Source organism: Macaca thibetana, chromosome 9, assembly GCF_024542745.1.
Source record: "Macaca thibetana thibetana isolate TM-01 chromosome 9, ASM2454274v1, whole genome shotgun sequence".
Taxonomy (NCBI): Eukaryota; Metazoa; Chordata; class Mammalia; order Primates; family Cercopithecidae; genus Macaca; species Macaca thibetana.
The window spans coordinates 41458558-41519505 of record NC_065586.1 but is presented as its reverse complement, the minus strand read 5'-3'; the positions used below and the strand labels follow the sequence as shown (position 1 = coordinate 41519505).

At 44.9% G+C, this 60948-nt stretch overlaps 1 protein-coding gene and 1 non-coding gene across 13 annotated transcripts; both read left to right on the top strand.

Moving 5' to 3' along the window:
• Window positions 1-4179: 4179 nt before the first annotated feature.
• On the top strand, window positions 4180-47803 carry ZNF487 (zinc finger protein 487). 12 transcript variants are annotated; one of them, XM_050804334.1, is made up of 6 exons: window positions 4187-5429; window positions 24024-24243; window positions 29262-29354; window positions 41302-41427; window positions 41687-41782; window positions 46648-47803. In XM_050804334.1, the coding sequence occupies exons 2-6, from the start codon at window positions 24168-24170 to the stop codon at window positions 47130-47132; spliced, it is 876 nt and encodes a 291-aa protein (XP_050660291.1). In that variant the 5' UTR covers window positions 4187-5429; window positions 24024-24167; the 3' UTR covers window positions 47133-47803. The 12 variants fall into 12 exon arrangements, 5 of the variants coding, with proteins under 5 accessions (XP_050660291.1, XP_050660294.1, XP_050660293.1 ...); XR_007728806.1 differs by lacking the exons at window positions 24024-24243; window positions 29262-29354; window positions 41302-41427; window positions 41687-41782; window positions 46648-47803 and adding exons at window positions 10788-10906; window positions 12520-12643; window positions 16251-16302; window positions 18786-21830 and having other exon boundaries at window positions 4180-5841; XM_050804335.1 differs by lacking the exons at window positions 4187-5429; window positions 24024-24243 and adding an exon at window positions 28045-28375.
• On the top strand, window positions 25780-25841 carry LOC126963469 (U7 small nuclear RNA). The gene has a single exon (XR_007729103.1). It is a non-coding gene; the product is annotated as a U7 small nuclear RNA (small nuclear RNA).
• Window positions 47804-60948: the final 13145 nt, after the last annotated feature.

The window sequence follows — 60948 nt, the reverse complement described above, 5'->3', positions numbered from 1 at the left end:
CTGACACCCACACCCAGCTCATTTTTTTGTATTTTTAGTAGAGACGGAGTTTCACCATGTTAGCCAGGATGGTCTCGATCTCCTGACCTCGTGATCCGCCTGCCTTGGCCTCCCAAAGTTTTGGGATTCCAGGCATGAGCCACTGCACCTGGTCACGCCTGGCTAGTTTTTGTATTTTTAGTACAGACGGGGTTTCATTATGTTGGCCAGGGTGGTCTTGAGCTCCTGACCTCCTGATCTGCCCACCTCCACCTCCCCAAATGCTGGCATTACAGGCATGAGCCACTGCACCCGGCCGTTTTTTTTTTTTTTTAGTAGAGATGGGGTTTCACCATGTTGGACAGGCTGGTCTCGACCTCCTGACCTTATGTGATCCGCCCACCTCATCCCCCCAAAGTGCTGGGATTACAGGCGTGAGACACTGTGCCTGGCCTCATTTGTGGTTCTTATTCACTTACAGCTTGAGTAATTTCTACTATGGGAACAGTCGGGAATCCTGGGCTCACTTGGATCTACGTGCCAATGTAGTAGTAGGGTCACACATAGACCAGGTGTGGTCACTTTCAGTAACTGATGGCTGCGTGCCCATTTGAGGCGTTGTGTGGCAATTCAGGAGGGAACCCTGAAATGTCCAGTAGGGAGGAGTGGGTGGCAGGAAATGTATGTTTTGAAACAGGGTCTTGCTCTGTCACCTAGGCTGGAGTGCAGTGGTGTGATCACAGCTCACTGCAGCCTCAACCTCCTAAGCTCAAGCAATCCTCCTGTTTCTGCCTGTCAAGTAGCTGGTATCACAGGCACATACCAGCAAACCTGGCTATTACCATAATTCTGTTGCTCATACCAGGGTCATTCATGATGAAATAATTATCATCACCGCCTGAGTCAAAAGCAAAAATAAAGCTCCTTCCTGAAGAGAGTATATTGTGCGTAAGAGTTTGTTTCAATACAACTTTTTTTTTTTTTTTTTTGAGATGGCAGTGTTGCTTTGTTGCGCAGGCTACATGGTGTGATTTCAGCTCACTGCAACTTCTGCCTCCTGAGTTCAAGCGATTCTTCTACCTCTGCCTCCCAAGTAGCAGGGACTACAGGCATGTGCCACCACACCTGGCTAATTTTTGTATTTTTAGTAAAGACAGGCTTTCACCCTGTTGCCCAGGTTGGTCTCAAACTCCTGACCTCAAGTCATCTGCCCACCTCAGCCTCTCAAAGTGCTGGGATTATAGGTATGAGCCACTGCGCTGGCCTTTGAGAGGGAGTCTTGCTCTATCACCAAGGCTGGAGTGCAGTGGGAGACCTCTCAGCACTTTTTTTTTTTTTTTTAAGACGGAGTCTCACTCTGTTGCGCAGGCTGGAGTGCAGTGGTATGATCTCAGCTCACTGCAAGCTCCGCCTCCCGGGTTCAAGCCATTCTCCTGCCTCAGCCTCCCGAGTAGCTGGAACTACAGTCGCCTGCCACCACGCCCGGCTAATTTTTTGTATTTTTAGTAGAGACGGGGTTTCACCGTGTTAGGATGGTCTCGATCTGCTGACCTTGTGATCTGCCTGCCTTGGCCTCCCAGCATTTTGGGCAGATCACCTGAGGTCGGAGTTTGAGACTAACCTGGCGAACATGGCAAAACCCCGTCTCTACTGAAAATAAAAAAATTAGCTGGGTGCAGTGGTTCACGTCTGTAATCCCAACACTTTGGGAGGCTAAAGCAGGCGGATCACTTAAGCTCAGGAGTTTGAGACCAGCCTGGGCAACATGGTGAAACCTTGTCTCTACCAAAAATGCAAAAATGAGCCAGGTGTGGTGGCGTGCGCCTGTAGTCCCAGCTACTCGGGAGGCTGAGGCAGAAGAATTGCTTGAACCTGGGAGGCAGAGGTTGCAGTGAGTCGAGATCGCGCCCCTGCACCCCAGTCTGGACGACAGAGCAAGACTCAGTGTCAAAAAAAAAAAAAAGAAATGCTTGTTTTGGCCAGATGCAATGGCTCACAGCTGTAATCCCAGCACTTTGAGAGGCTGAGGCAGGAGAAGGATCACTTGAGCCCAGGAGTTAGAGACCAGCCTAGGTAACACAGCAAGTCTCCCTCTCTCCAGAAAAATTTAAAAATCAGCTGGATGTGGCTGGGGACGGTGACTCAATCCTGTAATCCCAGCACTTTGGGAAGCCAAGACAGGCAGATCACTTGAGGTCAGGAGTTCAAGACCAGCCTGGCCAATACGGTGAAACCCCGTCTCTACTAAAAATCCAAAAATTAGCCAGGCGTGGTGGCATGAGCCTGTAGTTCCAGCTACTTGGGAGGCTGAGGCAGGAGAATTGCTTGAACTTGGGAATCGGAGGTTGCAGTGAGCTGAGATTGTGTCACTGTATTTCAGCCTGGGCATTGCAATGATACTCCATTTAAAAAAAAAAAGCCAGGCACGGTGGCTCATGCCTGTAATCCGAGCACTTCGGGAGGCCAAGGGCGGATCATGAGGTCAGGAGTTCAAGACCAGTCTGGCCAACATAGTGAAACCCCCTTTCTACTAAAAACACAAAAAGTTAGCCGGGTGTGGTGGTGTGCACCTGTAATCCGCTACTCGGGAGGCTGAAGCAGGAGAATCGCGTGAACCTGGGAGGCAGAGGTTGAAGTGAGCGGAGATCGCGCCATTGCACTCCAGCCTGGGAGACAGTGCAAGACACCGTCTCAACAACAACAAAAAAGGATAGAAAAAAAAAATCGGCTGGGTGTGGTGGTGACCCCTGTAGACCCAGTTACTGGGAGGCTGAGAGGCTGAAGTGGGAAGATTGCTTGAGCTGAGGTCAAGGCTGCACTGAGCTGAGATCCTGCCACTGCACTCCTGCCTAGGGGATGGTACAAGACCCTGTCTCAAAGAGGAAAAAAAAAAAGAAAGAAAAATTTATTTTGATTTCTCATTAGAGTATAGGCTCTGAAGTTTCATTTGTGCATATGAGTTATGTATCTTTCACACATAAATATAAGTTTATCTATATTGGCCATGCCTACTGGTCAGACTACCAGAGGCATACACATGGTGGTATGATGATTTGCTATTTCAGTGAATGGATATATTCCTCACTGTGAACCAGTTATTATTTGGGGCTATTAGTTGCTGCAATGAGACATCACACCTCTGAAACCATGGGGTGTCTTAGACTTGTTAGAGGGCTTGTTATACCATTTGGACTTGTGGCTGGCAATTTTGGGGAGGGTCCAAGGACAGGGGTGTGTTTTGGACTGGGTGTTGTACTAACGCAGGGGCAACTCAAGAGATTATTTTAACAATTTTAGGTCGGGCGCGGTGGCTCACGCCTGTAATCCCAGCACTCTAGGAGACCGAGGCAGGCGGAGCACTTGAGGTCAGGAGTTTGAGATCAGCCTTGCCAACCTGGTGAAACCCCATCTCTACTAGGTGGCAGGTGCCTGTAATCCCAACTTGGGAGGCTGAGGCAGGAGAATTGCTTAAACCTGGGAGGCGGAGGTTGCAGTGAGCCGAAATTGTGCCACTTCACTCCAGCCTAGGCGACAGAGCAAGACTCACTCTCAAAAAAAAAAAAAAAAAAAAAAAAAAAAAAAAAAAATTTAATCCAGAAAGCAGGAGGAATAGAGAGGACCTAAAGCTGTCACTGGAGAAAAAGCAGTAATTACTCACACCAGCTGAAGAAGGGATGTTTATTCTTCTGTGTGTGGTTGCGCAGTGCGTTTTTATTTATGCAGAGATTACTGATTGGAATTATTTTCTCCTTCCCTCAGTCAGAGAGAGAACTCATCTGGTATCTTCTGTGAACCTGTTTATGTTCAAGTAATCCAGGCCAGCTACCGTGGGTCTCAGTGCTTTTTTTTTGGGGACAGTGTCTCGCTCTTGTTGCCCAGGCTGGAGTGCAATGGCGAGATCTCGGCTTACAGCAACCTCCACCTCCCGGGTTCAAGTTCTTCTCCTGCCTCAGCCTCCTGAGTAGCTGGGATCACAGGCATGTGCCATCACACCCAGCTAATTTTGTATTTTTTAGTAGAGATGGGGTTTCACCATGTAGGCCAGGCTGATTAAACTCCTGATCTCAGGTGATCCACCCGCCTCGGCCTCCCAATGTGTTAGGACTACAGGCGTAAGCCACCACGCCCGGGCTTTTTATTTTTTTTCTTCCAAATGCTGCACCTAACCACATTTAGGTGGCAGGCAAAAGGATATTGCTTAGCTGCTTTGCTACAGAAATGGTAACTCTTGGGCAGGGCGCGGTGGCTCACGCCTGTAATCCTAGCACTTTGGGAGGCCGAGGCGAGTGGATCACCTGAGGTCAAGAGTTCGAGACCAGCCTGGCCAAAATGGTGAAACCCCACCTTTACTAAAAATACAAAAATTTAACCGGGCGTGGTGGCGGACGCCTGTAATCCCAGCTACTCGGGAACCTGAGGCAGGAGAATCACTTGAACCCGGGAGGCGGAGGTTGCAGTGAGCCGAGATCGCGCCATTGCACTCCAGCCTGGGCAACAAGAAAGAAACTTCGTCTCAAACAAACAAAAAAGACAACTTTTGATCCCTGAGGCTGCTAATTCCAACTGTGTGCATGTGCTTAACAAATACCTCCGCACCCAGGCCTGGGAAGCTGGCTGCTTTGTTTAGAGCAAATACAGCAGGCCTGATATAGCGGGAACTGACGATAACGAACTGGACGCGTGTTTCTCCTGCAGCGAAGGTTATGGTGCTGACAGCCTCTGCCTTACACTTTGTCCCTGGGAATCAGGCCTGTGGCCAGTCCTGCCTCCTGGAAAGCCGCGATGCGTGAGAGGACCTGATGCGGAGCGGGACCCCGTCCTCTCCGTATTTCCCCAACACCCGGCGGCACAGGCTGCCTGCGCTCCTTAAGCTAGGTCAGTTCTCAGGCCCACAGTTCTCGTTCTCCTAACATCCTCCGCAGAAAACTACCTTCATGTTTCCCTCTTGCGCCGGTCTTGAAACGGGGCGTCCTTTGGGCTCACGTTGCGGCGCTCAGCGGCCTCAACCGTCAGCCGCCTCCAGGGCCTCAGGAGCAGTGGTTGGGGCTCGCCCTCCAGCGCCCGGGGTCCTCGGCCCAGCCCTGCTCCGAGCGCGCCACAATGGCGTCGCGGCCCCGCCCCCGGACGACCGGGCGCGGTCCCAGCCTCCTTCGGTTTCGTGGGGAAGCCGGACTGCGCCGTGTCTTCTAAAGAAGGTTGAGGGAAGAGTCCGGCCAGCGAACAAGAGGGCAGCTGGTAGCAGGGTGGGATGCCAGTGGCTTAGAGACGAGGCCCAGCCAAGCACGCGGGAGCAGCAGGACTTCCGGAAGCGCAGGCAGCGCTCGACCGGAAGGGGCCCGGGACTGGCTCAGGCCCCGCCCCTCGGAGGCCCCGCCCAGGGAGCCCTGCGGCAGTTTCCATGGTGAGATGGTCAACAGGCCCGAAAGTTCCTCAGCTACGACGACCACCAGGTACCTCGTGTTCCTCCCTCTTCCGAGAGACCGCCGAGGTGCGGGCTGTAAGAGCGGGAGCGTGGAGCCTCCGAGGCCGAGGTGAGGGGCGGCCGGCGGGCAGGGGCCGGGTCTGAGGTCGAGGGCCGCACACCCAGGGTCGAGCGGGGACCGGGCCCGTTAGGGGTGGGGACGGGATTTGGGATCAGGGAGAGTCATGGCAGAGAGAACACAGAGGATCCTTGACTCCATGCCGGAGCGGCCAGCCCACCCTAGAGAGGCGAGACAAGGGCAACCAGAAGGAACCAAGTCTGCGGAAGCGCTTCCTCTGGACATGGATATTGGAAGAGTCCTGGACCAGTGGCCCTGGACCTAGGAGGCATAAGAGGTCTACACACACTTGCAAGGATACCTTCACGGTTATTGAGTTGTGGTGAGAAAAGAGGCTCTTTTTAGTTTATTTTTTAAGGCAGTACATTCACATACTTAAGAGTCAGAAACTTACACAAGGCTTTATTACTCAAAACTCCCTTTTCCCAGTTCCTTCTGAGGAAATAGTTTCAAATCTTTGAACTTTTTTCTCCAGAAGTTTTATTTCTTTCTCTTACATCGGCAGCTCTTCCCTGTGTTCTTCCTTCATTAGCTTTACTAAGTTTGTATTCTTTGGTCGGAAATATTTATTTATTTATTTATAAATAGAAACGTGGGTATCATTAATGTTGCCCAGGCTGGTCTTGAACTCCTGGGCTCAAGTGATTCTTCTGCTTTAGCTTCCCAAAGTGTGAGGATTACAGGCTGAACCACGGCCTCTCGCCGAAATATTTCTTCATTGATTTCCTTTGCCTCCTAGTCTTACTTTTCTGGTGTGTGTGTGTGTGTGTAATAGCCATTTGTTTTTTCTTTCTCCTTTCTAGTCATATCCTTAAATACATTTTGCACTAATTCCTTTTGAAACCTCATCATGGAAAGAACTTGAATTTAGCAGATTAGGGGTGAGTGCAGGCCTTTGTCTTAGCTTCCATATATATATATATATATATATATTTTTTTTTTTTTTTTTTTTTTTTTTTTTTTGAGATGGAGTCTCCGTCTGTCGCCCAGGCTGGAGTGCAGTGGCGTGATTTTGGCTCACTGCAACCTTCACCTCCTGGATTGAAGCAATTCTCCTACCTCAGCCTCCCAAGTAACTAGGATTACAGGCACATGCCACCACACCCGGCTAATTTTTGTATTTTTAGTAGAGACAAGGTTTTGCCCTGTTGGCCAGGCTGGTCTCGAACTATTGACCTCAGGTGATCCACCCGCCTAAGCCCCACAAAGTGCTGGGATTACAGGCGTGAGCCACTGCACCCAGCCCCCATATATTAAGAAATATACCCTTGTGTATTGTTGGTAAGAATGTAAAATGGTACAGCAGCTGTGGAAAACAGTATGGCAGTTCCTCAAAAAATTACATAGAGAATTGCTATATGATCCAGCAGTACCACTTCTGGGTCTGTATCCAAGAGAAATGAAAGCGGGGACTCAGTTACTTGTACATTTATGTTCATAGCAGCATTATTTGCAATAGTCAAAAAGTAGAGGTAACCCCAGTGTCCATTGGTAGATGGATAAACAAAATGTGTCATTTACAATAGAATATCATTCAGCCTTAGGAAGAAAATCTTGGCTGGATGCAGCAGCTCATGCTGGTAATCCCAGCTCTTTGGGAGGCCAAGTGGGAGGATTGCTTGAGTCCAGGAGTTCCAGACCAACCTGGGCAACATAGCGAGATCCTGTTTCCACAAAAAATAAAATAAAGAATACAAAAATTAGCTGGGCATTGTGGCATGTGCCTGTAGTCCTAGCTACTCTGGAAGCTGAAGTTGAAGGATTACATGCGCTTAGGATGTTTAGGCTTCAGTGAGCCATGATTGCACTGTTGTACTCCAGCCTGAGTGACAGAGCGAGACTCCATTTGTTCAAAAAATAAAAATAAGATTGCCGGGTGCGGTGGCTAATGCCTGGAATCCCAGCACTTTGGGAGGCCGAGGAGGGCAGATCACCTAAGGTCAGGAGTTCAGCCTGGCCAACATGGTGAAACCCTGTCTCTACTAAAAATACAAAAATTAGTTGGGCGTGGTGCCGGGCGCCTGTAATCCCAGCTACTCAGGAAACTGAGACAGGGAGAATTGCTTGAACCTAAGAGGCGGAGGTTGCAGTGAGCCAAGATTGCACCACTGCACTCTAGCCTGGGTGACAGAGTGAGACTCCGTCTCAAAAATAAATAAATAAATAAATGAAAATAAAAATAAAAAAGAAAATGTTGTCATATGCTGCAACATGGATGAATGTTGACAATATTATGTTAAGTGAAGTAAACCAGTAATGGACAAATATTGCGTGATTGCACTTATATGAAAATCTAAAGTAGTCAAATTCACGTAAACAGAAAAGTAGAATGGTGGTTGCTAGAGGCTGGGGTAAGGAGGAATGGGAAGTTGTTTAATGGGTAGAGAGTTTCAGATTTGCAAGATGAAAATGTTCTGGAGATCTGTTTCACAACAATGTAAATCTACTTAAGATTGAACTGTACACTTCAAAAAGGTTAATTGGCAAGTTTTGTTATTTGTTACCCAGGCTGGAGTGCAGTGGAGACATCTCAGCTCACTGCAGCCTTTGCCTGCCTGGCTCAAGCAGTTCTCCCGCCTCAGCCTCCAGAGTAGCTGGGATTACAGGCGCCCGCCACCATGCCTGGCTAATTTTTTACATTTTTAGTAGAGGCGGGCTTTTTGGCATGTTGGCCAGACTGATCTCGAACTCCTGGCCTCAGGTAATCCGCCCACCTCGGCCTCCCAAAGTGCTGGGATTACAGGTGTGAGCCACTACGTCCTGCCTATATTTCTAATCAGAAGAGTTTAAGGACAGGCACAGTGGCTCACGCCTGTAATCCCAGCACTTTGGGAGTCTGAGGTGGTAGGATCACCTGAGATCAGCAGTTTGAGACCAGCCTGGTCAACGTTGTGAAACCCTATCTGTACCAAAAAATACAAAAATTAGCCCAGCATGGTAATGCCTGCCTGTAGTCCCAGCTACTTGGGAGGCTGATGTGGGAGAATCTCTTGAATCCGGGAGGCAGAGGCAGCAGTGAGCTGAGATTGCGCCACTGCACTCCAGCCTGGGCAACAGAGTGAGACTCTGTCTCAAAAAAAAAAAAGAAACAGAAGACTACCCTCATATTTATGGTCCTTTGTGTAGTTTTTCTTCATGGCTCCCTCCTTTGCCCTAGGGTAACCACTGTCTTCAACTTTATGCTTGTCACTTAAGTTGCCTTTCTTTATAATTTGACTAAAATTGTATCCCAAGAAAAAGACATACTGAGTAGTTTTGCATGACCTTGGACTCTTTTTTTTTTTTTTTTTTTTTTTTTGAGACAGTCGCTCTGTTGCCTAGGCTGGAGTGCAGTAGTGTGATCATAGCTCACTGTAGCCTCGATCTCCTTGGCTCCAGAGATCCTCCCACCTTAGCCTCCCAAGTAGCTGGGATCACAGATATATGCCACCACACCGGGCTACATTTTTTTTTTTTTTTGGTGGAGACAGGGTCTCCCTGTATTGCCCAGGCTGATCTTGAACTCCTGGGCTTAAGCAATCCTTCCACCTCAGCCTCTCAAAGTGCAGGTATTACAGGTGTGAGCCAGGCTGCTCTCAAACTCCTAACCTCAAGTGATCCACCTGGCTTGGCCCCCAAAGTGCTGGGATTATAGGCATGAGCCACCACACCAGACCAGTTTGCCTTTTTTTTTGTTTGTTTTTTGAGACGGAGTCTTGCTTCTTCGCCCAGGCTGGAGTGCAGTGGCAGGATCTCGGCTCACCGCAACCTCCGCCTCCCACATTCAACTTCTGCCTCCAGGGTTCAAGCAATTCTCCTGTCTCAGCCTCCCAACTAGCTGGGACTATAGGCGCCTGCCACCATGCCCGGCTAATTTTTTGTATTTTTAGTAGAGATGGGGTTTTACCTTGTTGGTCAGGTTGGTCTCGAACTCCTGACCTCAGGTGATCCACCCGCCTCGGCCTCCTGAAGTGCTGGGATTACAGGCATGAGCCATCGCACCCAGCCAATTTTTGTAGAGACAGGGTTTTGCCATGTTGCCCAGGCTAGTGTCTAACTCCTGAATTTGAGCCGTCCGCCTGCCGTTATTATGAGTGCTGAGATTACAGGCGTGAGCCACTGTGCCACACCGAGCCTTCTCTTGCCTTTTCTTTTGCTCTCATGCTCTTTTTTTTTTTTTTTTTGAGGCAGGGTCTCACTCCATCACCCAGGCAGGAGTTGCAGTGGTACGATCTCAGCTCAGTGCAACCCCTGCCTCCTGGGTTCAAGTGATTCTCCTGCCTCAGCCTCCTGAGTAACTTGGATTATAGGTGCATGCCACTGTGCCTGGCTAATTTTTGTATTTCTGATTGAGACAGGATTTCACCATGTTGGCCAGGCATGTCCTGAACTCCTGACCTCAAGTGATCCACCCTCGTCGGCCTACCAAAGTTCTGGGATTACAGGTGTGAGCCGCCATGCCTGGCCTTCCCCTGCCTTTGCATATACATTTTAGAATAAGGTTTATAAAATATCTTGCTGTGGTTGGTCACATAGGCTTATGCCTGTAATCTGAGTGCTTTGGGAGGTAGAGGTGGGAAAATCAAAGTCAGCAGTTCAAGACCAGTCTGGGCAATGTAGCTAACCCTGTCTGTATGAAAAAAATTTTTAATTTAGCTGGATGTGGTGGCACATGCCTGTAATCCTAGCTACTTGGGACATTGAGGTGTGAGGATTGCTTGAGCTCAGAAGTTTGAGGTTATAGTGAGCTATGATAATGCCACTACACTGTACCCTAGCCTGGGCTACAGAGGGAGACCGTGTCTCAAAAAAAAAAAAAAAACAACTCTGCTGTGAATTTGATAGGAAAAATGTTACATTTATATATTGTTTTGGAATTTTGGAGAGCATTGACGTCTTTATTATCTTGAGTCTTTTAATGCATTAATATATTACATCTCTTCATTTGCTTAGATTTTCCTGAATTTATTTTGTAAGCATTTTGTAGTATTCAGGGTATAAGTTGTGTTCAGCATACAAGTCTGATATGTATTTGTTAGATTTATAGCTAAGTGTGCTTGCTTCGGCAGCACATATACTAGAATTGGAATGATAGATTAGCAATTTAAAGTATTTTTAAAATTTATAGCTTAGTAATTTTTTCAGTTATTACAAATGGTGTTTTATTTTTAATTTAGGTGTCCATGTTTTATTGCTAATATATAGAAATACAGTTGATTTTTTAGTTGAGCTTATGTTCTATGACTTTCTAAACTTACTCGTTCTAGCCTTTTTTTTTTTTTGAAACAGAGTTTTGCTCTTGTCGCCCAGGCTGGAGTGCAATGGCACGATCTCTGCTCACTGCAACCTCTGCCTCCCGAATTCAAGCAATTCTCCTGCCTCAGCCTCCCAAGTAGCTGGGATTACAGGTACCCACCACCATACCTGGCTAGTTTTTATATTTTTAGGAGAGACGAGGTTTCACCATGTTAGCCAGGCTGGTCTTGAACTCCTGACCTCAGGTGATCCACCCACCTTGGCCTTCCAAAGTGCTGGGATGACAGGCATGAGCTACCCTGCTCGGCCTAGTTTTTTTTTTTTTGAGACAGAGTTTCGCAGGCTGGAGTGCAATGGCGTGATCTCAGCTTACCACAAGCTCCACCTCCCAGGTTCAAACGATTCTCCTGCCTCAGCCTCTTGAGTAGCTGGGGTTACAGGTATGCAGAGACAGGGTTTCCCTATGTTGGTCAAGCTGGTCTTGAACTGCCGACCTCAGGTGATCCACCTGCCTTGGCCTCCCAAAGTGCTGGGATTACAGGCGTGAGCCACTGTGTCTGGCTGGTTTTTTTGTTTTTTGTTTTTTTTGAGATGGAGTCTTGCTCTGTTGCCTAGACTGGAGTGCAATGGAGCGATCACAGCTCACTGCAACCTCCCCCTACCGGGTTCAAGCGATTCTCCTGCCTCAGCCTCCCAAGTAGCTGGGATTACAGGCACATGCCGCCGCGCCCAGCTAATTTTTGTATTTTTAGTAGAGACGAGGTTTCACCGTGTTGGCCAGGCTGGTCTCGAACTCCTGACCTCAGGTAGTCTACCTGCCTCAGCCTCCGAAAGTGCTGGGATTACAGGAGTGAGCCACCGCGCCCGGCCTGTTTTTTTTTTGTTTGTTTGTTTGTTTTTTTTTGAGACGGAGTCTCGCTCTGTTGCCCAGGCTGGAGTGCAGTGGCGCGATCTCGGCTCACTGCAAGCTCCGCCTCCCGGGTTCACGCCATTCTCCTGCCTCAGCCTCCCGAGTAGCTGGGACTACAGGCGCCCACAACCGCGCCCGGCTAATTTTTTGTATTTTTAGTAGAGACGGGGTTTCACCGTGGTCTCCATCTCCTGACCTTGTGATCCGCCCGCCTCGGCCTCTCAAAGTGCTGGGATTACAGGCGTGAGCCACCGCGCCCGGCCTCTTTTTTTTTTTTAAATCAATTTTTTTTGTAGAGATGGAAGTCTCACTATGTCTCCCAGGCTGGTCTCAAACTCCTAGTCTCAAGCAATTCCCGCGAGCTCAGCCTCCCAAAGTGTTGGGAGTACAGACATGAACCACTGCACCTAGTGGAGGAGTTGTCTTTTTGTATATTGCTTGAATTTTTTTTTTTTTTTTTTTTTTTTTTTTTTTTGAGACAGAGTGTTGCTGTCACCCAGACTGGAGTGCAATGGCACGATCTTGGCTCAGTGCAACCTCTGCCTCCCGGGTTCAAGCGATTCCTCTGCCTCAGCCTCCCGAGTAGCTGGGACTACAGGTGTGCACCACCACGCCTGGCTAATTTTTTGTATTTTTAGTAGAGGCGGGGTTTCACCATGTTAGCCAGGATGGTCTCCATCTCCTGACCTTGTGATCCGCCCATCTCGGCCTCCCAAAGTGCTGAGATTATAGGCATGAGCCACCGTGCCCGGCCTTTAAAAGTTTTCTAACAAAGCTCCTTCTCTCCTTGTCCTTTGGCTAGAAAGCGACGGCTCTCCTTAGGCTTTTAAAATCTGTACCCATTGATGTTTTCAGGTTGCTGGCTTCTCTAACATCTAGTCTGGAATATATGAGGCAAAAAGAATACCCAGCGAACCTAGCACCTTGTCATTCTTTGAGTTCCAAGATCCCGTGCTGATCTGCCATTTTCTACCTTTCAGTCCGTATCATGTTTATTTATATATACAATTTCCAGGGTGTTTAGCTTTACTTAATGGGAGGAGTATGAAGCAGTACCCTAAACTGGAAGTGTTGCTTTCATTTTTGAAAGACATTTTTGTTGCCGGGTGTGGTGGCTCACACCTGTAATCCCAGCACTTTGGGAGGCCCAGGTGGGCGGATCACGAGATCAGGAGATTGAGACCATCCTGGCTAACAGGGTGAAACCCTATCTCTACTAAAAGTACAAAAAATTAGCTGGGTGTGGTGGCGGGCACCTGTAGTCCCAGCTACTGGGGAGGCTGAGGCAGGAGAATGGTGTGAACCCAGGAGGTAGAGCTTGCAGTGAGCCGAGATCATGCCACTGCACTCCAGCCTGGGCAACAGAGTGAGACTCCATCTCAAAAAAAAAAAAAAAAAAAAAGAAAGACAATTTTGCTAATCTCTAGAATTAGATTTTGAGTTTTTCTTTCAATATTTTAAAGATTCATTCCATTTTTTTTTTTTTTTTTTAAGAGATAAGGCCTCGCCATGTTGCTCAGCTGGAGTGCAGTGGCACAATCATAGATCATTGTAGCCTTGAACTCCTGGACTCTCATGTAAGCTTCCCACTGCAGCCTCCTGAGTAGCTGGGACAACAGACACTTGTCACCATGCCCAGCTATTTTTGTAGAGACCAGGTCTTACTATGTTGCCCAGGCTAGTCTTGAACTCAAGCAATCCTCTCATCTCGGCCTCCCAGTGCACTGGAATTACAGGGATGAGCCATCAGGCCCAGCTCTGATTTAAGATTTTAAAAATCACTTGTTTTAAGCAATTTGATTATTTGACGTTCCCTGGTATCATTTCCTTCATGTTCCTTTGTTTAGGTTTCATTGGACTATCTTGGAATTATAGGTTTACAGGTTGTTGTTTTTTGTTTGTTTTTGAGATTGGGTTTCACACTGTCACCCAGGCTGGAGTGGCATGATCTCAGCTCACTGCAACCTCTGCCTCAGGGCTCAGGTCAGCCTGTCATCTCAGCATCCCAAGTAGCTGGGACCACAGGCGCACACCACCACTCCAGGCTAATTTTTTTATGTTTTTGGTAGAGATTGGGTTTCACCATGTTGCCCAAGCTGGTCTTGAACTCCTGAACTCAAGTGATCCCCCTGCCTCAGCCTCCCAGGCAGTGTTGGGATTACAGGTGTGAGCCACTGCACCTGGCCTTAGATTTATGGGTTTTTATTTTAAGGGTGGAAAGATTTAGGCCATCATCTCTTCGAATATTTTTTCTGCCCACAACCCCCCATCCTCCTTCCAGTTATGTGTATCTTAGGCTGCTTTATTTATTTATTTTTTTTATTTTTATTTTTTTTTTGGAGATGGAGTCTCACTCTGTGGCCCAGGCTGGAGTGTGGTGGCTCGATCTCAGCTCACTGCAACCTCCGCCTCCTGGGGGGTTCAAGAGATTCTCCTGCCTCAGCCTCCCAAGTAGGATTACAGGCATGTGCCACCACGCCTGGCTAATTTTTGTATTTTTAGTAGGTACAGGGTTTCACCATACTGGCCAGGCTGGTCTCGAACTCCTGACCTCAAGTGATTCACCCGCCTCAGCCTCCCAAAGTGCTGGGATTACAGGCATGAGCCACCGTGCCCAGCTTTCTTAGGCTGCTCTAAATCATCACATAGCTCAGTGATGTTCTTTTCATGATGTTCTTTTCATTGTTTTGGATTTTTTTTCAGAAGTGAACTTAGTTGCCTTCAAGTTCAATTATCTTTTCTTCTCTAATATCTAATCTGCTGTTCATTTCATTCAGTGTATTTTTCATCTCAAACATAGTTTTCATTTTCAGAACTTTTTTTTTTTCTTTAGAGACGAGATCCTGCTAGGTTATGCAGGCTGGTACCGAATTCCTGGGCTCAAGCAATTTTCCCACCTCAGCCTTCCAAAGTGCTGGGATTATAGGTGTGAGTCACCACGCCTGGCCCATTTTCAGAATTTTGAGTGGATGTTTTTATATCTTTCCTATACTGTAATTCTCATTGTAGGTCATGTTTTCTTGTCTGTTTGCATGCCTGGTATCTTATTGTATGTTAAGCATTGTGAATTTTACTTTTTGGATGCGGGATATTTTTGTATTCCTGTGAATCTTCTTGAGCTTTATTCTGGGATATAGTTAAGTTATCTGAAAACAGTTTGTTCTCTATGGTTTTTGTCTTTTTAGGATTATTAGGCAGGTCCAGGGCATTGCTCATTCTGGGGCGAATTATTCCTCACTGCCAGGCTAGATCTTCCTGAATACTTTACCCAGTGGACCATGAATTATGACATTTTCTTTTCTTTTCTTTCCTTTCCTTTCCTTTCCTTTCCTTTCCTTTCCTTTCCTTTCCTTTCCTTTCCTTTCCTTTCCTTTCCTTTCCTTTCCTTTCCTTTCCTTTCCTTTCCTTTCCTTTCCTTTCCTTTTCCTTTCCCTTTCCCTTTCCCCTTTCCCTTTCCCTTTCCCTTTCCCTTCCTTCTTTTCTTTTTTTTTTTTTTTTCCCTTTCCCTTTCCCTTTCGGAGTCTCGCTCTGCTCTGCCGCCCAGGCTGGAGTGCAGTGGCCGGATCTCAGCTCACTGCAAGCTCCGCCTCCCGGGTTCACACCATTCTCCTGCCTCAGCCTCCCGAGTAGCTGGGACTACAGGCGCCCGCCACCGCGCCCGGCTAGTTTTTTTTGTATTTTTTTAGTAGAGACGGGGTTTCACCGTGTTAGCCAGGATGGTCTCGATCTCCTGACCTCGTGATCCGCCCGTCTCGGCCTCCCAAAGTGCTGGGATTACAGGCTTGAGCCACCGCGCCCGGCCTCCCTTCCTTCTTTTCTTGAGACAGAGTCTCACTCTGTTGCCCAGGCTAGAGTGCAGTGGCACGATCTTAGCTCACTGCAACCTCTGCCTCCCGGGTTCAAGCGATTCTCCTGCCTCATCCTCCTGAGAGCTGGGATTACAGGCATGTGCCACTATGCCCAGCTAATTTTTGTATTTTTAGTAGAGACAGGGTTTCACTATGTTGGTCAGGCTAGTCTTGAACTCCTGACCTCACTCAAGCGATCTGCCTGCCTCGGCCTCCCAAAGTGCTGGGATTACAGGCGTGAGCCACCACGTGCAGCCTGAATTATGACATTTCTAATCTGCTTGGTAGGAACAGGCACTATTCCATGCCCTCTGTGAGCACTGGGCACTGTTTCCTCTGATCTTTTTAGATGGTTCTTTTGCCAGATGTGGGTAATGTCCTTATACTCATGTGCTGATCAATATACTGCTGAACTCTCAAGGGGTACACTGCAGGTCTCTGAGGTTTTCTGTCCATGCAGCTCTTTCTTCTCTGGTGCTGTGTTCTATGAATTCTAGCTGCCTGTGTTTCCCCAGGCTATCAAATCTATCTTTTCAACTCAAGGAATCTGCCAGGCTCTGCCTTAGTTATTTTTCCTTGTAGCACATTCTATAAACTACCCAAGTCAGTAAGCTGGGGTACTTGTAGGACTCATCTCATTTGTTTCCTATCTCTCAGGGATTCCTCTTTGTTGTCTGATGGTCAGGGTCTTGGAAACTGTTTTTATTCTTATATTTTGTCAAAAAAATTTTTTTTCAGGTGTAATCTGGTCCTTACTCAATTTGTCTTGCGCAGAAGTGGAGAATTGAAGGTGGGGCATCAAGCATTCATTTAATCTCTTATTGAATTCTAATAATAAAAGTACAGTTGACCCTTAAACAACATGGGTTTGACCTGTGTGGGTCCATGTATATGTGGACTTTTTTCTTTTTTTAAGAGACGGGGTTGGCTGGGCTCAGTGGCTCCCACCTGTAATCCCAGCACATTGGGAGGCTGAGGCGGGTGGATCGCTTGAGGCCAGGAGTTTGAGACTGACGTGGTCAACATGGCGAAACCCCATCTCTACTAAAAATATAAAAAATTAGCTGGGCCTGTGGCACACACCTGTAGTCCCAGCTATCGGGAAGGCTGAGGCAGGAGAATCGCTTGAACCTTGGAGGTGGAGGTTGCAGTGAGCCAAGATCATGCCACTACACTCCAGCCTAGGTGACAGAGGAAGACTCCATTTCAAAAAAATAAATATATGAAAATAAAAAAAATGAGCTGGGCATTGTGGCGGATGCCCATAGTCCCAGCTACTGGGGAGGATGAAGCAGGAGGATCACTTGAGCCGGAGATAGAGGCTGTGGTGAGCTATGATTGCATCACTGCACTCCAGGCTGGGTGACAGAGTAAGAACCTGTCTCAAAAAAATAAAAAATATAAAAAGCCGGGCACAGAGGCTGATGCTTGTAATCTCAGCACTTTGGGAGGCTGAGGCGGGCAGATTACCTGAGGTCAGGAGTTCGAGACCAGCCTGGGCAACATGGTGAAACCCTGTCTTTACTAAAATATACAAAATTAGGGTGTAGCAGCATGTGCCTGTAATCCCAGCTACCCTGGAGGCTGAGGCAGGAGAATCGCTTGAACCTGGGAGGTGGAGGTTGCAGTGAGCCAAGATTGTGCCACTGCACTCCAGCCTCGGCAACAGAGCAAGACTCTGTCTCCAAAAAAAAAGTCAACTGTATATCTAATGGTACTGAAAACAGAGAAACCACAAGACCCTGGTATATATTGACATACACAAGTCACAGAGAATAGAAATGTACTGGATGTTGAAGCACAGTGATGCGTATATTATTAGTCAAGTCAGCTCACTATTTAAAGCTAATTTCATAGGAAAATTCTACTTAATTCAGTCTAACATTATGTAAGTAACCAAGGAACAGTTAACAGCTGTGTTACAGAAGTGGAACTGTGCGCTTGTGAAATCAGTATTTAAAAAAAATTCCTTTTCAGTATTTTGTAATGCTTCAACATGTATTTTGAGCTTATTTCTGTTTATGTTGTTGTAATATTCCTCAGCAGTTAACATCTATTGAAGCTTTTTTTTGTTTGTTTGTTTTAATGAGACTGAGTCTCACTCTGTTGCCCAGTCTGGTGTGCAGTGGCACAATTTCAGCTCACTGTAACTTCCACCTCCTGGGTTCAAGTGATTTTCCTGCCTCAGCCTCCCAAGTAGCTCAGATTACAGGCACCCGCCACCACGCCTGGCTAATTTTTATATTATTAGTAGAGATGGGGTTTCCCCATTTTGGCCAGACTGGTCTCAAACTCCTGACCTCAGGTGATCCACCTGCCTTGGCCTCCCAAAGTGCTGTGATTACAGGTGTGAGCCACTATGCCAGGCCTGAATGTTAACTTTTAATTTTAATCTAAGTTTTAATTTAAATACTGATACTTGATTCGGTTATTGGAAAACTTTTTTTTTTTTTTTGAGACGTAGTTTTGCTCTTTTTGCCCGGGCTGGAGTGCAATGGCGTGATCTTGGCTCACTGCAACCTCCACCTCTCGGGTTCAAGTGATTCTCCTGCATCAGCCTCCCAAGTAGCTGGGATTTTTTTGGCATGTGCCACCACGCCCGGCTGATTTTGTGTTTTTAGTAGATACAGGGTTTCTCCATGTTGGTCAGGTTGGTCTCGAACTCCCAACCTCTGGTGATCCGTCCGACTTGGCCTCCCAAATGCTGGGATTACAGGCGTGAGCCACCAAGCCTGGCCTTTTTTTTTTTTTTTTGAGATGGAGTCTCACTCTGTTGCCCAGGCTGGAGTGCAATGGTGAGATCACCAACCTTTGCGGAGACCTCAAAGGTTGAGGTCACCACAACCTCTGCCTCCTGGGTTCGAGTGATTCTCCTGCCTCAGCCTCATGAGTATCTGGGATTACAGGAGTGTGCTACCACACCTGGCTAGTTTTTTGTGTTTTTAGTAGAGATGGGGTTTCACTAGGTTGGCCAGGCTGGTCTCGAACTCCTGGTCTCAGGTGATCTGCCCGCCTTGGCCTCCCAAAGTGCTGGGATTATAGGTGTGAGCCACCGCATGCCCAGCCGGAAAGCTTTTAAGTGCCCAGAATAATTTGGGTATGTGAATGCCTGTTTATCCATAGTCAATTTAATAAAATCTAATTATAGATCAAGTATTTCTGATGAAAATTTAGCATCCAAATTTAAATGGCTGTTAAGTGTAAAATAACAGTAGATATCAACAATTTAGAAGAAAAAGAAGCCTTAACATCTCTATTTCCTTATCTCTAAAGGTGATAACACTTGCACTGTGGTGATCCTACTAGTAATACATTTGGAGCCACGTTGGAAACCTCAAAGTTTGCACCATTATTATTATTATTTTTATTATTATTATTTTTTTGAAATGGAGTTTTGCTCTTGTTGCCCAGGCTGGAGTGCAGTGGCGTGATCTCGGCTCACTGCAACCTCCATCTACCAGGTTCAAGCAATTCTCCTGCCCCAGCCTCCGTAGCAGCTGGGATTACAGGCATGTGTCACCACACCCAGGTAATTTTGTATTTTTAGTAGAGATGGGGTTTCTCCACGTTGGTCAGGCTGGTCTTGAACTCCTGACATCAGGTGATACGCCCGCCTCGGCCTCCCAAAGTGCTGGGATTACAGGCGTGAGCCACTGCACCTGGCCAAAGTTTGCACCATTATTATTATTATTATCATTTTTCTTTTGAGATGGAGTTTTGCTCTTATTGCCCAGGCTGGAGTGCAGTGGCGTGATCTCGGCTCACTGCAGCCTCCATCTCTCGGGTTCAAGCAATTCTCCTGCCTCAGCCTCCTGAGTAGCTGGGATTACATGCATGGGCCACCATGCGCAGCTAATTTTGTATTTTTAGTAGAGATGGAGTTTCTCCATGTTGGTCAGGCTAGTCTCGAACTCCTGACCTCAGGTGATCCTCTCACCTCAGCTCGCAAAGTGCTGGGATTACAGGCGTGAGCCACTGCACCCGGCCAGTTTGCACCATTATGGGAGCACTTGCAGAGCCTGCCAACTGATAGTAGGGTGGAAAAGAAGAGGACAACTAGAAGAGAGTTCCTACACCACAAAGTAAACTTCGCTGGCTCTGCGAGGAGCAGGAAACCTGCATGATGAGAACAAGGACTGGGTGGCACTGCAGGAAATGCTCAATTCCAGTTTCACTTCCTGTGTTACCACTTTTTCTTTGCTGCAATTTCATCTTTGTTGGCCAATTCTCTTTTAATTTTCCATTTTTTGTATGTTCTATGTAAATGTAGTTTTTATGAACTAGAGAGTCTGACTTCATATTTGATCTTTGACTACTGACAGCTTTTAAACCCCACCTCTTCCCGCCCCTTCTGTCCCACACCTGGATGACTGATTTGAAAGCCCAGGTGCTTCCTCCTTTGGCTCTAAAGGCAAGTGCAAGCCACACAGGCTCCAGCATGTGCATTGGAGCCTTCACTTCTGCCCCATTCCTTGACCTTAATAACACCCAAAGCCAGTCTCTCCTCCCTGCTCTCAAGCCATTTTTTTTTTCTTCTTTTTCTTTTTCTGGAGACAGGGTCTTATTGTGTCGCCCAGGCTGGAGTGCAGGGCCATGATCACAGCTCACTGCAGCCTAGACCTCTGGGCTCAGGCAATCCTTCCAGCTCAGCCTCCCCAGTAGCTGGAACCACGGGGGTGTGCCACCATTCCTGGCTAATTTTTAAATTTTTTTTGTAGAGATGACGAGTGCCACTATGTTGCCCAAGCTGGTCTCAAAACTCCTGGGCTCAAGTGATCCTCTCTTGGCTTGGCCTCCCAAAATGCTGGGGTTACAGGCGTGAGCCGTTGCACCCAGACTCAAGCTATTTTTGAACCTGTTTGGGATTCATCCCTGTTCTCCCCCAGAAAGCCTCATGTGAGTCATAAGCCTTTACATATTCTCTCTGTGCGTGTGGGGCTGTCACCAGTTTTGAAAAACCAGGTTTTGGGTGGGGAATCTATCTCGTATCTTTGGGTAATATCAAAGATAAACACAGCAGACATTAAAGTGGTGAAAACATTTTATTCAGTAACCACTGACAGTAGGGGAAAGAGCTGAGCTCCATTCTGATTTGTACAGTGATGATTGGGCTTTTTTTCTTTTTTTGATGGTTGGATATTTTATATCTTTTTTCCATTTTCTTCCCTTTTTTTTTTTTTTCCAAATACTCTCCACTGAATGTAGTCGATTGGTGATTTTAAAGGGGGAATGAGGAAGTATGGAGGGGTACGAGTGGGGGCTCAGTAGAGTTGTGGATATGAAAAATTACAAGGGACCAGTGTAAATGTGATGAGGCCAGCGGTGTCTGCCTGCTGGCAATGATCAAAGTTAGGATTCTGTCCTCCCACAGAGACTGGGAGACAGAGGCCTTATCTTTCCCAATCACTACATTTCAAAGCAGTGGCTCCTCGAGGAAGCAGTGTTCCTTGAGAAAGACACTTCTGAGCTGTAGGAGATACACACATGCATACACATACACAACGTGTATCACATAAACATCTCAAAGGGACACAGGAAAGATTCATAATTGTAAGTCCTTTTTACTAAATGCTCTAAGAGAGGGCAGTCAGGGGCCTATGGTCCGATGTTGGCAAGAACAGTAAGTTACCCTGGCAGCACTGAGATTTCTCAGGCAGGCAGTTTAATGGTGGGGACTGGGGTCATCCTGGGAACACAGGCTATGCTACTAGAAACCATGCCAATTTGTCTCTCAGTGCAGAGTTTCAGATGGAGTTATGTGGGGAGAGTTCTGCAGTTCTCAGTAACCACAACATTGTATATCACTGGAAGATGAAGCCCACACAACTACAGATGTTACTGTTTCTGAGTGAGCTGAATAACAAACTTACAGTGAGCAGTCACCAACAGACAGAAGTGATGTGACTGGTTACTGATCATGACATGCATTTGTTTTTTTTGTTTTGTTTTGTTTTTTACATGCATTTGTTATTAATATACTGATGTGTAGACTGAAGAGCTAGCAGCCAAGCCTGCACTTTATGCGAAGACTCACAGTTAATATACTGTGTACTTGAAATTTGAGTTGTGTTGTTGGGGGACTGGTGTTATTAACTCATGGTGACTGAAATTCATGTATACTAGAACTGTACAAAGCAAGGGTTGCCTGATGAGTATAATGCTCTCATGTTTTATGGGAATTTATACAGATTTAAAACAACATGAATAAATATTTGAAAGTTGTATGTTATGCACAAGGTTTGAAATAATGCAATTCTTTTAATATTTTAAAAAATTGTTAGGACTCAGATTTTCTTTTCTTTTTTTTTTTTTTTGAGACGGAGTCTTGCTCTGTTGCCCAGGCTGGAGTTCAGTGGCCGGATCTCGGCTCACTGCAAGCTCCGCCTCCCAGGTTCATGCCATTCTCCTGCCTCAGCCTCCCGAGTAGCTGGGACTACAGATGCCTGCCACCTCACCCGGCTAGATTTTTGTATTTTTTTAGTAGAGATGGGGTTTCACCGCGTTAGCCAGGATGGTCTCGATCTCCTGACCTCGTGATCCGCCCGTCTCGGCCTCCCAAAGTGCTGGGATTACAGGCTTGAGCCACCGCGCCCGGCCTAGGACTCAGATTTTCTTTTATCTCCTCTTCTTTTTTTTTTTTTTTAGGGACGGAGTCTTGCTCTGTCGTCCAGGCTGAAGTAGAGTGCAGTGGCACGATCTCAGCTCATTGCAACCTCCACCTCCTGGGTTGAGGCAGTTCTGCTCAGCCTCCTGAGTAGCTGGGAATACAGGTGCACGCCATCATGCCTGGCTCATTTTTTGTGTTTTAGTAGAGATAGGGTTTCACCATGTTGCCCAGGCTGGTCTCAAACTCCTGAGCTCAGGCAGTCTTCCCGCCTCAGCCTCCCAAAGTGGTAGGATTACAGGCGTGAGCCACTGCGCCTGGCCCTCGACTCACAGATTTTCAAAGTACTTTTGAACAGTAAGCCGAGGACAGTGTTTATTATGACTATACTGGTCTCCTTTCACTAGCTTACAAAATTTAACTCCATCACTTGTCAGTCTCCTACAAATGCCATCTATGTGCTTTGAAACTTGTGAATGATCTGCTGATTTGTGCTATTTTAATATTCAATGTTGTTGAAAGAATAGTTTTTAAACCAAGTAAGGCAAAAATTCATTTAGTGTAACATTAATGCTTGTGCTGTAAAACATGCTGGAAAATTGATAGCTCTGGAATAAACTTTGGATTTTTAATTAAAATTGATTTTGATGTACTTGATGCAGTTAAATTGGTAGAGACTAGTCTGAAAAGCTGAGAAAAGATAAAGCAGAATTAAAATAAAATTTCCCTTATTCGTAGAACCATGTCAAGAATGCATTCTCTCTACACCTATTCCAATGGGAACATTAGCACTTGATTATGCAGGGAGTGAATCATGCCAAGTCTTCACATACACATTGCTTCCATCACTGCTGTGCAGTGAGCCGTGACTGCGCCCCTGCACTCCAGCCTGGGCAACAGAGCCAGACCTTGTCTCAAAAAAAGTCCTTTAAGGGATACGAGGCTGTGTGTGATAGTCGTTTTCTTTTAGTTTGCACTTTTATTCACCCCCAAATTCTGTGTATCGCAAGGAAGTCTCAAATTTTGAGAAGCGAGCACCATCCCATTGGCATTGTGATTACAGCTGCATCACAAAGCCGCTTTGCTTTCCGGAGGAATCCATGCGCCACGGGCTCTTTCGCTTTTCCATGCCTCCCGTGCAGGCGTCCTTTTCGGTCTTTTGTCTGCGACCGGGTCAACGCCTGACGCGCCCCCGCCCAGCTAGAGGACGCGGGGCGGGGCGGGGCGAGGCGAGGGTTCGTAGCGGAGCCTGACGGGAAACGGCCCCCCTAGGTCCGTGGTGCGAGGCACGCCTGTGACAGCCACGGGCACTGCCGCGCATGCGCTGCCCATTTCCCGTAGTGGCAGGGCTGGGCCGCGGTCGGGTCACCTTTGGGGTCAAAGAGCACGCAGAGCCCGCGGGAGGGTGGGGCCGCGGCCTTGGCCCTTTGGTGCGTAGGAGACAGCGCGCCAGGCTGGCAGCAGGTCATGGCGGCATTTGCCGCTCTTGTGCCGACGCTACTGCGCACCCTAGTGGGGACTACGGGGACGCTTCGCGCTCCAGAAGGGAGGCGGGCACCGCCCGCTCTAGCACAGCCCGGGTGCTGGACCTCGGGGCTCACCGCTCTGCCTGCCCACTAAAAGCCCATTCGGCGGAAGTCCAGCGTTGCGTCGTTACAGCACTGAGCGCCAGACATCGTTGCCAAGTATAATGCCAGCTCCGTTTTTTCCTGGGGCACTTGTAGTCAGGGTTTGTGGCCCCGCATTTAATAATGGAGGGCCCCAGGCCTCGTTTGAACCGTCCAGCCAATGTGTCCTCAGTCGTCTTAATGGATTTTTGAAGGACCAACCCGAGATTCTGGGGCACAGGGAGTCCCAAGACTTAGGGCCCTGATGTAAGCCCCAAATAAAATGATTTTGGCCCCTAGGGCCAGTTCCTAATTTCTGAAAACAGAGCAGCACTTGTGAGGTAGAGGAAGCATGGCCCACCTGAATGGAAACCTCTCACCAGAGTTTTCACAGCAGCAGAGGACGAGGCTGAGAAAGAACACGACCCAGATTTGCACGGAGAGATGCAATATGTAATGCTTCTGCTCCACAAGCCATCCCAGCTGACTCAACGGGAGTTGTGCTCCAGCTGTCAGAGAGGTGAGCTGGACCTAAGGCTAGGGTCAGGCTTGCCCAGGAAATGTCTCTCCATCTTCAGGGTTGAGAGAACCTGGTTGGGAGGGAAAGAAATGCTACCTACTTCTAAGAAAATTATTTTTTTTTTCTTTTGAGATGGAGTGTAGCAGTGTCACCCAGGCTAGAGTGCAGTGGCACGATCTCGGCTCACTGTATTCTCTGCCTCCCGGGTTCAAGCGATTCTCCTGCCTCAGCCTCCCGAGTAGCTGAGATTACAGGCGCATGACACCACGCCTGGCTAATTTTTGTATTTTTAATAGAGACAGGTTTTCCCCACTTTGGCCAGGTTGGTCTCGAACTCCTGACCTCAGGTGATCCGCGCACCTCCACCTCCCAAAGTATTGGGATTACAGGCGTGAGCCACCACTCCTGGCCAAGAAAATTCTGTCTTAAACACCCCAACGGCCTTTGAATTTTTCTGAATTATCTACTCTTTCCAGATCCTGAGCTCCCCGTGCTATGCCCGTTACCACAGTGGCCTTGAGAGATGTGGGTGCTTCCACCATGCTTACTCAGAAAGTAGAGGAGGAAACAGCTTCCTGGATTACCAATTTCTGCCTGACATGAAAGATGAAAACCATTGAACTCCAGAGGGGTGAATGTCCAGGTCATCCCATTCATTAGGTATTCCAGAGGCTGAGGCAGGAGAATCCCTTGAGCTCGGAAGGCGGAGGTTGTAGCGAGCTGAGATAGAGCCACTGCACTCCAGCCTGGGTGACAGAGTGAGACTCCATCTCAAAAAAAAAAAAAAAAAAAAAAAAAAGCCTAGCGTGGTGGCTCATGCCTGTAATCCCATCACTTTGGGAGGCCGAGGCGGGGGGTGGGGGGAGGCTGCCAGATCACAAGGTCAGGAGTTCGAGACCAGCCTGGCCGACATAGTGAAACCCTGTCTCTACTGAAAATACAAACAATAGCTGGGCATGGTGGTGCATGCCTGTAATCCTAGCTACTCCAGATGCTGAGGCAGGAGAATCGCCTAAACCCGGGAGGTGGAGGTTGCAGTGAGCTGAGATCGTGTCACTGCACTCCAGCCTGGGCGACAGAGCAAGACTCCGTCTTGGGAAAAAAGAAAAGAATTTCTCATGAGACAGCTTGAACATGCGAGTTGGAGGTTGCAGTGAGCCGAGATCATGCCACTGAACTCCAACGTGGGCAATAGAGGGAGACTCCGCCTTAATTTAAAAAACAAACAAACAAAAAAGAATTCTTCATGAGACATTAAGATTTACAGCTCTTTGCTGGGCGCGGTAATCCCAGCACTTTGGGAGGCCGAGGCGGGCGGATCACGAGGTCAGGAGCTGGAGACCATCCTCGCTAACACGGTGAAACCCCATCTCTACTAAAAATACAAAAAATTAGCCAGTCATGGTGGTGGGCACCTGTAGTCCCAGCTACTCGGGAGGCTGAGGCAGGTGAATGGGGTGAACCTGGGAGGCGGAGCTTGCAGTGAGCTGAGAACCCGCCACTGCACTCCAACCTTGGCAACAGAACTAGACTCAAAAGAGTTACGGCTCTTAGAATTTGTCTAGCAGGCTTTCCACTTTTTGCCAGTGTGAACCCAAAATATCTGAGATGGGCCTCAGTTAATTTAGAAACTTTATTTTGCCAAAGTTGAGGACATGCGCCTGTGACAGCCTTAGGAGGTCCTGATCAGACATGCACCAATGTGGGCAGAGCACACTTTGGTTTCATACATTTTAGGGAGACTTGAGACATCAATCAATATATGTAAGATGAACATTGGTTCAGTCCGGAAAGGAAGGACAACTGGAAGCAAAGGTGGGACAACTTGGAGGGCAGGTGGCTTGCGGGATCTTAGGTAGGTAAGAGACAAATAGTTGCATTCTTTTGAGTTTCTGATTAGCCTCTTCAAAGGAGGCAATCAGTTTTGCATTTATCCCAGTGAGCAGAGGGGTGACTTTAAATAGAATGAGAGGCAGGCTTGCCCTTAGCAGTTCCCAGCTTGACTTTTCTCTTTAGCTTAGTGATTTTGGTGCCCCAAGATTTATTTTCCTTTCACACTGGAAAGCCCCTTAAAAAAAAAAAAAAAAGGAGTTATTGGCATTGAAGTCTAAAAAACATTCTTTTTCCAGTTTTCCTGTAGATGGCTTAGTAGACAGTCTTCATTCTTTCAGTGAGTACCAGAAATCAGTGCAGTCTGCTGCCTGTAATTGAGTACTTCGTGCGGGTGGAGTACTCCAGTCAGTGCATTTCTAGGGATGGAGGCACCTTGGTCCCATAGACCTCTTTCTGATGGTCCTGCTTGATCCAGGCATAGAAGCTGAGATAGCTGCATGAAAGAATGGATTATATCACCTTCAGATAAACTCCTTAAATGTATGTATAGATTGTACAACAGCAAGGTTAAAGCTGTATTTTCTGGCAAGTATCTCCATGTTTCCCTTTCTCATTTTGAACAACATGGCTTGCTGGTTCTGCCTGGTAGGGGTATCCAAATGTCATGGATACTTTAGTGCTTGCCTTAATTGAGCATTCTGTCCAGTTGATGCTCATGTTTAATCTCCCTAGAATGTCTTCTCAGTTGGTTTCTGATCTATTCCTTCCTCTGTAATTATTTCTTTTCTGTCTTGTCAGTGAAGTCTTCTTCCTCTTCCTGCCTCTCATTATTGCTGTTTCCAAGGTATCTAGTCTCTCTCTCTTCCTCTCTCTCTCTCTTTCTCTCTTTTCTTTCTTCTTTTTTTTTTTTTTTAGGCATAGTCCCACTTTGTCACCCAGGCTAGAGTGCAGTGGCATGGTGTTGGCTCCCTTCATCCTCTGCCTCCCAGGTTCAAGTGACCCTCCTGCCTCAGCCTCCCGAGTAGCTGGGACTATAGGCATATGCTACTACACCCAGCTAATTTTTGCACTTTTAGTAGAGACGGGGTTTCGCCATGTTGGCCAGGCTGGTCTCGAACTCCTGACCTCAGGTGATCCACCCACCTTGGCCTCCCAAAATGCTGGGATTACAGGAGTGAGCCACTGCACCTGGCCCTTGGTTTGCTGAGACTTTTTATCATCCAGTGGGTACTGAATTTGAACTTTTTAAGAAAAATTTTTAAGTCGGGTCTCACTCTGTCACCCAGTCTGGAGTGCAGTGGTGCGATCACAGCTCACTGCAATCCTCTGACTTTAGTCTCCCAGGTAGCTGGAACTACAGGTGCACAGCACAATGCCTGACTAATTTTTTTATTTTTTCTACAGACAGGGTTTTGCCATGTTGCTCAGGCTGTGAGTTTAATTATTATTATTATTATTATTTTTTTTTTTTTCTGAGACAGAGTCTCGCTCTGTCGTCCATGCTGGAGTGCAGTGGCTCAATCTCGGCTCACTGCAAGCTCTGCCTCCTGTGTTCACAACATTCTCCTGCCTCAGCCTCCCGAGTAGCTGGGACTACAGGCGCCCGCCACCACGCCTGGCTAATTTTTATATTTTTAGTAGAGATGGGGTTTCACCGTGTTAGCCAGGATGGTCTCGATCTCCTGACCTCATGATCTGCCTGCCTCGGCCTCCCAAAGTGCTGGGATTACAAGCGTGAGCCACTGCGTCCGGCCGTTTAATTATTATTATTTGTTTTTAGCTAATAGACCAGAAGAATGAATTTAATTATTATTGAGATGATTATATTGTTTTCTTCTTTTTCAGTGGATTGATTGATATTAACCTATGGATCGAGTTAATTTTGTTAATGTTTTGATTTTCAAATGTTAAACCAGCCTATTTTCCAGGAACAAAGTTATATTGTTGTTTTATCCTTTTAAAATATATTCCATGACAAATTGTTAGATATTTTTGTGTCTTTGTTTCTGAAAGAGTCTGTTGTTTTCTTTTTTTTTTTTTGAGACCAAGTCTTGCTCTGTCACCCAGGCTGGAGTGCAGTGGCATGATCTCAGCTCATGGCAACCTCTGCCTCCTTGGTTCAAGTGATTCTCATACCTCAGCCTCCTGAGTAGCTGAGATTACAGGCGTCTGCCACCATGCCCAGCTAATTTTTTATATTTTTAGTAGACACGGGGTTTCGCCATCTGGACCAGGCTAGTCTTGAACTCCTGACCTCAGATGCCATCCACCTCAGCCTCCCAAAGTGTCGAGATTACAGGTATGAGCCACCACGCCTGGCTGTTATTTTCCTTTCTTAAAAGTCTTTTTTTTTTTTTTGAGACAGAGTCTCACTCTATTGCCTAGTCTGAAGTGTAGTGGCACTATCTCAGCTTACTGCAACCTTCGCCTCCTGGGTTCAAGCGATTCTTGTGCCTCTGCCTCCCAAGTAGCTGAGATTACAGGCATGCACCACCAGGACTGGCTAATTTTTGTATTTTTAGAGAGACACAGTTTCACTGTGTTGGCCTGGCTGGTCTTAAACTCCTGTCCTCCAGTGATCTGCCCATCTTGGCCTCCCAAAATGCTGGGATAACAGGTGTGAGCTGTCAAACCTGGCCTCTTCTAATATTTATTTATTTATTTTTTGAGACGGAGTTTCACCGTTGTCGCCTAGGCTGGAGTGCAGTCGTGCGATCTCTGCTCACTGCAACCTCCACCTCCCCGGTTCAAGCGATTCTCCTGCCTCAGCCTCCTGAGTAACTGGGATTGCAGGGGTTAGCCATCACGCCCGTCTACTTTTTGTACTTTTTGTATTTTATAGTAGAAACAGGGTTTCACCATGTTTGTCAGGCTGGTCTCAAACTCCTGACCTCAGGTGATCTGCCTGCCTCGGCCTCCCAAAGTGTTGGGATTACAGGTGCGAGCCAACGTGCCCAGCCCAGCCTTTTGTTTTTTTGAGACAAAAAACAAAACTTCCTCTGTTTTGTTTTTGCTCTGTTTGTAACTTGCTCTGTTACCAGGCTGGAGTGCAGTGGTGTGATGATCATAACTCACCTCTCCCTTGAACTCCTGGGCTCAAGCAATCCTCTGATCTCAGCCTCCTGAGTAGGTGGGACTACAGGCATGTACCATAATGCCTGGCTAATTTTTTGTATTTTTTTTAGAGATGGTGTTTTGGTATGTTGCCCAGGCTGGTCTTGAACTCCTGGGCCCAAGTGATCCTCCTGCCTTGGCCTCCCAAAACGTTGGGATTACAGGTATGAGCCACTGCCCCTGGCCTTTGTTAGGTGTTTATATTAATTTTATGCCTGTTTCAGAAAATATGTTTAGTATTTTCTCTTTATTCTCCATAAGTGCTTGTGTAAGTTTGGTGCTGTTTATTCCTTATTGCTTGTAAAATTACAGCAGTGAATTTTTCTAGGGTCTGGCTTTTCTTTATGAATAGTTTTAAAATTATAGATTTAATTTCTTTATATTAGGGAAATTATCCTTTAGAACTTGATACAAGTCCAAGTTGTTTCTTTCTACCTTGTCATTTGTCATCCCCAGGTGGGTGGCAGGTGTGTTTGTTCCAGGGCAAAGCTATGTCGCACACACACTAATTCACATAACCCCATTCAGACCAAAACTTGTTCACAGTTTACTTTGCTTTTTGTCTCTTTTATCTCAAAGATTGGTCTGTAGGGAACTCAAAGCCTTAAGGCTATCCCAGTCCTTAAGGCTATCCCAGCAGTGGCCTCTAGTGGTGAAATCTTCAGTCTTCCTCTTAACATGACTTTCTTTTTAAAAAATTAATTATCTAGTGAATTACTCTTTCTGTTTGTTTGTTTGTTTGTTTTTGAGATGGAGTCTTGCTCTGTTGCCCAGGCTGGAGTGCAGTGGTGCAATCCCAGCTCACTGCAACCTCTGCCTCCCAAAGTGCTGGGATTATAGGGTTGAGCTACTATGCCCAGCCCGTCTTACATGGCTTTCTAGCCACATTTGGTATCATTGATTACAGGCACACCTCGTTTTATTGTCCCTTGCTTTAATGTACTTTGCAGATATTGCACTTTTTTTCTTTTTTCTTTTCTTTTTTTTTGTTTTTTTTAACAATTGAAAGTTTGTGGAAACCCGTCATTGAGCAAATCTGTAGACACTATTTATTTATTTATTTATTTATTTATTTATTTATTTATTTATTTTTGAGACAGAGTCTCACTCTGTCACCAGAGTGGCTTGATCTCAGCTCACTGCAACCTTGGCCTCCTGGGTTCAAGCGATTCTCGTGCCTCAGCCTCCTGAGTAGCTGGGACTACAGTTGTGTACAGTTGGCATCAAGTGATCTTCCCACCTTGGTCCCCCAGAGCCCTGGGACTGTAGGCATGAGCCACAGTCTCACAACTATTTTTCTTTTTTAGCATGTGCTCATGTTGTGTGTCTGGGTCACATTTTGGTAATTCTGGCACTATTTCAGACGTTTTTATTATTATCTATTATGGTGATCTGTGATCCGTGATTTCTGTTATTATTGTAATTGTTTTGAGATACCCTAAACTGTATATAAGTCAGTTAAAATTAACAAATGTTGCCTGTATTCTGACTGCTTCACTGACTGGCTGTTCCCCTTTCTTTTTCCCTTTCCTCTTGCCTCCCTATTCCTTGAGACACAACAATATTGAAATTAGGGTAGTTAACTACCCTACAGTGGCCTCTCAGTGTTCAAGTGAGAGGAAGAGTTATACATCTCCCACTTTAATTCAGAAGCTAGAAATAATTAAGCTTGATGAGGAAGGCATATATCAAATGCCAAGACAGGCCCAAATTAGGCCTCTTGTGCCAAACAGCCCAAATGTAAATGCAAAGGAAAACTTTTTTTTCTTTTCTTTTCTTTTTTGTTTTGAGACAGAGTCTCACCGTGTCACCCAGGCTGGAGTGCAGTGGCACGATCTCAGCTCACTGAAACCTCTACCTCCTGGTTCAAGTGATTCTTCTGTCTCAGCCTCGTGGGTAGCTGGGATTACAGGTGCGTGCTACCACGCATGGCTAATTTTTTGTATTTTTAGTAGAGACTGGGTTTCATCATGTTGGCCAGGCTGGTCTTGAACTCCTGATCTCAGGTGATCTAACCGTCCTGGCCTCCCAAAGTACTAGGATTACAGGCATGAGCCATTGTGCCTGGCTGGCATATTGTTTATAGCATAGTTTGCTGAATTTTTTTTTCTTTTCTTTTTTTTTTTTTTTTGAGATGGAGTCTTGCTTTGTCGCCCAGGCTGGAGTACAATGGCGTGATCTCAGCTCACTGCAACCTCTGCCTCCCTGGTTCAAGTGATTCTCCTGCCTCAGCCTCCTGAGTAGCTGGGATTACAGGTGTACACCACCACCCCCAGCTAATTTTTGTATTATTAGTAGAGATGGGGTTTCACCATGTTTGTCAGGCTGGTCTCCAACTCCTGACCTCGTGATCCACCCACTTCGGCCTCCCATAGTGCTGGGATTACAGGCATGAGCCACCATGCCCAGCTGGTTTACTGATTATTTTAAACAAATTATTGAGTCCCAATGTTCTGAAAAAAATATTTCTTCAAAATGTTACTGCTCATCAACAACTAGTCACACAAGAGCTATGAGGTATGAAATTAATGTTGTTTTCTTGCTTACTAGCACGCATACATTCTACAGCCCATGGATCAAAGAGTAATTTTTTTTTTCTTTTTTGAGACAGAGTTTCGCTCTTGTTGTCCAGGCTGAATTGCAATGGCATGATCTCGGCTCACTGCAACCTCTGCCTCCTAGGTTCGGCAATTCTCCTGTCTCAGCCTCCTGAGTAGCTGAGATTACAGGTGCCTGCCGGCTAATTGTTTTGTATTTTTTTCAGTAGAGATGGTTTCACCATGTTGGCCAGGCTGGTCTTGAACTCCTGTCCTCAAGTGATCTGCCCACCTCAGCCTCCCAAAGTGCTAGGATTATAAGCGTGAGCCACTGCGCCTGGCCAAGGAGTAATTTTGACTTTCAAGTTTTATTTTTTATTTTTCTTTTTTTGAGATGGAGTGTCGCCCAGGCTGGAGTGCAGTGGCATGATCTCAGCTCACTGCAACCTCCGCCTCCCAGGTTCAAGTGATTCTTCTGCCTCTGCCTCCTGAGTAGCTGGGACTACAGGCACACGCCACCACTCCCGGCTAATTTTTGTATTTTTAATAGAGACAGGGTTTCACCATGTTGACCAGGCTGGTCTCAAACTCCTGACCTCGTGATCCACCCACCTTGGCCTCCCAAAGTGCTGTTATTGCAGGCGTGAGCCACTGCGCCTGACCTTCAACTTTTATTATTTAAGAAATAAATTTGTGGCCAGGCGTGGTGGCTCATGTCTGTAATCCCAGCACTTTGGGAGGCCAAGGCGGGTGGATCACCTCAGGTCAGGAGTTCGAGACCAGCTTGGCAAACATTGTGAAACCCTGTTTCTACTAAAAATACAAAAATTAGCTGGGCATGGTGGTGCATACCTGTAGTCCCAGCTACTTGGGAGGCTGGGGCAGGAGAATCACTGGAACCTGGGAGGCAGAGGTTGCAGTGAGCCGAGATTGTGCCGCTGTACACCAGTGTGGGCAACATAGTGAGACTGTATCTCAGAAAAAAAAAAAAAGGAAATTTGTAAGGCTATAGCCGCCATGGATAGTGATTCCTCTGATGGATCTGGGCAAAGTAAATTGAATACCTTCTGGAATGGATTCACTGCTCAAGATGCCACTAAGACCATTCATGATTCATGGGAGTAGGTCCAAATAACAACATTAATAGGAATTTGGAAGAACTTGAATCCAACCCTTATGGATGACTTTGAGGGATTCAAGTCTTCACTGGAGGAAGTCACTGCAGATGTGGAAATAGCAAGAGAAGTAGAATTAGAAGTGGAGCCCGAAGATGTGACTGAATTGCTGCAATCTTATGGTAGAACTTGAACAGATGAGGAGTTGCTTCTTATGCATGAGAGAAGAAAATTGTTTCTTGTGATTGGATCTATTCCTGGTGAAGATGCTGTGAACATTGTTAAAATGACAACAAAGAATTTAGACTTAAATAAACTTAATAAGGCAGCAGCAGGGTTTGAGAGGATTGAATCCAATTTTGAAAGATGTTCTATGGGTAAAATTAAACAGCATTTTGTGCTATAGAGGAATCTTTCATGAAAGGACGAGTCGGCCGAGTGCAGTGGCTCATGTCTGTAACCCCAGCACTTTTGGAGGCTGAGGCAGGTGGATCACCTGAGGTCGGGAGTTTGAGACCAGCCTGACCAGTATGGAGAAACCCCGTCTCTACTAAAAATACAAAATTAGCCGGCGTGGTGGCACATGCCTGTAATCCCAACTACTCGGGAGGCTGAGGCAGGATAATCGCTTGAACCTGGGAGGCAGAGGTTGCAGTGAGCCGAGATTGTGCCATTGCACTCCAGCCTGGGCAACAAGAGTGAAACTCTGTCTCAAAAAAAAAAAAAAAAAAAAAAGAGTCAATCAGTGTGGCATACTTGTCATTTTATTTTAAGAAATTGCACAGCTATCCCAGCCTTCAGCAAACCACCACTCTGATGAGTCAGCAGTCATCAACATTGAGGCAAGACCATCTACCAGCAAAAAGATTATGATTCACTGTAGGCTCAGATGATTGTTAGCATTTATTTTATTTTACTTTATATTTTGAGACATAGTTTGGCTCTTTCACCCAGGCTAGAGTGCAGTGGTGTGACCTTGGCTCACTGTGACCTCTGTCTCCTGGGTTCAAGCAATTTTCCTGCCTCAGCCTTCCGAGCACCTGGGACTACAGGCGTGCACCACACCCGGCTAATTTTTGTATTTTTGTAGAGATGGGCTTTCACCATGTCGGCCAGGCTGGTCTCGAACTCCTGACCTCAGGTGATCCACCAGCCTCGGCCTCCTAAAGTGCTGGGATTATAGGCGTGAGCCACTGCGCCTGGCCAACATTTATTTATTTATTTTTAAAAATAGAGACGGGGTCTCTTATGTTGCCCAGGCTGATCTTTGACTCCTTGGTTCAAATGATCCTCCCACTTCAGCCTTCCAAAGTGCTAGGATTACAGGCATGAACCAGTGTACCTGGCCTGCATTTTTAGGCCATGGAGTATTTTAAAATTAGAATATGTCTGTATGCAGTGGCTCATGCACTTTGGGAGGCCAAAGTGGGCAGATCACTTGAGGCCAAGGGTTTGAGACCAGCCTGGCCAAAATGGTGAAACCCTGTCTCTACCAAAAAATGGAAAAATTAGGTGGGCATGGTGGTGTACTCCTGTAATCCCAGGTACTCGGGAGACTGAGGCATGAGAATTTCTTGAACCTAGGAGGCAGAGGTTGCAGTGAGCTGAGATCACACCACTGCACTCCAACCTGGGCAACAGAGCGAGACTCTGTCTTCCAAAAGAAAAAAAAAAATTAGGACATGTACATTGGTTTCCTAGACATAATGCTATTGCACACTTAATAGACTATAGTATAGTGAAAACATACCGTTCACATGCATGGGAAACCAACATACTCATGTGACTCAAGTGACATTTGCTTTATTGCAGTGGTCTGGAACTGAATGCACATTGTCTTTTAGGTATGCCTGTGTTTTTCCCTTCTGGTTGATTTTCTTCACTTGGCTTACAGGACACCACACCCTTTTAACTTCCCCTTTTATTTTTGTTTTGGTTGGGGAACAGTGTTTTACTCTGTTGCCCAGGCTGGCGTGCAGTGGTGCCATCACGGCTCACTTTAGCCTTGAGCTCCCTGGGCTTCGGTGATACTCCCACCTTAGCCTCCTGAGTAGCTGGGACTACAGGTGCATGCCACCACGCCCAGCTAATTTTTCTATTTATTTATTTAGAGACAGAGTTTCGCTCTTGTTGCCTAGGCTGGAGTGCAATGGTGTGATCTTGGCTCACTGCAATTTCCACCTCCCGGGTTCAAGCGATTCTCCTGCCTTAGCCTCCCGAGTAGCTGGGATTACAGGCACGCGCCACCACACCTGGCTAATTTTTTTATATTTTTAGCAGAGATGTGGTTTCTCCATGTTGGTCAGACTGGTCTTGAACTCTCGATCTCAGGTGATCCACCCACCTCGGCCTTCCAAAGTGTTGGGATTACAGGCGTAAGCAAGCACGCTGGGGCAATTTTTCTATTTATTGTAGAGATGGGATTTGCCATGTTGCCCAGGCTGGTGTGGAAGTCCTGGGCTCAAGCACTTTTCCTAACTTGACCTCCCAAAGTGTTGGGATTATAGGTGACAGCCACTGTACTTTGCCTTAACTTTTTCCTTTCTTTTTTGAACAGCGTCTCACTGTCACACAGGCTAGAGTACAGTGGCATGATCATAGCTCATTGCAGCCCCGACATCCCGGGCTCAGATGTAGGTGTTCAAGTGATCCTCCCACCTCAGCCTCTCAAGTAGTTGGGACTACAGGCATGCACCACCACACTAATTTTTGTATTTTTTTGTAGAGACAGGGTTACACCATGTTGCCAGACTTTTAACTTTCCTTCTCTCATCGTTTGCTGGTTCCTCCTTTTCTTCCTGCCACTGAATGTTTATGTGTAGTCCTTGGTCATTACGATGCAGGATTTTTCTTGGCCCCTTTGTTGGACTCGTGACAGGGCTGTCCCATTTAGTCGGCCCACCGCGCTCAATCCCTTGCAGGATGGAGCACGTGAGTGAGTGCAGGATCTGGCTGGCTGCTCTGGGCACTGGCAGGAACAAGCTCCGTGTCCAGAATGGCTAGCCAGATCCCGCACTTGCTTGCACACATGGATGGCGGTGCCAAGGTGAGGGTGCCCACAACCCCAGAACCCTAGAGGAAGTATTACAGTGCTCTCTTAGTTTTGCTGTCTGCAGACAGCTGTGTGTTAGCAGCTCAGTTGGCCCCTTGCCTCGTTGCATGGGGTGGCTGCCCTCCTCTGGTGAGGACAAAGGACCAGTGTGACAGTCTTTCTACGTACCCGCACTCGGTGGATTCTGAGCTCTCGTCTGGTGTCCAAGAAGAATGAGGTCACACAGGCAAATTGAAGGATAGTGAAGGCAGATAATTTTATTGAGCAAAGAAAATGGCTCTCAGTAGAGAGGGGAACTGGAAAGGGAACGGGAAGGGTAGGTTGCCTTCCCTGAAGTCAGGTTGCCCTTTGCCTGAAGTCAAGCCATCGCTCTGAAGTCAAGCTGTCTCTCTGAAGTCAAATCGTCTCTCTCTCAAGTCAAGCTGTCTCCCCCTCTACTGACTGAGTCAGGGGTCTTTCTTTATGGGACTCAGAATGGAGAGTGTGGGCTCATTGGTTTGTGAGTATGCAAAAAACGTTAAAGTGAAGACACCACTCAATGGTGGGCATGCCAGTGTAGAAAACCAGTTAGGAGAGGTCGGGCACGGTGGCTCGCGCCTGTAGTCCCAGGACTTTGGGAGGCTGAGGTGGGCGGATCACGAGATCTCCTGACCTGGCTAACATGGTGAAACCCCGTCTCTACTAAAAATACAAAAGATTATCCGGGCGTGGTGGCGGGCGCCTGTAGTCCCAGCTACTCGGGAGGCTGAGACAGGAGAATGGTGTGAACCCGGGAGGTGGAGCTTGCAGTGAGCCGAGATCGCGCCACTGCACTCCAGCCTGGGTGACAGCGAGACTCCATCTCAAAAAAAAAAAAAAACAAAAAAAAAACCCAATTAGGAAAGGGTAGCTATATATAAAATAGATGAAAAGCGGGGATTAGAGGAAAGCATGCCAAAGAGGAAGACAAGTTCTCAGTCTGGTCTGAGGATTTAACTTGTATCTTGGCTTTCAGGCTTTAAACTGTCTTTGGCTTGGAGGTTGCACTGGGGACCTGCCCCTATTTACCTTGGCATTTGGCTGCCTCCTTTTGTTATCACTTGTACTTTGTCTGGCCGAGGCCTCTCCCTTGGCAGTGTCTTGTCAGCAGTACTCTCTGGGGCCTGATCCCTCCTGGTAATCTCTCCAGCTCAGATTTCTTCTTACACTTTGGATGCATATATTAACTGTCCACTCCACATCTCTGCTTGAGTATTTTATAGACCCAAGCTCAACATGATTAAAACTGGCCTCTTGGATTTTCCCAAACCCACAACCTCTGGGGCATTCCTTCACCTTCTTGTTTGATAGCAGACCCCTTGGAATTATTTTTGACCTGTTTTTTTCTTGTCTTACACATCTTATTTGTCAGAAAAACTTCTGGGGCATACATCCAGAATATATCCACAGAGTCTGACCTTTTGCAATCCTCTCCATGACATCTTTTGCCTGGATTACAGCAACCGTTGCAGAGCAGTCTTGTTGCTGCTCAGACCTTGGCCTCTGGCTTAGCATTTAGAGTGCCTGTGTAGGATGAGTCAGGTTGCTAAACAGCAATCCTCTGCCCAACATCTACGTTTTTTACTGAGTAAAAGCCAAAATTCCACCAGTGGGTTATGTGGTCCATTACATCTCTGACTTCACTTCCTTCTCAGCCTCTTGATCACTATGCTCCAGCTCGACTTACCTTCTTGCTGGATGTACTAGTCATAACACCACCTTTGTCTTTGTACCAAATGTGTCCTTTTCCTGGAGTATGTTTCCTAGGGAGCCTTCCAACTTATTCTGTTATAATTTATAAAGGATTTATAATTTATAATCATTTATAATTAAATATTAAATATGTCAACCATATTTAATAAGTTGATCATTGGCTGGGTAGGTGGAGTGGCTCATGCCTGTAATCCTAGCACTTTGGGAGGCTGAGGCGGGAGGATCACTTGAGTCTGGGAGGTAGAGGTTGCAGTGAGCCATGTTTGTGCCACTGCACTCCAGTCTGTATAACAAAGCGAGACTCTGTCTCAAAAAAAAAAAAAAAAAAGTTGATCATCCTTTGGGACTTGACCATATATTAGGACACTTTTTTTTTTTTTTGAGAGAGAGTTTCCTTCTTGTTCCCCCAGACTGGAGTGCAATGGCGTGATCTTGGCTCACTGAAACCTCTGCCTCCCTGGTTCAAGCAATTCTCCTGCCTCAGCCTCCCGAGTAGCCGTGCCTGGCTAATTTTTTTCTATTATTAGTAGATACAGGGTTTTACCATGTTGGCCAGGCTGGTCTGGAACTCCTGACCTCAGGTGATCTGCCTGTTTCGGCCTCCCAAAGTGCTGGGACTAGAGGCATGAGCCACCACGCCCGGCATAGGACACTATTTAACTCTGTTTTAGGACTTTTTCTTTTCACTGGAGTATTTTTCTTTTTATTAGAGGAGTTCATAATAAACAGTAATATATAGTAAGATAAGCCCATTTATAATTTTTGTTTTTGACATACCTTTTTTTCCTTTTTTTTTGAGATAGAGTCTTGCTCTGTCTCCCAGGCTGGAGTGCAGTGGCGTGATCTCAGCTCACTGCAAGCTCTGCCTCCCAGGTTCACACCATTCTCCTGCCTCAGCCTCCCGAGTAGCTGGGACTACAGGTGCCAGCCAGCATGTGGAGCTAGTTTTTTGTATTTTCAGTAGAAACGGGGTTTCACTGTGTTAGCCAGGATGGTCTCGATCTGCAGACCTCATTATCTGCCCACCTCAGCCTCCCAAAGTGCTGGGATTACAGGCATGAGCCATCACACCTGCCCCCCCACTCCCCCACCCCCGCCCCCTTTTTTTTTTGAGATGGAGTCTCACTCTGTAGCCCAGGCTGGAGTGCAGTGGCACAATCTCGGCTCACTGCAGCCTCCGCCTCCTGGGTCCTGGTTCAACCAATTCTCCTGCCTCAGCCTCCCAAGTAGCTGGGATTGCAGGCATGCGCCACCATGCCCAGCTAATTTTTGTATTTTTAGTGGACGGAGTTTCACCATATTGGCCAGGCTGGTCTTGAACTCCTGACCTTGTGGTCCGCCCACCTCAGCCTGCCGAAGTGCTGAGATTACAGGTGTGAGCCACTGTGCCCGGCCCCTTTTTTCCCGTTTAAATAGAAATTCAGTGGATCTCCTTCGCCCTTTTTTTTTTTTTTTTTGAGACGAAGTCTTGCTCTGTCGCCCAGACTGGAGTGCAATGGTGCAATCTCAGCTCACTGCAACCTCTGTCTCCCAGGTTCAAGCGATTCTCCTGCCTCGGCCTCCTGAGTAGCTGGGATTACAGGCCACCTTTTTTTTTTTTTTCCCCCAGAACCAAATGTCAGCTTACCTTCTCCACCTTTTATAAAAGCAACTTAAGAACAACAGCCAGGCTGGGCAAGGTGGCTTATGCCTGTAATCACAACACTTTGGGAGGCTTAAGGTGGGAGGATCAGTTGAGTCCAGGAGTTTGAAACCAACCTGGGTAACATAGTGAGACCCCATCTCTCCAAAAATTTAAAAATCAGCCCGGTGCAGCGACTTACGCCTGTAATCGCAGTACTTTGGGAGGCTGAGGCCAGCAGATCGCTAGAGCCCAGGAGTTAGAGACTAACCTGGGCAACATGGTGAAACCCTGTCTCTGTGAAAAGACAAAAAATTAACGGGATGGTGGTATGCATCTGTAGTCCTAGCTACTCAGGAGGCTGAGGTGAGAAGATTGCTTGAGCCCAGGAGGTTGAAGCTGCAGTTAGCTGTGTTCGTGCCGCTGCACTCCAGCCTGGATGACAGAACAAGACCGTGTTTCAAAAAAAAAAAAGCAGGGGCTGGGTGCGGTGGCTCAAGCCTGTAATCCTAGCATTTTGGGAGGCTGAGGCGGGTTGAGGTCAGGGGTTTGAGACCACCCTAACCAACATGATGAAACCCCCTCTCTATTAAATACAAAAATGAACCAGGCCTAGTGGCGCGCCCCTGTAACGCTAGCTACTCAGGAGGCTGAGGCAGGAGAATTGCTTGAACCTGGGAGGTGGAGGTTGCAGTGAACTGAGATCGCGCCATTGCACTACAGCCTGGGTAACCTTCCTGGAGCCCCAGGTACTTGGGAGGCTTAGGCAGGAGTATTGCTTGAGCCCAGGAATTCGAGGCTATAGCATGCTATGATCATGCCTGTGAATGTACTCCAGCATGGGCAAAACAGCAAGACCTGGCCTCTAAAAGGAAAAATGATTTATTACCTATATTTTGAGACAGGAGTCTAGCTCTGTCACCCAGACTGGAGTGCAGTGGCATGATCTTGGCTCACTGCAACCTCCACCTCCTAGGTTCAAGTGATTCTCCTGTCTCAGCCTCCCTAGTAGCTGGCATTACAGGTGCGCACCACTATGCTTGACTACTTTTTGCATTTTTAGTAGAGACAGGGTTTCACCACGTTGACCAGGCTGGTCTTGAACTTCTGACTTCAAGTGATCTGCCTGCCTTGGCCACCCAAAGTGCTGGGATTACAGGCATGAGCCACCACGCTCAGCCTAGGTTTTTTTTTTAAATCAATTTTCTTTTTTAATCAATTCTGCTAAAAGGCTGCCACCTCACAGATTGACTACCAGGCCACCACACAGGATCTTAGGAGGCCAGGCTCCTCCCCCCTGCACAAGGCTCAAACTTCCCCTGCCTCCACCTCATTCTCCCAGTACGCAGGTGGGTCCTCAGTCTGTTGCAGGCATGTGCAGACAAGACCCTGGGCAGATTCCCTTATCTGCAGAAAAGCATCTGGTGTAAACACTTGTGGGGTTGGTCGGAGATTCTCCGGGGACCCCCCCTTATCTACCTCCTGCATCTATCACTAGCGGGACCTCATATAATTTTTGTATGAATTAAGAAAGTAAGCTGGGCATAGTGGTTCACATCTGTAATCCCAGCACTTTGGGAGGCCAGGGCAGGAGGATAGCTTGAGCCTGGAGTTCAAGACCAGCCTGGGCAACATGGTGAGATCTTGTCTCTACAAATAAAAAATTAGCTGGGTGTGGTGGCGTGTGCCTGTTGTCCCAGCTACTTGGGAGGCTGAGGTGGAAGAATTGCTTGTGCCCCAGTGGTCAAGATTGCAGTGAGTTGTAATCATGCCACAGCACTCCAGCCTGAGTGACAAAGCGAGACCCTGTCTGAAAAAAAAAGCAATCAATATACCAGCAGAGTCCTCATACCAGGATTTCTCATTTTCCTACAATGTATAATATTAATAGTAGGCATCTTATGTAGCATTTTCTCTTCAGCTATCAACAGTGAACATGGCAAGGTGTTAGATCTCACACATGTTGTGTGTTCTCCACTTCTGATCACTATAGAATGAAATGTACTGTTCTAGGGATCAGTGTCCTTCAGTGATGTGGCTTTGGGCTTCACCCAGGAGGAGTGGCAGCATCTGGACCCTGCCCAGAGGACCCTGTACAGATATGTGATGCTGGAGAACTACAACCTCCTCCTCTGTACAGAGACGTGATGCTGGAGAACTACAGCCTCCTCCTCTCAGTGGGTAAGGATTGTGTAATTTAAAACTCCAAATAACATTTATTTCCTTTTTAGCTGCTGATTGCAGATGGTTTCTTTGTATGATTATGAGTTAAAGGCTTGAAACTCAGGAGTTGAAGCTTGATTGATCCCTTTTGGGCACTGTAAAAAATATCTGTGGTGTTTTCCGTAATGAAATGCTCAAGTGGACCTATTTTTGTGCAGACACAGCTTTGTCCTCCACAGGCTATCTGGCCCACGTCCTGTGTCATTTTCATTCACAGGGTATTGTATTACCAAACCAGTGGTGATTTGCAAGTTGGAGCATGGAGAGGTGCTGTGGATATTAGAGGAAGAGTCCCCAAGTCAGAGCCACCTAGGTGAGTTAATAAGTATATAGGAATCTATAATCCCAGGGAGAAATTGGATCCTAGGGAGATAGTTCACATATTGATATCTTTGAAATTTTTCAGGAATACATTTTTAGAGTTACCAGAACTTTGGAAGTGACTAAGAAGAGCTGGCCTGCTTGCCTCAGATGTATATATTATTACACACCAGCAGATAACAGCTAAATGATCTTTGTTTTCTTCCAAAAACTTAATCCTTGCCTCTCTCAGTTTTGTCAAATGAATGTCATTTGACTCTTCCTTCTATATCATTTCAGTTATCTTCTTTTCATCATATATTATGTATTTATTCAATACGTATTAATTTGGCAGCTACGATGTTGGCAGTTCCATCTGTGTTAGAGATATAGCTCTAATACCATGGCTGTGTTCTATTGGTAGAAAAGAATGAGATGTAGTGTGCGCTTTGTGGAAGGGCCTTTTTGAAGTCAGTAGTTTAATAAACACAGATTTGAATCATGTGTCAGTGGAATATTCTGGCCAGATGGTATATCCTGTGTCGTGAACCTTAGGCCAGAGTGTCATTTGTGCAGGACAGCAGTGAGCCGGGCTGGGTGGAAGTCGGGGTAATGGGGAGCATGTGAGAGATGCTGTCAGACAGACTGCTCACTGGGGTGCTATATATTTGGAATTTGTAGCCAAAACAGAATTTGCTGCTAAATTGGATTATGGGCATAAGAAAAAGCTAATAAGCATGATCTCAAAGGTTTTATACTGAGGCACTGGCTGTGTGATGATACCATTAACTGGATGGGAGAAAATGGGGAGAAACAGTTTTGGGAAGAAATAAGAGATAGACACATAAATTTAAACAAACATTTTTTGTATAAAATAGTAATGATGCCCAGTTGGATGTAAAACAATAAAAATAAAATACTGAAAAATAATTCAACATGTGAATCAGTTACCAGTTGATCTGAATTATGTTCTAAAATCCTTGTTTTTTTTTCTTTTTCTTTTTCTTTCTTTTTTTCTTTCTTTTTTTTTTTTTTTGAGACAGTCTCTCTCTGTCTCACAGGCTAGAGTGCAGTGTTACAATCTTGACTCAGTGCAACCTCTGCCTCCCAGGCTCAGAGATTCTCGTACCTCAGCCTCCCTAGTAGTTGGGACCACAGATGGTGTGTATCACCACACCTGACTAGTTTTGGTATTTTTAGTAGAGATGAGGTTTTGCCATCTTGGCCAAGCTGATCACCTGGCCTCAAGTGATCTGCCCCCCTTGGCCTCCCAAAGTGCTGGGATTACAGGTATGAGCCACTGCACCTGGCCTCTAAATTCCTTTCGTTGTTAAGAAGAAATACTGTTGCATTAAATATAAATGGTAACATGTAATGAGTAAATGCTAAAAGAAAGTAATATGTGTAATTTCTAGACTTTTAAAAAGAAGAAAATGGAAAAGAAAAAAATTAAATGTATTGGATTAGACTAAAAAAAAAAAAAAGACCAATGAGGCCGGGCTTGGTGACTCAGGCCTGTAATCCCAGCACTTTGGGAGGCCGAGGCGGGTTGGTCACCTGAGGTCAGGAGTTCGAGATCAGCCTGACCAGCACGGCAAAATGCCATCTCTACTGAAAGTACAAAAATTAGCTGGGTGTGGTGGTGGATGCCTGTAATCCCAGCTATTCAGGAAGCTGAGGCAGGAGAAACTTCAACCCGGGAAGCAGACATTGGCGCGAGCAGAGATCGTGCCACTGCACTGCAGCCTGGGTGACAAGAGCAAGACTCCATCTCAAAAAAAAAAAAAAAAAAAAAAAATGAAAGAGTGGGGAAAGGCCGGTAAAAATTAGAACAACTGGAAACTCTTAAGTGAAAAAGAGAAAACCAATCCAGTTATTTTAGAAGTCATAATACAGTGAAAGGGGCTAAACCATCTTACTAAAAGATGGATATTGTCAAATCAAAAACCAAGTTATATAAGCTCAGTGCGGTGGCTCACTCCTGTAATCCCAGCACTTTGGGAGACTAACCCAAGAGGATTGCTTGAGGTCAAGAGTTTGAGACCAGCCTAGGCAGCATAATGAGGATCCATCTGTACAAAAAATGAAAAATTAGGCCAGGCACGGAGGCTCCTGCTTATAATCTCAGCACTTTGGGAGGCCAAGGTGTGCAGATCACCTGAGGTTGGGAGTTCGAACCAGCCTGACCAACATGGAAAAACCCATCTCTACTAAAAATACAAAATTAGCTGGGCGTGGTGGTGCATGCCTGTAATCCCAGCTACTTGGGAGGCTGAGGCAGGAGAATCACTTGAACCCAGGAGGCGGAGTTTGTGGTGAGCCGAGATTGTGCCATTGCACTCCAGCTTGGGCAACGAGAGTGAAACTCCTTCTCAAAAATAAATAAATAAATAAATTACCCAGACATGGTCGTACACCAGTAGTCTCAGTTTTGGGAGGCTGAAGTAGGAGGATCGCTTGAGCCCAGGAGTTTGAAGCTGCAGTGAGCTATGATCATGCCACTGCATTCCAGTCTGGATGATAGAGTAAGAGCCTGTCTGTAAAAACAAAACAAAAATCAAGCTATATGGAGTTTGAGAATCATATATGAAATGTGAACAGGAAACCTTAGAATATAAAAGAAGTATAAATGATATATGGTCCAAATAATAAACAAAATAGAATGTTACCTCTCAGTGGACCCAAATTTAGCTTTTGAGTTTATTTTTGACACAGTTCTTTTTTTTTTTTTTTTTAAATGAGATGGAGTCTCGCGTTGTCTTCCAGGCTGGAGTGCAGGTTGATCTCTTTTGATCCTATCTCAAAAAAAATTTTTTTTTCTAACTTAGATAAACAGAGAAAATTTATATATGTGTGTGTGTGTATATATATATATATATTTATTTGTGTGTGTGTGTATATATGTATCTATATAAACTTGTATTGATGGGGTCTTGCTGTGTTGCCCAGACTGGTCTTGAACTCCTGGCCTTAAGCAATTCTTCCACCTCTGCCTCCCAGAATGCTAGTTTAGAGGCTTGATCCACTGTGCCTGGCCTACTTATATTTTTTAATTGAATGAAACTCATTCTGTTTTTGCTGTTATCGTTTGAGTTAATTGGTCCCATTTATAATCTAAGAAGCATGATACTATTTTAGTGATCTATTTTTCTAAAGTTTGAAACATTTTGCTATGTTATTTCCTTAGCAATTATTTCAACATTACTCATCAGTTATGTCCAACTGTGGTAAAATAAACTAAAATAGAAAAGAATAGAATGATGGAATTGCTTATAAGGATAATACAATAGTGAAGATCACTGTCACTATTATATCATCCTTCAGTTTTCTTATTGAGCTGCTTGAAGTATTGCATCACTTATGACAAAAATATAAAAGAAGCCTGGAGAAACCTTATTTGTAGTTTCTTTCTTTCTTTCTTTTTTTTAAATTTTGTTTATTCATTTCTTTTTGAGATGGAGTCTCACTCTGTTGCCCAGGCTGGAGTGGAGCAGTGCAATCTCAGCTCATTGCAACCTCTACCTCTCAGGTTCAAGTGCTTCTACTGCCTCAGCCACCCGAGTAGATGGGACTACAGACACCTACTACTGTGTCCTGGCTTTTTTTTTTTTGTATTTTTACTAGAGATGGGGTTTGCCATGTTGGCAAGGCTGGTTTTGAACTCCTGACCTCAGGTGATCCTCCTGCCTTGGCCTCCCAAAGTGCTGGGATTACAGGTGTCAACCACTGTACCTGACTCTTCCTTTTCTTTTTGTTTTGTTTCTTTTCTTTCTTTCTTTTCTTTCCTTTCTTTCTTTTTCTTTCTTTCTTTTTTCCTTCCTCCCTCCCCTCCCCTCCCCTCCCCTTTCCTTTCCTTTCCTTTCCTTGACACTGAGTCTTGCTCTGTCACCCAGGCTGGAATGCAGTGGCATGATCTCAGCTCACTGCAACCTCTGCCTCCTGGGTTCAAGCAATTCCCCTGCCTCAGCCTCCTGAGTAGCTGGGATTACAGGTGCGCACCACCACACCTGGCTACTTTTTGTATTTTTAGTAGAGACGTGGTTTCGCCATGTTGTCCGGGCTGGTCTGGAACGCTTGACTTCAGGTGATCCACCCTCCTCGGCCTCCAAAAGTGCTGGAATTATGGGCGTGAGCCACTGCGCCCAACTCTCTCTCTCTCTCTCTCTCTTTTTTTTTTTTTTTTTTTTAATAATTCAATGGGCACAGTTGAAGTTGAGAACTTTTATTTTCTTCCGTTAATTGCAAAGAGTAGAAAATTGACAAGAGGAAGTCTCTTCACAATTATTAGGCAAATCAGAAGATGAAGCAGAAGCATTGTAGACTCTAGTAATTACAGTGTAATTGATCATATAAGTGAAATCTCAGACTATGAGTTACATGATGATATTCTAGATGAATAAACGTATGCATATGATTCTGTTATAAGAACAGCCTGGGTCGGGTGCAGTGGCTTATGCCTGTAATCTCAGCACTTTGGGAGGCCGAGGCAGGTGGATTTCTAGAGCCCAGTAGGTCAAGGCTGCAGTGAGCTGTGATGCTGCCACTGCATTACAGCCTGGGCAACAGGAGTTTGAGACCAGCCTGGATAACATGGCAAAAACTCCATCTCTACAAAAAATACAAAAAATTAGCCAGGCATGGTAGTACATACATGTAATCCCATTTACTCGAGAAGCTGAGGTGGGAGCATCACCTGAGCCTGGGAAGTTGAGGCTGCAGTGAGCCATGATTATACCACTGCACAATCCAGCCTGGGTGACAGAGCCAGACACTGTGCCAAAAAAAAAAAAAAAAAAAAAAAAAGCATGTGAATATGTCTCCTTTTCATAAGAAATATATTAACATTTATAATCTGTGGTAACTTATTCTTGTTTCTAGACTGCTGCATAGATGATAACCTGTTGGAGAAGAGACAGGAAAATCAAGACCAGCATTTGCAGAAAGTTGATTTTTTCAGCAACAAAACACTGACTATGGACAGAAATGGTGTATTAGGAAAAACATTTTATCTTGACACAAACCCCATTCTATTAAGAAAAATACGTGGCAACTGTGACTCATATGGAGTGAATTTGAATTATATTTTGGAATTAATTATTAGTAATAGAAGCTCCTTTATAAGGAACCCTTCTGAGTATAATGCACATGGGAAAGTTTTCCTTTGTATGAAGCGTGAAAATCCTTATGCCAGAGGGAAACCTTTGGAATATGATGGAAATGGGAAAGCCGTCTTTCATAATGAGGACCTATTTAGGCATCAAACTCTGAAGCAGTGTTTTGAATACAATCAGTGTGGGAAGGCTTTTCATGAAGAGGCAGCCTGCATTACCCATAAGAGAGTGTGCTCATGGGAGACCCTGTGAATATAATGGACATGTGAGAGCCTTTCCGATAGACCAATATTCATTGTTCATCAGATAACTCACATAAGGGAGAGTTCCTATGAATTCAATGAATGTGAGAGGAGGTCTGGTGAGAAGCCACCTGTAAGTAAACACCACAGAGTTAATGGAGATGGAACACTATGAGTGTAATGCGAGAGAATAGTTTTGGCAAGAAATCACTCCTCATTCTACGAAGTTACAGAGGAGAGAAAACTTTTGACTGTAATAGAGATTTGAAAGTATTCTGCAAGAAGCCAAATTTCACTCAGCATCAAGAAACACGTATAGGAAAGAATGCCTATAAAATTAATCAGCATGCTAGTAGATTTTGCTATAAGCCAAAGCTTTCTGTATATCAGAAAACAGATAGAGGAGAAAAACTCTATGAATGTAGTGAATGTGGGAAAACTTTCTACTAGAAGTCATCCCTCACAGCACATCAGAGAACACACACAGGGGAGCAACCCTATGAATATAATGAAACCTTTTACCAGAATCCTGACTTTGCTAAACATCAGAGAGACAACATAGAGGAAACCCTTGTCAACATCCTGAAGGCTCAGAAACCTTCACCTTCTTGGACTCATTCCATAGCAGAAACAACCCAGGTTGGGGTGAGAACACCCAATAAAGATGAGAAATCTTTTGCCTAGAAGTGATGTTTCATTGAACAGCAAATAATTGACATTTTATCTTTTTTTCTTTTCTTTTGTTGTTATTTTTTTGAGACAGAGTTTCGCTCTTATTGCCCAGGCTGGAGTGCAATGGCGTGATCTTGGCTCATCGCAACCTCTGTCTCCCGGGTTCAAGCGATCCTCCTGCCTCAACCTCCCAAGTAGCTGGGATTACAGGCGTGCGCCACCATGCCTGGCTAATTTTGTATTTTTAGGAGAGACGGGGTTTCACCATGTTGGTCAGGCTGTTCTTGAACTCCTGAGCTCAGGTGATCCACCCGCCTTGGCCTGCCGGAGTGTTAGGATTACAGGCGTGAACCACCACCCCCAGCCCTTCTTTTTTTGTTGTTTTTTGTTTTTTTTTGAATCAGAGTCTCACTCTGTTGCCCAGGCTGGAGTGCAGTAGGGTAATCTCGGTTCACTGCAACCTCCGCCTCCTGGCTTCAAGCGATTCTTCTGCCTCAGCCTCCTGAGTAGCTGGGATTACAGGTGTGTGCCACCAGACCCAGCTAATTTTTGTATTTTTAGTAGAGACAGGGTTTCGCCATGTTGGCCAGGCTGGTCTTGAACTCCTGACCTCAGGTGATCTGCCTGCTTTGGCCTCCCAAAGTGCTGGGATTACAAGCATGAGGCACCGCACCTGGCCTTTATTCTCTTTTTATTCTTACCTTAGAATCACAAGATGGTAGTGCAGGAAGAGTATACAGTATTTAACTATTTCTGCCTTATTTGAAAGATAAAATATATGGAGCCTGAGAGAATCAGTGAATTATTACAGGTCACTCCTTTGTTACTGATCAAGATAAGAGTTTATTCCGGGCGCGGTGGCTCACACCTGTATCCCAGCACTTTGAGAGGCTGAGGCAGGTGGATCACCTGAGATCAGGAGTTCGAGACCAGCCTGGCCAACATGGGGAAACCCCGTCTCTACTAAAAATACAAAAAATTAGCTGGGCGTGGTGGCAGGTGCCTACAATCTCAGCTCCTCGAAAGGCTGGGGCAGGAGAATCGCTTGAACCTGGGAGGTGGAGGTTGCAGTGAGTTGAGATCGTGCCACTGCATGCCAGCCTGGGCAACAAAGCGAGACTTTGTTTCAAAAAAAGAAAGTTTCGTGGTTTCTTTATTCCTTTGCACAGCTGAAACAAGTCTTATCAAAAGAGTATGAAACTGTAATGAAATTCGAACAAATACTAAAAAATCTTGTACTGAAGCATTCATTCTCTTTTTTAGAGTTTCTGTAAATTGTTCAACAATATTCCCAGTATTATATTCATAGGAAAACAGATAAACAGTACAACCTGAGTGTTTCCTACCACATCAGTTTTAATGAAGACACTTTTATATTAGGATCCTGTCATTTATAAATTGTTTGTATTTTAAATTTTTTTGTGTCTTAGTGACATAAATTGTTAATCATTGGGATACATGTGTTTACTTTCACCCAGTGAAAAATTGCATGTCTAAGCTCAACACAATCTGGTCATAGAGATGTCTCCACATTGTTCAAATGGTCTCTTCTGTGTAGTATTTTAGGAAGTTGGATCCAGGAGCAGCAAGGTGGGCCAGATTTCTCCTAACTTTATTCTTAGCTCCTCTTTCCCAGCATTACCTTTACATTTTCCCAAGACCAGTAGAAAATGAACAAATCCCAGGTGAGTTGTTTAGTTGTTATTATCAGCTTTATTTATAATGCATTGTATGAGGCTTTTAAGGGTCATTAGAATGGAAATACAGAAATCAACAGGAAAATAGACAATAGCAGACTGATAGCATGATTTAATATATAGGTAAGTACAAGTTTTATGGTCTTTCATAGTTATCAAAATTGAGCTGTAAATTTGAATATTTTTGATAGCCATTGCACAAGGCAGACATCTGTCACATGATTTATATTTCCATAAAGAAAAACAGTATTGATTATGAATGGGGCATGAAAACTTCCTGGCAGTGAGTCTGAAATTGTTCTCTTTTTGCACTCTGGATGGGCCATGAAGTGTACAACCTTCCAATAACTTCAATAAAAGAAATTCAGCCTCTTTCAGTAGTTCTTCAGTGGGAACAAAGGACTCAAGAGCTATGAGAAAACTCAGTGAATATAGGTTTTCAGAGAATCAAAATATTGTAGTCTGGTATAGTATGTAGATTAGTAGAGTAACCACTAGCCATATGTGGATATTGAAATATAATTAAAATCTGTTTCATAAGTCACATAGTAACATTTTAAGTGCTTAGTTGCCACATGTGGCTAGTGGCTACCAAGTTGGACAGCACTGCTCTAAGCCATTTTCTGGTGTTGCTGCTTGATACAGGGATAAAATATAGAGTATCTGGAGGAAGAAATCAAGTGCATCTTCAGACTATTTCAGTAAATGATTTTTTTCCCCATTTAGGTGTATTTATGGGGTAGTATAGACAGTTCGCAGTTACACTCTCTGGCATTTGTGCCTGTAATTCTATTTCACATTTCAGACCTTTCTGAACAAACCAGAAGAGGTAAAGGAACTGAGAAAGTGTGATTTACGGTATAAATTGAAATGGATATATTATGTTCAAATATTAATATAATAGTGATAAACCAAGATTCAGAGCAAAACCAAAATACATTACAAAAAGTATGAATGGCTGAATTTCTTATCCAAGACAGACTATCATACCGGGTTTAAAAAACCAGAATACAGCCATATTGTTTCTTAAAAACATGCTTTAAGAAATCTAAAAGGCTGGGCGGGGTGGCTCACACCTGTAATCCCAGCACTTTGGGAGGCCGAGGTAGGCAGACACCTGAGGTTGGGAGTTTGAGACCAGCCTGACCAACATGGAAAAACCTCGTCTCCACTAAAAGTACAAAATTAGCTGGGCGTGGTGGTGCATGCCTGTAATCCCAGCTACTCGTGAGGCTGAGGCAGGAGAATCGCTTGAACCTAGGAGGTAGAGGTTGTGGTGAGCCGAGATTGCGCCATTGCACTACAGCCTGGGCAACAAGAGTGAAACTGCTTCTCAAAAAAAAAAAAAAAAAAAAATCTAAGAGATGAAGGAAGGAAAGCAAAGAAATGGGAAAAATATTTTTGGCAAAAGCAATTAAAAGGCAAATAAGAGCACCTTTATTTATATCAAAGTGGAACTTGTACCCATAATGGTATGAAAATAGATATCACACAATGATAAATAGCAAAATTAGACAAGAGGAATAAAAGTCATCTTTTTATGTAGCCAAATAGAAAAGCAGCTGCTACCTTGGTTATTGAAAACTATTAAGAGAGGCAAAAACCTCTTTCAGCTTATGACAGATCAAAGAGGTTAAAAATAAGGCAAGATAGCTAACTATCCTGTATTCTACCCAATGGAATATTTTACTCTTCAAGGAAAAATTGCAAAGATTGAAGAGATAATCATACCTAAAATTCAGTGGTATTTATTCTGTGTCAGATGGTTTTCTAAATATCTTAAATTTATATAATCTAATCTCAACAGCAAACGTGTAACATGGATATCATTGTTTTCCCAAAATAAAACTGAAGTAAAAAGATTAAGTGCCGTGCCTATTATGGGATCTAGGTCAACAAATTTTTCATCCCTCTTTTTTCATCATTACATCATATTCTGGTCACTAAGAACATTTTTTTGTTGTTTTTTTTGATACAGAGTCTTGCTCTATCACCCAGGCTGGAGCGCAGTGGCATGATCTCAGCTCGCTGCAACCTCCACCTTTCAGAATCAAGCGATTCTCCTGTCTCAACCTCCCGATTAGCTGGGATTACAGGCGCGTGCCACCATGCCTGGCTAATTTTTTGTATTTTTAAATGAGATGAGGTTTCATTGTGTTAGCCAGGATGGTCTAGATCTCCTGACCTCGTGATCTGTCCACCTCGGCCTCCCAAAGTGCAGGGATTAGAGGCGTGAATCACCGTGCCTGGCCCAGAAAAATTTTTTTCTTTTTTTTTTTGAGATGGAGTTTTGCGCTTGTTGCCCAGGCTGGAGTACAATGGCGTGATCTCCGCTCACTGCAGCCTCCGCCTCCTGGGTTCAGGCAATTCTGCCTCAGCCTCCCAAGTAGCTGGGATTACAGGCGTGTGCCACCACGCCTGGCTAATTTTTTGTATTTTTAGTAGAGACAGGGTTTCGCTGTGTTAGCCAGGATAGTTTCCATCTTCCGACCTCAGGTGATTCCCCCGCCTGGGCCTCCCAAAGTCCTGGGATTACAGATGTGAGCAACTGTGCCTGGCCCGAACATTTTTAATACTAAAACATCGAAATTTGTTAAGAAGTAGAATTTTGAGGCCAGGCGCGGGTCCACGCCTGTATTCCCAGCACTTTCGGAGGCCAAGGTAGGCGGATCACCTGAGGTCAGGAGTTCGAGACCAGCCTGGCCGACTTGGCAAAACCCCGCCTCTACCAAAACTACAAAAAAAAAAAAAAAAAAAAAAAAAAAAAAAGTCCGGCGTGGTGGCGGGCGCCTGTAGTCCCAGCTACTCAGGCTGAGGCAGGAGAATTGTTTAAGCCGGGAGGCGGAGTTTGGAGTGAGCCAAGATGGCTCTACTGCACTCCAGCCTGGGTGACAGAGCAAAACCCTGTCTCGAAAAAAAAAAAAAAAAAAAAAAAGAATTTCAAGATAATACATCCTTAATTGTGAGCTTTAAAACTGAAAGGAATAGATAGATTACTTATGATATATAATCATAAAATAAGTCATCCCTTAAATAAAACTTTGGACTTAAGATAAATCCAAATTATTAATTATCTGGAATAAATCGTAAGGCGAATACATGACAACTTTAGGGCAACAAGTAAATTTATTGCAGAATACTGTAACTTACTTTTAAAACTAAACTGAAAATAATTATGAATTATATATTTGCTCAAATAAACTGGAAAAAAAGCAAAGCAGGACAAGGTTAGGATAAAATCATAAATGAATATAATTAAAACATAATAAGGAGCAAAGCTAAATGTAAAACTAAAAGCAGTTTGTTGCAACTGGTCATAAAAGTGATTAAATCTAAAGTTGGCATTAATAAGGAAGCAAGGTAATAAAGCAAAAATATAAACAACTTTGAGAAAGTACACCTAATAGCAAAATCTTGTAACACAACAAACAAAAATCACAAAAAATATAGGGAGACTACATCGAGGATTATACCAAAGAATAAATACAGCATGTTCTATTAGAATATCCTCTCCATGAAAGTAGTAATTTTGATCACAACAATCTTTCCAACACTGTAAAGCAGATGCTCAATATATATTCACTGAATAAATGACTGACCAAATAGGGTGTATATCAAATAACGTATGGCTTCTTCAACAATAAGAAACTTACAGGAGGCGGAGAGTGGTTGCTTACTCCTGTAATCCTAGTACTTTGGGAGGATGAGGTGAGAGGATCACTTGAGGCCAGGAGTTTGAGACCAGCCTGGGCAACATGGCAAAATCCTGTCTCTACAAAAAAATATGAAAAAATTAGCTGGGTATGGTAGCCTATGCCTGTAGTCCTGGCTACTTGGAAGAATCACCTGAACCCATGAGGTCAATGCTGTGGTGAACAGCGATCACGCCAGCCCAGGCGACAGAGACAGACCCTGGCTCAAAAAGAAAAACCAAAACAAAAACACTCCCCAACTTCTTGGAGATACTACATCAACACATTTAACTTGAATACAGAATAATTATATGAAAGTCACTAGGCTGGGTGCAGTGGCTCATGCCAAGGTGGGAGGATTGCTTGAGGCCAGGAGTTCAAGACCAACCTGGCCAACATAGACTCCATCTCTAAAAAAGTGAAAAAAACTTAAAAAGTCACTAGCTAACAGGTAATTAGATACACGTTTATTTATTTATTTTTTTTATTTGTTTTTTGAGATGGAGTCTCGCTCTGTCACCCTGGCTGGAGTGTAATGGTACGATCTCAGCTCACTGCAATCTCTGTCTCCTGGGTTCAAGCAATTCCCATGTCTCAGCCTCCTGAGTAGCTGAGATTATAGCCGCCGGCCACCACGCCCAGCTAATTTTTGTATTTTCAGTAGAGACAAGGCTTTACCATGTTGGCCAGGCTGAGCTTGAACTCCTGACCTCAGCTGATCTGCTCGCCTCCACCTCCAAAGTGCTGGGATTACAGGCGTGAGCCACCACGCCTGGCCTAGATACAAATGTTAAACATGTTAGCCAATAACAAGTTGCAAATAGAAATGGAAGAAAAATGGGAATACTTGTAATGTCAAAAATGAAAAATTAGGCATAAATTTAGTTTCATTGAGAAAAGTACATTGGAGCAAAGTCCTGAAGGAGGAATCATAAAAAATACTAAATCCAATAGAAGGCTTAAAAAGAGAAAAAAGATCAAAGAACAGCTGGAACAAGAAGAAAGATAGAAACAAATAGGTTATAGACTTAGTCACATCAGTATTCATGTTACATATAAATGCCCCAAATATCCAAAGGCAGATATTGCCAAATTGGATTTTAAAAAAAGCAATGCCCATTTATATACTATAGACAAGAAGCTCATATTCATATAAAGACAGAAATAGCATAAAAGTAGAAGGATTGAGGCCGGCGTGGTGGCTCATGCCTGTAATCCCAGCACTTTGGGAGGCCAAGGCAGGCGGATCTCTCGAAGTCAGAGGTTTGAGACCAGCATGGCCAACATGATGAAGCCCCATCTCTACTAAAAGTACAAAAAAATTAGCGGGGCATGGTGGCGGGCACCTGTAATCCCAGCTACTTGGGAGGCTGAGGCCAGAGAATCTCTTGAACCCGGGAGGCAGAGGTTGCGGTGAACCAACATTGAGCCATTGTGCTCCAGCCTGGGCACAGAGCAAGACTCCGTCTCCAAAAAAAAAAAAAAGTAGAAGGATTGTACAAGGTATACCATGCTAACACTAATCAAATTGATATGCCAAGCTAACACTAAACAGACAGATTTCTCTTTTTTTTTTTCTTTGAGACCGAGTCTTGCTCTCTTGCCCAGGCTGGAGTGCAAGGGTGCCATCTCGGCTCATGGAAACCTCCACCTGCCAGGTTCAAGCGATTCTCCTGCCTCAGCCTCCCCAGTAGCTGGGATTACAGGCAGCCACCACCATGGCCAGCTAATTTCGGTATTTTTAGTAGAAACGGGGTTTCACCATATTGGCCAGGCTGGTCTCGAACTGCTGACCTTGTGATCTGGCTGCCTTGGCCTCCCAAAGTGCTGGGATTACAGGCATGAGCCACCGAGCCTGGCCTAAACAGGCAGACTTCGTATCAGATTAAATATCAGACAGGATATTTCAAAACAGAGCATTACAAGTTGAGTATCCCCAACCTGAAACCTGAAATGCTTTGAAACTTTTTGAGCACTGACATGATGCTCAAAATAAATGTTCAGAGGAGCATTTCAGATTTCAGATTTTTGCATTAGGGATGCTGAAGCTGTTTACAAGTAGAAGGCAAATATTCCAAAATCTGAAAAGATTCAAAATCTGAAACACTTCTGGTCCCAAGCATTTCGGATAAGGGATAGTCAATCAACCTGTATCAGGGCTAAAAAGAAACATATAATGATAAACAAGTTAAGAGGACACAAAAATCCTAAATGCTTATCTACCTTGTAGTTCTATAACTTTTGCTTATTTGTCTTGTAGTTCTATAAAAATCCTAAATGCTTATCTCCCTTTTAGTTGTATATATTCTTCAAAATATTCTTCAAAATATGTGAAACAAAAAGTTACAGAACTGCAAGGAAAAGTAGACAGTTGCACAATTATAGTCAGAGACTTTAAAATCCTTAGTAACTGATAGAACAAATAGAAAACTCTGGACCGGGTGCGGTGGCTCACACTTGTAATCCCAGCACTTTGGGAGGCTGAGATAAGTGGATCACCTGAGGTCAGGAGTTCAAGACCAGGCTGGTCAACACGGTGAAATCCCGTCTCTACTAAAAAAAATACAAAAAATTAGCCAGATGTGGTGGCATGTGCCTGTAATCCCAGCTACTCAGGAGGCTGAAGCAGGAAAATCACTTGAACCCAAGAGGCAGAAGTTGCAGTGAGCCGAGATTGTGCCATTGCACTCCAGCCTGGGCAACAAGAACAAAACTCTGTCTCAAAAAAAAAAAAAAAAAAAAAAGAAAAGAAAAGAAAAGGAAAAGAAAAAGCTGTAAGGGTATACAATATCTAAGGAAAACTATCAACACAACTAACTTGACCTAACATTATTACTACACACTATAACAGAATATACATTATTTTCATGTGCATCTAGGATATTTACCAAGACAGATCACATTCTGGGCCATAAAACAAATCTTGATAAGTATTAAAGGATTCAAGTCGTGCAAAATAGGTTCTCTGACCACAGTGGGATTAAATTAGAAATCAGTAATAGAAAGCTATGGAAAAATAACCAATCATTTGGAAACTAACACACTTCTAAATCACCCATAGGATGCAGTCAAAATTGAAATGGAAATTGTAAAGTATTTTGAACTGACTGAAAATGGAAGTGCAACATATGAAAATTAGTGATATGTACTAAATAGTATTTAGAATTTATAGCAGGCCAGGCACGGTAGCTGATGCCTGTAATCCCAGAACTTTGGGAGGCTGAGGCAGACAGATCACTTGAGGTCAGGAGTTCGAGACCAGCCTGTCCAACATGGTGTAAACCCCGTCTCTACTAAAAATATAAAAATTAGCCAAGTGTAGTGGCGGGTGCTTGTAGTCCCAGCTACTTGGGAGGCTGAGGCAGGAGAATTGCTTGAATCTGGGAGGTGGAGGTTGCAGAGAGCCGAGATCGCGTCGTTGTGCTACAGCTTGGGCAACAAGAGCGAAACTCCATACTGCCCCCCCACCTCCCCCCCAAAAACCCGAAAGAATTTATAGCATTAAATACTTGTTAGTAAATAATTTCATTTCAGATCTATTTTTTGTAAACAACATATGGCAAGATATTCAAATAAATATATTTGAATATAACATAATAAAATATACCATTGACTCTTGAACGACACGGGTTTGCACTATGTGGGTCCTCTTACACATAGATTTTCTTCCATCTCTGCCACCCGTGAGATGGCAAGACCAATCCTTCCTCTTCCTCCTCCACCTCCTTAGCCTACTGCACGTGAAGATAATGAAGATAAAGACCTTTATGATGATCCAGTTCCACTTAATTAATAGTAAATATATTTTCTTTTTCTTACGATTTTGTTAATAGCATTTTCTTTAGCTTACTTTATTGTAAGAATATAGTATGTAATACTTATACCAAGTATGTATTAATTGACTGTTTATGTTATTGGCAAAGCATCTGATCAACAGTAGGCTACTAGTAGTTATTTTGACTGCGAGGGATAGGGGCAGTGGCAGTGCCTCTAACCCCTGAATTTTTCTTTTTCTTTTCTTTTTTTTTGAGATGGAGTGTCACTCTGTCACCCAGGCTGGAGCACAGTGGGGTGATCTTGGCTCACCACAATCTCTGCCTCCCAGGTTCAAGTGATTCTCCTGCCTCAGCCTCCTGAGCAGCTGGGACTATAGGCATGCCCCACCATGCCCAGCTAATTTTTATATTTTTAGTAGAGACAGGATTTCACCATGTTGGCCAGGCTGATCTCAAACTCCTGACCATAAGTATTCTGACCGCCTTGGCCTCTCAATGTGCTGGGATTACAGGTGTGAGCCACCACACCTGGCCAAGATCTGTTATTTCTTACTCCGTCTCCCCTCTTCAGCTTCCTCTTACCTAGACTGGATTGGCAGCTTGTTAGTGTTTCTGTAGCACTTTCCTTGCAGAGATTACATGGGCCCTGCCCATTTCAATACATCTGGTTTTGGGCCCATTATATGAAAGATTATGTATAGGATTCCCAAATTGCAATTCTTTTTCTAAAATTCCATTGTCTTTTTTGTTCTACTACTGCAGAGGAGAAAGCTGAAGCTAGGATACCTCTCTTTCCTGTGTAGTCAGCTCTTCTTTCATCTTTGTGAGATTTTGTCCTTGTCATTCAGAATTATATAAATGTATGTGTCAGTGTGCCTTTTACATTAACTCTAGGTTGGTATTTTTCTATTCTTTCAATTGTTTAGATATTTCATTCCACTCTTCTTACTTATGTGGATTTTGAGAATTTTGCTGTAATTCTTTTCCTTTTTTTCTAGTGTTCTCCTCCCCTCCTACCCCCTGGTGGGTTCTTTTAAGATTTTCTCTTTGTCTTTGATTTTAAGATTTTCTCTTTGTCTTTGATTTTCTTTGAACGTGATATGTCTAATTGTGTGTTGTTTTTATTTTTCTTGGTCCTTGGTGTTTTCTGAGCTTTCTGGATCTGTCATTAGTTTTGGGATGTTTTGGCCATTATTACTTCAGATATTTCTTCTTCATTCTCACTTGCTTTTCTTTTTGGTATTTTAATTATGAGTATGTTATACCTTTTGATGTTGTTCTACAGTTCTTAGTTTTTTTTGTTTTTGTTTTTGTTTTTTTTTTTGAGACAGTCTTACTCTGTCCCCCAGGCTGCAGTGCAGCAGTGCGATCTCGGCTCACTGCCACCTCCACCTCCCAAGTTCAAGCTATTCTCTTGCCTCAGCCTCCCAACTAGCTGGGATTACAGGTGTGTGCCACCATGCCCAGTTAATTTTTGTATTTTTAGTAGAGATGGGGTTTCACCAGTTTGCCAAGCTGGTCTGGGGCTCCTGACCTCAAAAGATCCACTTGCCTCGGCCTCCCAAAGTGCTGGGATTACAGGCATGAGCCACCACTCCTGGCCTTTTTTTTTTTTTTTGAGACGGAGTTTCGCTCTTGTTGCCCAGGCTGGAGTGCAATGGCGCAATCTCGGCTCACCGCAAACTCCGCCTCCCAGGTTCAAGCGATTCTCCTGCCTTGGCCTCCCTAGTAGCTGGGATTACAGGCATGCGCCACCACGCCCGGCTAATTTTGTATTTTTAGTAGAGATGGGGTTTCACCATGTTAGCCAGGCTGAACTCGAACTCCTGACCTCATGATCCGCCCACCTTGACCTCCCAAAGTGCTGGGATTACAGGCATAAGCCACCGCGCCCGGCCTTTTTTTTTTTTTTTAATGCTATTTCTCTTCACATTTCACTCTGGGAAGTTTCTGTTGACCTATCTTGACCTATTTTCCCTCCTTTGCTAGTTCTGAGAGTGGATCTTTCTTGGATTTTCTCCATAAGAAATTGGTGAGGTTCCTAGAGGGGAGCTCCATGAATGTTTGTACCCTACTAAGACTGTTGTTCCCAGGAGTTTCTCACATTCAGCCTCTAGCAGTTTTCATATTAAACATTTAAGTGCCCCTACCAATTTATGGCTCTGGTAGCATCTGCTCCAGGTAAGCAGATCTTGGCTGTGACTCTGGATGTGCCAGCCTCTCCACATTTTAAGGCGTCGGTTTGACTTGCAACCTCAATTTTTAATGAGTTCCAGGAAAGTCATTGACTTTGTCCAGTTTTTCTTGTTGTAAGGATGGAAGTGACAACTTCTAGGCTTTTTATAAGTCAGAGCTGAAACCAAAGTGTTTTTCATTAATTCTGATCTCTTTTATTAATGTATCTTTCAATATAAAGACCCAAATCTTTAAACTCAAAATATCTTAGTTTTTTTTTTTTAATTTTTTTTTTTTTTTGAGATGGAGTCTGATCTTGGTTCACTGCAACCTCTGCCTCCTGGGTTCAAGCGAATCTCCTGCCTCAGCCTCCCGAGTAGCTGGGATTACAGGTGTGCACCGCCATACCCAGCTAATTTTTGTATTTTTAGTAGAGATACGATTTCACCATGTTGGCCAGGCTGGTCTGGAACTCCTGACCTCAAGTAATCCGCCCACCCCGGCATCCCAAAGTGCTGGGATTACAGGCGTGTGAGCCACGGTGCCCGACCTTAATTAGCTTTGGATTAATTCTCTTCCATCTGTTCCTTTAATTTCCTGGAACTCTTAATATTTACATGTTGGGGCCTCTGGTTATGTCAGCCAAACCACTGTCTCTGTGTACTAATTACTTAGCTTGGACTTAGTTTCTCAGGATTTTGGTTTATTTTAAATGGGGATAGTCATTGCTTTTTTCATTTTCGTTTTGGGGATAATGTCTCACTTTGTTTCCCAGGCTGGAGTGCAGCGACATGATCACAACTCACTGTGGCCTCGACCTCCTTGGCACAAAGGATCTTCCTGCCTCAACCTCTTCAATAGCCAGGACAGCCACACCTAGCTAATTTTTTCAACTTTTTGTAGAGGTGGAGTCCTTCTATGTTGTCCAGGCTGGTCTTGACCTCCTGGGCACAAGCAGTCTCCCCATCTCAGCCTCTCAAAGTGCTGAGGTTACAGGCATGAGCTGCTACGCGTGGCTATTGTCCTTTTCATGAGCAAGGCAGTATCTTTCCTGAGTCTTTGACAGACAGGCTGTCTCTTGAGCAGGTGACACCCAACAGACAGTAAAGGACAAGTCAGTTTGTACTTTTGCTGGTGACAAATCAGTTGGAAAACTTACTCTTAGATTCTGAGGAAAGAAGGTTTGGATCTGCTTGTGTACTTGGCAGTCTCTATCTTCTGTTCTTTGTTTTAGGAGATTTTTACAATTTTTTCATACACAGCAGGTCCTTGAATAACTTCATTTGGTTCAGTGTGATTTCCACCAATGTCATTTCATTATAATGTTGATGAGGAAAAAGATCAATTCCTGGTTGAGGACCATTTACTGTATAGAGTTTACATGTTCTCCTAATGTCCACGTGGGTTTTTCCCAGCTATCCCAGTTTCCTCCCACATCCCAAAGATGTACAGGTTAGGCCAATTGGTGTGTCTAGATTGTTCCAGTCTGAGTGAGTGTGGACAGGTATGTGAGTGTGCCTTGTGATGGGATGGTGTTCTGTCCAGGGTGGGTTCCTGCCTTGTGCCCTGAGCTGCCAGGAGAGGCTCTGGCCACCTGAGACCCTGATCTGGAATAAGGAGGCTGGAAAATGAATGAATAAATCCAAATTATTATAAAATACAAATCTGTAAAGTACGCAATAATCATACAGATGCACAACAGCAGATGACGTGGCATGAAAGTACTCAGGGAGCTGGTCATATTTGTGATTGTTTTTGAACTTTGTGGTTGGGGGAGGTGCTTTTATGATTTTTGCTTTGTAAACACTTATTAC

What these genes read in the sequence shown, in the direction of transcription:
- ZNF487 (XM_050804334.1), top strand. Translation starts at nt 24,168, where the DNA reads ATGCAATATGTAATGCTTCTGCTCCACAAGCCATCCCAGCTGACTCAA. An exon ending in CAGCCTCCTCCTCTCAGTGG is followed by an intron (nt 41,428 to 41,686) that starts GTAAGGATTGTG and finishes TTTCATTCACAG; the next exon opens with GGTATTGTATTACCAAACCA. An exon ending in CCCAAGTCAGAGCCACCTAG is followed by an intron (nt 41,783 to 46,647) that starts GTGAGTTAATAA and finishes TCTTGTTTCTAG; the next exon opens with ACTGCTGCATAGATGATAAC.